The sequence below is a fragment of the Mus musculus genome, chromosome 7, assembly GCF_000001635.26.
Source record: "Mus musculus strain C57BL/6J chromosome 7, GRCm38.p6 C57BL/6J".
In the NCBI taxonomy this organism is placed as follows: Eukaryota; Metazoa; Chordata; class Mammalia; order Rodentia; family Muridae; genus Mus; species Mus musculus.
In genome coordinates, this window is record NC_000073.6 from 86,042,753 (window position 1) to 86,114,841 (window position 72,089).

The following is a 72,089-nucleotide window of genomic DNA, read 5'->3' on the forward strand; positions in this document are numbered from 1 at the left end:
AGATTGTAAAATCCTATGGATAAAAGTAATGCACTTGCAGACTTTTACTGAAGGACACGAAGAAATTAATTTTGCTCTAGACTGAAAATTTCAATTAGGCTGGGTAACATTTACATTGTCAATGAAGGAACATAAAGGCTTTTGGTGAACATTTACCAACATTACTGCTTATCTTTTGACAGTGCATGTTAAATTAAAGTACCTCCATAACAGACATGCCTTTCCTTTGTGTGAAATAGTTGTTCAGATATCAAGGATAAAACCAACTCTCTTCCAGTCGGATTTAATGTGAACTCAATCAGAGGGAATTTAAGTCAGATGCTATAACCTAGATCAGAAACCTGAGGCTGAGTAAGCTAATTCTGGGAGTTTTCTCAGTTGATGTGATATGCCTATGAAACTCTTCTTTAAATATGTGTGTATACACTTATGCTTGTTATTGCCAGCTTCAAGTTATAATCAATAGTAAAGATCATGAAAACAAGTGTTTGTTATTATGACATTTTGTCCAATGTTTTTTAGCCATTTTGGACATGTATAATCATTTCTTGTAAGGTAAAGGGATGACTGCTGTAAACTAGGCAGAACAAATTTTAAAAGGAGAGGATGAGCTGTAGTAATTTGTGACAGTTTCTTTGGATATTAAAACATTCCAATGACGAGGAAGCTACTTAGGCAGGAGGGCAAACTAAAAAAAAAGTATGTTCAGGAAGTCCCTGATACTCAACAGATTCAATAATCCACTACATATTAACAGAAACACTAAAAGATGACAGTCCTTTCAAGAGAAATAATACTTAAGAATTCTCTCTCTCTCTCTCTCTGTGTGTGTGTGTGTGTGTGTGTCTTGCTTCTTTTTTAAAATTATATCATTTTATTTACGTATATAATTCTATCCCCTTTCCTAGTTCCCCTTCCAAAATCCCCCTATCCCCTCCTGCTAGTCCCTACTCACCAACTTACCCACGCCTTCTTCTTTGTCCCTAAACTGAACATTCATAGGAACAAGGGCCTTTCCTCACATTAATGTCTGACAAAGCCATCCCCTGCTAAATACGCAACTGGAGGCACTGGTCATTCCATATTTACCCTTTGTTTGGTGCTTTCGTCTGTGGGAGCTCTGAGGGTTCTGGTTGGTACATAGTGTTCATTCTATCTGGCTACAAAATGATTTGGCTCCTTTAATGCTTTATCTATCTATTCCTTTGGGGAACCAATGCTCAGTCCAATGGCTGGATGTGGCATCACCACTGTATTTGTCAGGCACAAGCAACAACTCTAAGTAGATAGCTATATCAGGTTCCTGACTTTCTGCAAGCACCTGTTGGCATCCACAATAGTGTCTGAGTTTGGTAACTATATGTGATAATTCCCCAGGTAGGACAGTCTCTGGATTGCCTTTCCTTCAGTCCTTGCCCCACACTTTGTCTCTGTATCTCCTCTCATGATTAATTAGTTCCCCTTTCTAAGAAGGACCAAAGTATCACACTTTGATCTTGCATTTTCTTGAGCTTCATGTGGTTTCTGAATTAAATCTTTGGTAATCCATGCTTCTGGGATAATATCCACTTATCAGAGAGTATATACCATCTTTGTTCTTTTGTGATTGGATTATCTCACTCAGGATGATATTTTCTACTTTAATCCATCTGCCTAATAATTTCATTAATTCATTGTTGTTAATAGCTGAGTTTTACTCCAGAATGTAGAATATTTTCTTTATCCATCTGTCTGTTGGGGGACATTTGTTTTCTTTCCAGCTTCTGGCTATTAAAAATAATTTGGCTAAATCTTAGTGGAGCATGTGTCCTTATTGCATGTAGGCACATCTTCTGGGTATATACCCAAGAGTGGCATATCTGGGTCCTTAGGAATTACAATATCCAATTTTCTGAAAAACCACCAAATTGATTTTCACAATGATTGGATCACCATGAGATCCCATTGACAATGGAGGAGTGTCCCTATTTCTTCACATTCTTACCAGCATCTGCTGTCACCTGAATTGTTGATGTTAGCCATTATGACTGGTGTGAGCTAGAATCTAAGGATTGTTTTGATTTGCATTTCCCTGATGACTAAAAATCAGTTGTGAATTTATTCTTTAGCTCTCTACCCCAATTTTAATATGGTAATTCAGTTCTCTGGAGTCTCACTTCTTGAGTTCTTTGTATATATTGGAAATTAGCCCTCTAGCAGATATAGGATTATTAAAAATCTTTTCCCAATGAGTTGGTTGCCGTTTTGTGCTGTACTCAAAGAATAAACAGGCTGAGAAAGAAATTATGGAGACAACATCCTTCATAAAAGTCACTATAATATAAAATATGTTGGTGTAACTAACAAATCAAGTAAAATACATGCATGACAAGAACTTCAAATCTCTTCAGAAAAAAATTGAAGGAAATCTCCGAAGATGGAAAGTTCTCCCATGCTCATAGATTGACAGCATTAATACAGTAAAAATGGCCATCTTGCCAAAAGCAAGCAACAGATTCAATGTAATCCCCATCAAATTTCCAACTCAAATCTTCATGGAGTTAGAAAGAGAAATGTTCAAATTAATCTGGAATAACAAAAAACTCAGGATAGTGAAAATTATTCTGAAGAATATAAAAACTTTTGCAGAATCACCATCCCTGACCTCAAGTTATAGTACAGAGCAATCTAATAAAAACTTCATGGGGCCGGTGCAGTGGCAGGCATGTAGATCAATGGAATAGAATTGAAGACCCAGAAATGAACCTGCACTATTATTGTCACTTGATCTTTGACAAGGGCACTAAAATCATACAGTGGGAAAAAAGATAGCATTTTCAACAAATGGTGCTGGTTCAATTAGTAGTCAGCACATAGAAGAATGAAAATTGCTTGATACTTATATCCTTGTACAATTTTTCAAGTCCAAATGATTTAAGCACCCCAAATAAAATCAGATACACTGAAACTAGTAGAAAATAAAGTGAAGAGCTTCGAGCACATGACCACTTGGGAAAGTTTCCTGACCAGAACAAAAATAGATTAAAATGGCTACTCTTAATGAAGAAGAGTTTCAAAGAAGATGCCTGAGGTCATAACACCCTTCCTGTCGCTCAGGATGTCCACAGTCACACATGTTAGACTCCTATCCAAATTCTCATACCAGCTTAATCACACACAGACCCCAGCTGACTATTGACCCTCCTGCCCTAATGAGGAGCTCAATATTCCTTGTGATTCTGCTAACTCAGCCTGTATGTGTACCATAAAGTCAGCAGTAACCATCAGTACAGACTTTCTGATTCCCAGGAAGACTACAATAACAAGGGATACGGGAGATCTACTATAACCAGGATCAAAATAAATTAGTATATTACTCCCTTCTACAACTGTGACAGATCCTGTCCATGGAGCACAAGGCTTCTTGTCTCCCAGAGGGTTAACATGGAAAAGAAGAACTGAATTCTGCCCTATACATATACTCACAAGTTCATAGAGAGACAGAGACAGAGTAGGTCTCCCCACCTTTAACCAGGGAGAATCCTCAATAAGACTGGTAAACATAATGAATGCAAGAAGATGATCCATCTTTTGGATACATACAAGAAACACACCAGAATATTAATGTAGGTATTACATCAGAATGCAGGGATGGAAAAATTATCCAGCTTATGGATTCAGGAAGCATGCTAATGCATCATTTCTAATATCTAAAAATTAATCTTTGAAAAAAAGCAATCAAAATTGATGCGGCTGGTGACTTTATATTCATAAAAAATATCAGAATGATATTTCAATCCTTAACATCTTTGTATGAAACACTAGAGCACAAATATTTGAAGAGGTAGCATTTTTTATTTTATATATTCTTTATTTACATTTCATATGTTTTCCCCTGTTCCAGTTTTCCTCCCTCCCAGAAACATGATAACACATCCTCCCTACTTCTCCTTCTATGATGGTGTTCAAACACCCACCAACCCACATACTGCCACCTGCCCGCCATTGATTTCCCCAATACTGGGGCATGTATGGAGCCTTCATAGGATCATGGACCTCTCCTCCCATTGATGCATAAAAAGGCTTTCCTATTAAATTTTAAATCACACAGAAAATCAAATACATTAAAAATTTGAGACTTCTTTGTACTGATTTTTATAATTATGTTGAGATCTTTGGTGAACTTTGATGTTTTGATGTTCTTGTTGTTGTTGTTGTTGGTGGTGGTGGTATGTGTATGTGTGTGTGTGTGTGTGTGTGTGGGTGTGTGTCTGTGTCTTTTCCTGGTTTTGATGGTATCAAATTACTTATTTTCCATGTTTTTGTAGATGTGGTTATCCTTCCTGAGTTAGAGGTTTCTTTCTAGTATTTTTCTGTAGGCCTGCAACTGTGAACAGATATAGATTTAATATAGATTTGTCTTTAAATATTTTGTTTTCTCTATTAATGGTGACTGACAGTTTAGCGGGATACATGTAGTCTAGCTTGTCACATATGGTTTCTTTGAGATTTCAAGATATGTGTCCAAGTGCTTCTAGCTTTCTGAGTCGTCATTGTTAGGTCTACCTTTATATGATACCTGACCTTTATCTTTTGCAACATTCTTTTTTTCTGTGTGTTTATGGGGGTAATTTATTAGATATTTTCTCTATTTACATTTCAAATGCTATCCTGAAAGTTCCCTATACCCTCCTCCTGCCCTTCTCCTGTAACCACCCACTCCCACTTCTGGGCCTGGCATTTCCCTGTACTGGGGCATACAAAGTTTGCAAGACGTAGGGGCGTCTCTTCCCAACAATGGCAGATTAAGCTATCTTCTACTACATATGCAGCTAGAGACATGAGCTCTGGGGGTACTGGTTAGTTCATATTGTTGTTCCACCTATAGGGTTGCAGACCCCTTCAGCTCCGTGTGAACTTTCTCTAGCTCTTCCATTGGGGGCCCTGTGTTACATCCTATAGATTAGTGTGAGCAACCATGTCTGTATTTGCCAGGCACTTGATAGCCTCATACGCTACATATCAGGGTCCTTTCAGGAAAATCTTGCTGGCATATGCAATAGTGTAAGGGTTTGGAGGCTGATTATGAGATGAATACCCGGGTGGGGTAGTCTCTAAAGGGTCCATCCTTTCATCTTAGCTCCAAACTTTGTCTCTGTAACTCCTTCCATGGGTATTTTGTTCCCTATTCTAAGGAGGAATGAAATATCCACGTTTTGGTCTTCATTTTTCTTGATTTTCATTTGTTTTGCGAATTGTATCATGGGTATTTTAAGTTTCTGGACTAATATCCACTTATCAGTAAATGCATATCAAGTGACTTCTTTTGTGATTGGGTTACCTCACTCAGGATGATATACTGCAGATACATCCATTTGCCCAAGAATTTCATGAATTCATTGTATTTAATAGCTGAGTAGTACTCCTTTGTGTAAATGTACCACATTTTCTGTAACTATTCCTCTGTTGAGGGACATCTGGCTTCTTCCCACCTTATGGCGATCATAAAAAAGACTGCTGTGAAAAAATAGTGGAGCATGTGTCCTTATTACCAGTTGGAAAATCTTCTGGGTATATGCACAGGAGAGGTACTGCTGGATCTTCCAGTAGAAATATGTCCAATTTTCTGAGGAACCACAAGAATGACTTCCAGAGTGGTTTTACAAGCTTGCAATCCCACCAGCAATTGAGGAGTGTTCCTCTTTCTTCACATCCGCACCACCTGTGTCACCTGAAACTTTAGCTTAACCATTATGACTGGTGAGAGGGTGGAATCTCAAGGTGGATTTGATTTCAATTTCCCTGATGATTAAGGATGTTGAACATTTTTGGATAGTTCTTTTTGTTTTGACTTGGTTGATTCCAGCCCTGAGGTTTATTATTTCCTGCTGTATACTCCTCTTTGGTGAATTTGCTTCCCTTCCTTCTAGAGTTACTAGGTGTGTTGTCAGGCTGCTAGTGTATGCTCTCTCTAGTTTCTTTTTGGAGACACTCAGAGCTATGAATTTTCTTCTTAGGACTGATTCATTGTCTCCCATAATTTTGGGTATTTTGTGGCTTCATTTTCATTAAACTCTAAAAATCTTCAATATCTTTCTTTATTCCTTCCTTGACCAAGGTATCATTGAGAAGAGTGTTGTTCATTTTCCACGTGAATGTTGGCTTTCCATCATTTATGTTGTTATTGAAGATCACCCTTAGTCCATTGTGATTTGATAGGATGCATGGGAAATTTTCAATATTTTTGTGTCTGTTGAGGCCTGTTTTGTGATCAATTATATAGTCAATTTTGGAGAAGTTACCATGAGGTGCCTAGAAGAAGGTATATCCTTTTGTTTTAGGATAAAATGTTCTGTAGATATCTGTTAAATCCATTTGTTTCATAACTTCTGTTAGTTTCACTGTGTCCCTGTTTAGTTTCTGTTTCCACGATCTGTCCATTGATGAAAGTGGTGTGTGGAAGTCTCCCACTATTATTGTGTGAGGTGTAATGTCTGCTTTGATCTTTACTAACTTCATACAACATTCACATGGAAACTGAACAACACTCTACTCAATGATACCTTGATCAAGGAAGGAATAAAGAAAAATATAAAAGACTTTTTAGAGTTTAATGAAAATGAACCAACAACATACCCAAACTTATGGGACACATTGAAAGCATTGCTAAGCATAGCTCTGAGTGCAAACAAAAAGAAACTAGAGAGAGTATACACTAGCAGCTGGACAACACACCTTAAAAACTCTAAAACAAAAGTAAACAAATTCAACCAAGAGAAGTAGAGAGCAGGAAATAATCAAACTCAGGGGTAAAATCACCCAAGTGCAAACAAGAAGATCTATTCAAAGAATCAACCAAAGGAGGAGATGGTTCTTTGAAACATCAACATGGTAGATAAACACCTTCATATCCTTCTACAAAAGGCTATACTCATCAAAACTGGAGAACCTGGATGAAATGGACAAATTTCTAGACAGATACCAGTTACCAAAATTAAATCAGGATCAGATTAATAATCTAAACAGTCCTATATCCTCTAAAGAAATCGAAGCAGTCATTAATATTCTCCAAAACAAACAAAAGCCCAGGACCAGAAGGATTTAGTGCAGTTTTCTACAAGACCTTCAAAGATCTAAGTCCAGTTCTTCACAAACTATTCTACAAAATAGAAGCAGAAGGTACTCTACCCAATTCATTCTATGAAGCCACAATTACTCTGATACCTAAACCACAGAAAGTCCCAAAAATATAGATACCTTCAAACTTATTTCTATTATGAATATCGATTCAAAAATCTTCAATAAAGTTCTCGCTAACCGAATCCAAACAATCACCCATCCTGACCAAGTAGGACTCATTCCAGGGATCCAGGGATGGTTTAATATATGGAAATCCATCAATATAAAACAACTCAAAGACAAAATCCACATGATCATCTCATTAGATGCAGACAAAGCATTTGACAAAATCCAACACCCATTCATGATAAAAGTCATAGAAAGACCAGGAATTGGAGGCCCATACATAAACATGATAAAAGCAATCTAAAGCAAACCAGTAGCCAACATCAAAGTAAATGGTGAGAAGCAGGAAGCAATGCCTCTAAAATCAAGGACTAGACAAGGCTACCCACTTTCTCCCTACCTATTCAACACAATAGTTGAAGTCCTAGCCAGAGCAATTTGACAACACAAGGAAATCAAGGGGATACAAATGGAAAGGAAGATATCAAAATATCATGTTTTGCAGATGATATGATAGTATATATATATATATATATATATATATATATATATACATATATATATATATATATATATATGACCCTAAAAATTCCACCAGAGAACCCCTAAATCTGATAAACAGCTTCAGTGAAGTAGCTGTATATAAAATTAACTCAAACAAGTCAATGGCCTGTCTCTACACAAAGGATAAACAGGCTGAGAAAGAAATTAAGGAAACAACACCCTTCACAATAGTCACAAATAATATAAAATACCTCGGTGTGACTCTAACTAAGGAAGTGAAAGATCTGTATGATAAGAACTTCAAGAATCTGAAGAAAGAAATTAAAAAGACCTCAGAAGTTGGAAAGATCTCCCATGCTCATGGATGGGCAGGATCAACATTGTAAAAATGGCTATCTTGCCAAAAGCATTCTACAGATTCAATGAAATCCCGATCAAAATTCCAACTCAATTCTTCGACGAATTAGAAAGAGCAATTTGCAAATTCATCTGGAATAACAAAAAACCTAGAATAGCAAAAACTCTTCTCAATGATAAAAGAACCTCTAGCAGAATCACCATGCCTGACCTAAAGCTGTACTACAGAGCAATTGTGATTAAAAAACAATAACAACAACAACAACAACAAAACAAAACAACAACAACAACAACAACAACAAAAAAAACAAAACAAAACTGCATGGTATTTGTAGAGAGACAGACCAGTAGACCAATGGAATAGAATCAAAGGCTCAGAAATGAACCCACACACCTATGGTCTCTTGATCTTTGACAAGGATGTTAAAATCATCTAGTGGAAAAAAGACAGCATTTTCAAAAAATGGTACTGTCACAACTGGCAGTTATCATGTAGAAGAATGTGAATTGATCCATTCCTATCTCCTTGTACTAAGGTCAAATCTAATTGGATCAAGGAACTCCACATAAAACCAGAGACAGTGAAACTTATAGAAGAGAAAGTGGGTAAAAGCCTAAAAATATGGGCGCAGGGGAAAAATTCCTGAATAGAGCAGCAATAGCTTGTGCTGTAAGATGGAGAATCAAAAAATGGGACCCCATAAAATTACAAAGCTTCTATAAGGTAAAAGACACCATCAAAAGACAAAAAGACCACCAACAGATTGCGACAGGATCTTTACCAATCCTAAATCAGATAGGGGACTAATATCCAATATATATAAAGAACTCAAGAATGTGGACTCTAGAAAATCAAATAACCCCCTTAAAAATGGGCCTCAGAGTTAAACAGAGAATTCTAACCTGAGGAATACTGAATGACTGAGAAGCACCTGAAAAAATGTTCAGCATCCTTAATCATCAGGGAAATGCAAATCAAAACAAACCTGAGATTCCACTTCTCATCAATCAGAATGGCTAAGATCAAAAATTCAGTTGACAGCACATGCTGGCAAGGATGTGGTGAAAGAGGAATACTCATCCATTGTTGGTGGGATTGTATGCTTTTATAACGATTTTGTAAATCAATAATGCGGCTCCTCATAAAACTGGACATAGTACTACCTGAGGATCCCACAATACCTCTCCTGGGCATATATCCAGAAGATGTTCCAACTGGTAAGAAGGACATTTGCTCTACTATCTTCATAGCAACCTTATTTATAATAGCCAGAAGCTGAAAAGAACCCAGATGCCCCTCAACAGAAGAATGGATACAGAAAATGTGGTACATTTACACAATGAGGTACTACTTAACTATTAAAAAGAATGAATTTATGAAATTCCTAGGTAAATGTATTTACCTGGAGGGCATCATCCTGAGTGAGGTAACCCAATCGCAAAAGAACTCACAATAATATGTACTCACTGATAAATGGATATTAGCCCAGAAACTTAGAATGCCGAAGATACAAGATACAATTTTCAAAACATATGAAGCTCAAGAAGAACAAAGACCAAAGTGTGGACACTTTGCCCTTTCTTAGAATTGGGAACAAAACACTCGTGGAAGTGGTTACAGAGACAAAATTTAGAGCTGAGACTAAAGGATGGACCATCTAGAGACTGCCATACCTGGAGATCCATCCCATAATCAGCCTCCAAATGCTGACACCATTGCGTACACCAGCAAGATTTTGCTGAAAGGACCCTGATATAGCTGTCTCTTGTGAGGCTATGCTGGGGCCTGGCAAACACAGAAGTGGATGCTCACAGTCAGCTATTGGATGGGTCACACGGCCCCCAATGGAGGAGCTAGAGAAAGTACCCAAGGAGCTAAAAGTGTTTGCAACCCTATAGGTGGAACAACAATATTAACTAACCAGTACCCCGGAGCTTGTGTCTCTAGCTGCATATGTATCAGAAGATGGCCTAGTTGGCCATCATTGGGAAGAGAGGCACCTTGCAAAGTTTATGTACCTCACTACAGGGTACTGTACAGTGCCAAGTAATGGGAGTAGTTGGGTAGGGGAGTTAGGGGACAGGGCAGGGGGGGACTCTTGGGATAGCATTTGAAATGTAAATGAAGAAAATACTTAATTAAAAAATAAATTAAAAAATACTTTATATCAAAAATTAAAAAAAAAAAAAGAAAAGTACCTATGCATAACTGGACAATCTCTACAACATCAGCTGCAGAACTGAAATGTAAAGGCACTATTAAATTGCTACAAAAGTTTTATTGTTTCACTATAGTGACTTTGCTTTTTTTGTGTGTGGTGGTTTGTTTAGGCTGTTATTATACTATATAAGTATAATAAATCAATATATACTCATTTAAAAAGAGAGAGAGAGAGAGAGAGAGAGAGAGAGAGAATGATGTATTTGTGTGCCCGTAACACAAGCAGACACCTCATACTTCTCCCTGGGACAGTGACCTTGAATGCCAGTACTATAGAATTTGTCTTGGCCAAGATAGTAGAGGCAGCCACACTGAACACAATGGCAACTGTGGTCTGCTGCAGGATACAGATGACCACAGTGGGATGACCAATGTACAGCAAGTAACAGATAAAATATGAGGGATATGAGTAGGACATAACTGAGAGTTTGGTTATTGGCTTTGACCATGGGGGTTTTTCAGTATTTCAGGAAGACACAAAGTACCACAGATGTAAGGACAGAGAAGCATAGAGCAAAGCCAGCCATTGCCTTTTCCATAGGTTCTCTATAATCTAAAACAGGCAATTTTTTGCAGGTAGGCAGGCAGTTTGATTTTCATTGGCGTTTTGATCCTCTGGATACTTCACACACTGATCCTTGTCTGGTATAGGAAGGGAATTATTATCTGACATATCTACTTATTATCATTTATAAGATATGTTGAATTAATGCACTGGAAAAGCTATAGATAAATTAGACTTGCATCTTGTGGTATACGTAAATTTAAATGTGGAAGCTGAATAGCATTTGATCCAAATTCTAATGCTTATCATTACCATGCAAACTTTTGCTTATAGTTATCTTACATATTCAAGATGTTTGTAGCATATTACAAGAAATCATACTATCACATAACTTTCATGTTTCTACAATCACATATCTTAAATTGATCATTCATGAAAGCAAACTTTTTCATTAAATTATTCTTTGTATTATGTAAAAATAACTAATAATGGATTATGTCCATACATGTTTTTATTTTTAATTATTTTCTTTTTTATTTATATATTTTTAATTAGGTATTTATTTTATTTACATCCATATATCTTACTGTTTATTGAAGTGCAATTTTTGCATTCTTCATGTGGTCTCAAGTTGATCTTTGGACAAGTAAATTACATCCATTCCATATCTCAGAAAAAAACCTATGCTTTACATATTACTAAAATATTGTAATCCATAACTATGCTCCATACACTATTCTTTACCTACACATATAAGTATAGTCCTTAATATATGGCAGGGACATACAACACTAGAGAAAATCATAGTAAAAATTAAGAGTTTTGGAGTTCTGTCCAATGCATTAATGTACAAAATTTATTTCTCATTTAAATCTTAAATTTCCAAATGAAGGAGTTTAAAGATTTTAACAGTTAGTAGATAAAATTTGGACGTGAGTTTATATTTTGTATTGTTAAATATAATCAAAAATTAATCCCGTAAAATCTCAACAAAAGGGAATCTTAAAGGTAAGCTGGGGGAAAATGAAAACAATAAAAAACAAAATGGAGTAGAGAAAGAAAACCATCTTACATAGGGAACTAAAGACAACCAGTGAATATTTAGAGACTTTCCTAAAGAAGAGGATACACTCTAAGTGTCTTTGTATAACAAAATTGTCTTCCTCAAACCATACAGGAAATACTATACAGACTAATTTATTATAGTTAGAAATATTTGTATATACAGGAAATCTTTGTATGCAAGAGCAATTTTAAAAAGTCATAAATTTGAAAGGCAGTAAAGAGGGTTGATTTTGTAGGAAGGATAGGGAAAGGTAAAATGATGTTATTGTATTATAATCTCCATAATATAAGAGGCAAATGAAAATACTGATAATGTCAAGCAAGGAATAGATAGCATGAAAAATTTAACAACATTTATTCTAAATGTCAAAAATGAGATATTCAGATTCATGATTCAATTTATGAATTTTTGTAAAGGATATTTTCTTGCAGTTTTTATAATTTCTGTAAGGTTTGACAGCCCAATTCTCCCAAGTTTATAGTATTTATTCAGAAATATCTATGTATTATTCTATTTCTCAAGAAAATTGTGACAGATTATACACCAGAGAGGCTTAGAACATTTATCTATTTGTTTACTTTTAACTTCTACTACTATGTATTCAGTTTTCTTTTACTTTTAACTGAATCAAATAGCAAAGTGAATAGTGGTGGTGTTTTCTAGTACTCTCTCTCTATTTTGAAAGATGTACATTCTGTTTCATTTTTTATTATCTCTTTGATTATACTGAACAATGCTGCCTAAATTGATGAGTAAAAGTATTCAAATACTCCAAATTTGTATTTTAAAAAAAAATCACATACTCTAATATACCTCTCTCTCTCCCTTCTCCCTCCCTCTCTCTCTCTCTCTCTCTCTCTCTCTCTCTCTCTCTCTCTCTCTCTCTCTCTCTCTCTCTGTGTGTGTGTGTGTGTGTGTGTGTGTGTGACTCTAGCTGCATATGTATCAAAAGATGGCCTAGTCGGCCATCACTGGAAAGAGAGGCCCAATGGACATGCAAACTGTATATGCCCCAGTACAGGGGAACACCAGAGCCAAAAGAATGGGAATGGGTGGGTATGGAAGTGGGGGGAGGATATGGGGGACTTTTGAGATAGCATTGGAAATGTAATTGAGGAAAATATGTAATAAAAATATTAAAAAAAGAAAATTTGACGTGAATTTATATTTTTTATTTTCTAAGATAATCACTAGTAAAACCCATAAAATCTCAACAAAAAAGAATCTTAAATTAAGGTGGATGAGATCAAAAACAATAAACATAACAAAGTGGAGTAGGGAAAGATGATAAAGTAAAAATCTTGCATAAGGAACTAAAGACAACCAGAGAATACTGAGATGCTTTCTTAGGGTAGAGCCTACCTACTAATTGTCCTTGAATAACAAAATAGTCTTCCCTCAAAACACACAAATAATACTATACAGACTAATTTACTGTACTTAGAAATATTTTATATACATAAAATCTTTGCATGGAAGAGCAATTAAAAAATCGGTCATTAATTTTAAAGGCAGTTAAAGAGTGTTGATTTTTAAGAAGGATAGGAGAAAGTATAATGGTGTTATTGTATTATAATCTTGATACTAAAAGTAGCAAATGAAATTACTGATAATGTTAAGGCAGACACAATATGAAAATTTTAGCACGCAAATTTTCTACATGTCAAAAATGATATATTCAGTTTTGTGATTAAATTTATGAATTTTGGTCAAGCATATTTCCTCCAGTATTCATAATTTCTGTAAGATTTGACAACCTAATACTCCCAAGGTTGTAGTATTTATTCAGAAATATCTATGTAATATTCTATTTCTCAAAAAATTTCTTAACACATAATTCTACACAGAGGATTAGAACATTTTTCAACTTGTATCCTTTTAACTTTCACTACAATGTATTCTGTTTTCTTTTAATTTTAACTGAATCAGTTTTAGCAATGTGAATAGTTGTGTCTTTCAAGTACTGTCTCTGTATTGAAAGATGTATATTATGTTTCATTTATCTCTTGGATTGCTCTGTATAATGCTGTTTAAATGGTGAGCAGAATTACTCAAATAATACAAATTTGTATTTAAAAAAACAAGTACTATAATATACATATATACCTATTATATATAATCATATTATATATATATATATTTGTAAATCATATTTTATATATTTGTGTGTGTTTGTGTGTATACAAGCCTTTATACATTATACAAAGAAATGTCAGCCTCTGCTCAACTACAGTTCAAGCTTACCAGAAGAAGTGATAGGCTGTCTGTAAACCCTATCCACATAAATAGAAAATGTACAGCTTGGTCTTCTGTGTCCTGTAACAAGTGGAAGAAAATCTATGCATATTTTTGTGACTTGCCATTGGCTTTCTTTTACTTACTTTTGCTGCCTCATTGGGCTTCAGCGCTAGTCCTGCTTTGAACAGATAACACATGATGAAGCAGGATCCAAGGGGAAGCTGTCTTACTATGATGGGAAAGATAAGGTTCATAAAGGGGGATGAATTTGAAAGAATGGGACTGGCAGAAGTGGAGGGATGGGGCATGTGAGTAGACCGTAAAGTGAATAAATGGTAATGTATTGGAAATGACTAGTATTCCGATATTTAATAAAATTGAAAAGCACAAACATGTCATAATCTTCTTGTCTTTGGTATTCTAAAGAAATATTCAGGAAAATATTGTTTTCCAGGGATCTACAATAGTAAGGCAAAAATACAATTCAAGAGAGAAAGTGTTTAATATTTTAAATAATACTATATCTGAAGCTTTTGATCCTTAACATGATATATCTTTTCCTTTCCCATAAAGGAATTTTAAGAACTATGTAAATTTGTGAGAAAAAAATCAATTTAATTACTTTTGTAACAGACAATCTTACTTGTCATGTTGGAAATTTCATTTTCTGGGCAGGGGATACAAACAAAACAGCAGATATCCTTTCCTTCCTGAGGGGATTTTCTGAGTCCTGGTGTGCAAGGCATACTACATATTGAGGGTAGAATCTGTGAAAAATAATATATATCATATAAATATGGACAATATCCTAACAGGCAAACATCCAGTGATTCCCACAACAGAGATCCACTGAAAGACCTTGTTTAACACACATGTATCATGATAAATTGTACTGTTTTATTTTTATAGATAAAATCAATGAATGTATTATGAGTTATAGATTAAGAAATATAAAAACAAAGGGTAGTAATAAGAAAGAGAGAATATCTAGGTCAGTGTAGAGTAAGTCAATAAATGAAGAAATGCCAAGTATTTATTTCATGACAAAGCAAAAGTAGAGAATATTTTAGGTAATTGTGCTACATATTAAACACTAAAATTATGAATAATTACCTGGTCAATATCTGTAGCCCACTCCATCATTTCTTTAGACATATATAGCTGTTGACCACTTGGAAGATGACCTGAAAATCTTCCTATTTTCATTTTAAGTCCATAATCTTTCTGAAAATCCATGATATAGAAAATGTCATACTCTGTATCCTGCTTCAAATTCTGGTTCATGTTGACTAGTTCTCCAGCAGGATTTACAAATTTTAAGGTCTTCAGAAAAGAGAACATCTAAAACAAATTTGTCATTTTAGTTTCAACTAGGCTTACACATTAGAATATAAAGTATTACATTTAGAAATTTCCCACTTATTATTACCCTTTCAAACAATCTAACTTTACCAGAAGTATTCAGTACTAAAGTGAAAAATAAATTTCATGTAGATGTAAAGTTCGTTCCACTTTGTTTACTAATACAATTTTCTTGGTGGACTTGGTTCTTTAAAACCTATACTCCTGATTTTTATGATTGGAGAGTAATGACACCTCAATGCTTTTTCTCCCAATAATTTTATTTGATTACAAGCAATGGAGTACAAAGTATTAGTAAGTGAAATTAATGGAAAAGTACATGATATTCTCTTTGATCTATTTAGTAATTTGAATAGGATCTTTTGAATAACGTAAAAGACAAGTCATTTTCTTATGGCTATTTAAGAATTTCATGAGGAAAATTAATACATGAGTCATATATTTCGTTCAAAGATCGGTATAAAACTTCATGACTTAGATTGTGAATGCTGACATGCATACCAGTTTTCACTGTGTCATAATATATGACAGAAACATGATCTGACACCTAGCCATAATAGAATATAGAACTATGTACATTTATGTGTGAAATTTCTTATTCACATGGCTTTAGACCATGTGATTCTGTTAAAATACTCAAACAATGTAAATGCCATTTAGTGTAACACTCATTACCTTCCAAGAGTCAAATTCCAGTTCTTTCGCAGCATTCTTTGACCATGTGTCTTCTTCTTGCAGACGCATCTCATGAAGTGAGTGGGCCACAGCATATATAAAATTGTATGAGTTATAGCATGTATCACTCATGGCCATTCCAAGTGGTGTCCTGAATAACCATGTAAATATAGTTTTGGTTGGACAATTCTTCAGCTTCTTACAATTAGATGGTGGCAATGAACATCTAAAAAATGTCCACCATAGTTTGGCAAAGGAAAATTCACTACTGTAGTTTGAAGGGTGCACTGTTTGGATAAATTTTTCAAAACCAGGTATTTCAGGTTGCTGGTGTGAAAAAATAAAAGTCCCAGTAGAAGAGTATAGCAAGAAATCTCCTAGAATCGTGATCATATCAAATTGTGACACACTAACCCAGATTCTTAAAATGCCTTGAGATATCCACACATTAAGGGCATTCTTTATGGGAGAAAATTTGTCCCCATAAACTATCACAACTTTTGCTGATGACATTGAGATATGTTTATAATTCATACTTAACTCTTTAAGAGCCATTGACATCTCAGTTTGGATAATAATAGCAACTGATAAACAAACAATGTTTTTTTGCATTTCTCCTTTCAATTCAAAAAGGAATTGTATTCCTTGGTCATCATTTGAAATAATCGCTCCTATGCAGTTCCATCTGAAATGAACCACTAGGGACACCATGGCTAGTGGTAGAGATGTGTCCTTGGGAGATATCTGGTGCAGATGAGGAAATTGTTCATTATCACTCAGAAGTAGATGAAAGTGACCACAGTAAAGCTGAAAAATGCAGTACATAGACAACAATATAAACATGATGGACTGCAGAGGGATCATTGTGAGATTGGAGTATGCTTGAGCAAAGTGTATTCATGCTAGAAAGTGATTATTTTTAATATCATTATTTCAGTGTATCCAACTTCTAGTGATTCTCTAAATAATAAAGGTATGCTGAGTCTTCTGGTATAATATTTCACAATACTGATATCTCCCATGCCCATTTATAATAAAGTTGTTGTGTTTGCCACAAAACATATCTATGCATTTATGTTGTATAAATCATAATAAACATAATACCCTCCTCTGCCTTTTAAACTGCCTTCATAAACAGAAAGTCTCACTGAGGTGAAAAAGTATTTCCTTAAAATTATTCCATCTTGACTTACCTCAGGAATTCTGGAGATGTACAGGAAAGGACCAAGTTTTGTAGATACTGCCCATATAGGAGCTGTAAGTATAATTAAATATCTTCTCTCATTTGTGCAGGAGTAATTAGGAATAATGTCCTCACTTTTCAAAGCCAAATCAGTTTTCTCATCATATTTTTCTCCGTTACATTCAATATTAACTAGCAGAGAAATGTTCGGCAAAATATGGCAGTTCTTATTTATTTCTTCCAAGGCAAGATAAACAGAGAAAATCAAATGGTTCATTTTCGGTGTCACCCTGAAAACAGAGCAGTAGAGAATATAATTCCTAAAACTGTACAAGCATGAGCCAGAAAAAAAATCCTAGCATACAGAGAGGAAATTAATACAAAAATTTCTCAGTTATGTACTGGTTTTAACTTACAGGACAGGGAATATAGCATACGTTTACATTAAATTCTCTAAATTCCTACAAAATAAATTTCTGTTGTTTTATAAATCCTACAAAACACAATTCATAAGCCTCATTTTCCAAGTTCATAATGATGGCATAGGTTATGGTTTGATGTAATGTGATGAAATATGATCACATTTCACTTTCTCCTATAATCCTAGTGTTTCTCTAATCTTAATAATGCTACTCAGAAATAACTAAAGAACAACATTAAAAATTTTACTAGTTGGTATTTAGGCAGAATATCTCTTCATACTACCAATACTATATACACACAAGATTTCAATTTGAGATTATCAATTTGTATTAAATTGTGCTGTATCTCCACCACCATGGTCAAGTTTTTGAGTATCCTAATTTATTAACATTGCTCTAATATTATATTGTTTTGAATGTAGATCACAAACAATTTAGGTGCAACAGTAACTCAGTATTTTACTTCTAAAAGTAAGTGGCCTTTTAAACTGTGCTGTCATGTTTATGGTAATGAAATAAATGTCCAAATATTTGTGACAAATTAACAGTGACTAACTGTTCAAAAATTTCTTTTGTGTAGGCACAATGTGGATGAGAAACATACATAGTTTTGGAAATATACCTGACATGTAATATAAAAGGCTTTTAAAGAAAATATATATAATGATTCTACTCTCTCTCTCTCTCTGTATATATATATATATATATATATATATATATATATATATATATATATATATATATGTAAATGATCATGACCAAAGAAAAACTTAAAATCTAAGTCATGTATACATCCAAAAAGTATTTTCTACATAATATGTTACTTGTTGTTAAATTCTAGATAGGAAATTCTTGCCTTGATATTTTCCTTATTAATAGTAAGTAAGAAGAAATTAAAACATTTATATAGACTCTACCCTTCTGTGCCACGTGAAAACACATACACTGAAAGTCATGCAGCTTAAATTGTTAGAGTCCTGGACATAAAACTTCTCATATTTTAAAAGAGAACACTAAGACATATTGTCCCAGTAGCTAGAAATATTTGAAAGTAAATTAAATGAATTACAAAATCTCTTTCCTTATATATGACAAGGCTTATCTGAAATAATATCTAGCTTACCACAATCTTATGGGAGATGTACAAATATGTTTTGACAATTTTCTTGTTCAAACAACTCCCCTACATTCTTTTTAAACTATAACTAAGCATTTAGATTCCTGGTTCATCTCCTCCATCCTGCATTTTACCATTAGTATTAATTTTTATTATTAAATACTCATTTTCTCTATTATATCAACCAATGACTCTACGAATTTCTTTTAAATAATTCCTTTATTCTATTCCAAAGACAAGAATATTCATTGTTTCCATTTTTATTTCATTCTGATATATTCAACATAAAAGTGAATAGATTTTTTTATCTAAAACTGGCAATGTCATTGTGCTAATCTCTCTCTCTCTCTCTCTCTGTCTATCTCTCTGTCTCTCTCTCTGTCTCTCTCTCTCTGTCTCTGTCTCTCTGTCTGTCTGTCTGTCTGTCTGTCTATCTCTCATACACACACATATATATAATTTCTTTATAAATATGATATTATTGAAACTTTGAAATCTTATTTTGATAAATGTCCTACAATATTGTGGATGAATTATCACAATTCCTTCAACTGAAATCTCAAATATAGTAACCCCATTTTAAAAGAGATATTATATATCATAAAATATATATCAATTTATATAAAGTACACTCAATCTCCATAAATCAAAACACGTTTAATATTATTAGGAAAACAGAAATAAATTTGAATGTTGAATGAGTATAGTAGATGAGATTATACAGTAATAATGGGAAATAAATTTGTGAAATCTGTACTTGACAGTCTTGGTAATGGAAAAGTCTATACCCATAGTAATTCTCCCTCAAATTTTATCAGGTATCACAGACAACATATTATATTCTAGCACTCAAAAATGAAATAACCAATCATAGGTTGTATGGGTATCATCCCTTGTAACACATTAACAAATTATCTGTTGGAACAGAGAGATGCTTCAAAGGTTTCTAATTGATAAATTTTAATAAGTTTCTGACATTAATGCAAAATAAATACGTGTCAATGACCTTGTAACAGAATGTAAAAGAAAGAAAAATAAAAATTCTCCTTGTGAAAAAAATACTTGTCTCAGTCTTGACTTCTGCTGCAGGATTCATAGACCACAACATTTTGAACTTTTGATAGATTGATTATTTGAACAATATTGGTATATCTTCTTAATACATGTAACTAAGAATAAGGGCAGATATCCAAATGGATGATGTGTACGAATTGGGCATCCACGCTGACAGATGAAACATTAGCACACTAATAAAGACCACTATATTTTAGTCTCCATGAAATACCCTAAAAACGTTATTTATTCCAGTTTTCTCAGGTTAATCCCAAGACACAATAAATTGGAAATTGGCAAATTAGGGGAGTCTTGTTATTAGCATGGTCAATATCATGGTGTCATTCATTTAGTACCTACCTAGAAATTGTAACTCAAAAATGAAAAAAATAAAAAAACATAAGGTACTCATAAAACAACCAGAATTGGAAAAAATACCCAGAATTGAAACATAAAATAGATTTTGGATATCACCTAGAAAGGGGGAGCCAGAAGACACATGGTATCATGGTCTACATCCCAGCATTTCTAGAATGCTTTGTCTCTAATGATAAAGTAAAATAACTAATTGAAATATGCACTTACTGCTTGTCTAGATTCCAACTGAAATAATCATTCTTCACATAACCTTGCTTTGTGGAAATAAAAAACAAACAATATGTTTCTTTATCTCCTAGATCATTTTTGGTGTCTTTTATTCTCCAAAAGCATCTTGGGTCACTAAAATGACAAAAAATAAAGTTAATCTTCAGAAACCAGAAGACAGAGATCAAACAGAACATCTTTTTCCTGTCCACAAGATATCTGCCAGAGCAAAATGCAGCATATACAGTCAGATATACAGAATTTCATGCATTATTATTGTGTGAACACATCCAGAACCCACTATTTATTACTGTACTCACTACTAAAGGACAAATGTACTTCTCTTAGTAATTTCCTTTTCAGTTCCTTGTTTGCCTCTGGAGGATTCTTGAGTACTCTATGTCCTTAGGCTTGGCATCTGAGTTCATATGTTCAGGTAACAAATAAGTGGTAATAACTTTCTTCATGATTATCCTTTTCGTCTATATCCCTTATGATTACATCCATGTCGTAGACATGAACATCAGGCATGATTGCTCCTGGGCAAATTTTCTAACAAGCCTAGTTCATCAAAACAGTTTTCTGATGACCATTTGAAACAGTTAACTCAGATTACGTCAGGTATTCCAAATGAGCTTTACTAGGAATTATGCCAGTAACTCCAACTGACCTCAATTTAACTCAGTAATAAACAAATTATCAATATCATGCAACATCTGTATGTGTCCCCAGCACTTGTAAATATTAATTTTATAAGGTTTCCTTTAGAGTGTATTCCTCTTTCTTTAATACATAACTATATATTGAATTACTTTTGTGTCATGGTTATAGAAGGATGAGTAATTTGAATTTAAATATACATAATCTTAATTTGTAAAAGCTAATTTTGTAGAGATTTAAAGCTAGTAAAATTTTATCTTCATTTTTCTTAAGAGAAGGATAAACAACAAGCTGAGTGCACAGAATATCATTCTTAAAAAACCTCCCATTATAAACCTTAATTTTTATACTGATTAAGAATTACAGTCTATTATAAGGTAAGAACTATTTGCATGATATTTCATCTTTCCAATGCACATAGCTCTAGATTATATTCAGTTTGAAAAAACGTTTAAAGTTAGTTATAAAAAATTTTTATGTATTCATCTTCTGTGGTAATTTCCTTTATGGAAGATTTTGTGAGGGGTATATATGAACAATAAGAATAAAAAAATATAAAGGAGTGAAAACTCTCACCATGAAAGATAGCTGAAAACTCAGTGTATGTGGCTTGGCATATAAGCCACTGAATGCTTTTTTTATTAGTATAATTTATTAGAATACAGTTTAAAAAATATATGAGTTTTCCTATTCTGTAGATTTTTTTGTTTGTTTTATCCTATTCATTCTATTATATTGCATTGGCCTGACTGTCATATCTTTAAAAACTTAATAGTTTTCTCTTTAGTTCTTTGATAGTCTTTATTTTTACACTATTTTTGAATATATTAATATTTTCCCTAATTCTTTCTATTCCCACATTTATCATCCAGAGAACTTTGTGTTCATTATTTTTTGCATCTATGAAATCTACTTTTTGCTGGAAAATTTGTTTAGTTTATATGATCATTCAATGAAAGACAGTCACAATATCTGGTTTTGGATTATATTAAAAATACAAAATCCGTGGTTTTTTTCTTTATATATATATATATTTTATTACGTATTTTCCTCAATTACTTTTCCAATGCAATCCCAAAAGTCCCCCATACCCTCCCCCCCACTCCCCTACTCGCCAATTCCCACTTTTTGGCCCTGGCGTTTCCTGTAATGGGGCATATAAAGTTTGCGTGTCCAATGGGCCTCTCTTTCCACTGATGGCCGACTAGGCCATCTTTTGATACATATGCAGCTAGAGTCAAGAGCTCCGGGGTACTGGTTAGTTCATAATGTTGTTGCACCTACAGGGTGGCAGATCTCTTTATCTCCTTGGATACTTTCTCTAGCTCCTCCATTGGGGGCCCTGTGATCCATCCAATAGCTGACTGTGAGCATCTACTTCTCTGTTTGCTAGGCCCCGGCCTAGTCTCACAAGAGACAGCTATATCAGGGTCCTTTCAGGAAATGCTTGCTAGTGTATGAAATGGTGTCATCGTTTGGGGGCTAATTATGGGATGAATCCCTGGATATGGCAGTCTCTAGATGGTCCATCCATTTGTCTCACCTCCAAACTTTGTCTCTGTAACTCCTTCCATGGATGATTGTTTCCAATTCTAAGAAGGGGCAAAGTGTCCACACTTTGGTATTCATTCTTCTTCAGTTTCATGTGTTTTACAAATTATCTCTTATATTTCGGGTATACTAAGTTTCTAGGCTAATATCCACTTATCAGTGAGTACATATCATTTGAGTTCTGTTGTGATTGTGTTACTTCACTCAGGATGATGCCCTCCAGGTCCAACCATTTGCCTAGGAATTTCATAAATTCATTCTTTCTAATAGCTGAGTAGTACTCCATTGTGTAAATGTACCACATTTTTTGTATCCATTCCTCTGTTGAGGGGCATCTGGGTTCTTTCCAGCTTCTGGCTATTATAAATAAGGCTGCTATGAACATAATGGAGCATGTTTCTTTCTTACTAGTTGGAACATCTTCCGGATATATGCCCAGAAGAGGTGTTGCAGGATCCTCTGGTAGTACCATGTCCAATTTTCTGAGGAACCGCCAGACTGATTTCCAGAGGGGTTGTACAAGCTTGCAATCCCACCAACAGTGGAGGAGTGTTCCTCTTTCTCCACATCCTCTCCATCATCTGCTGTCACCTGAATTTTTTATCTTAGTCATTTTGATTGGTGTGAGATGGAATCTCAGGATTGTTTTGATTTGCATTTTTCTGATGATTAAGGATGCTGAGCATTTTTTCAGGTGCTTCTCAGCCATTCAGTATTCATCAAATGAGAATTCTTTGTTTAGCTCTGAGCCCCATTTTTAATGGGGTTATTTGTTTTTCTGGAGTCCACCTTCTTGAGTTCTTTATATATATTGGATATTAGTCCCCTATTTGATTTAGGATAGGTAAAGATCCTTTCCCAATCTGTTGGTGGCCTTTTTGTCTTATTGACAGTGTCTTTTGCCTTGCAGAAGCTTTGCAGTTTCATGAGGTCCCATTTGTCAATTCTCAATCATACAGCACAAGCCATTGCTGTTCTCTTGAGGAATTTTTCCCCTGTGCCCATATCTTCGAGGCTTTTCCCCACTTTCTCCTCTATAAGTTTCAGTGTCTCTGGTTTTATGGGGAGTTTCTTGATCCCCTTAGATTTGACCTTAGTACAAGGAGACAGGAATGGATCAATTCACATCCTTCTACATGATAACCACAAGTTGTGCTGAAAGATCCCCTAGGGGAGTCCCTCTTTGGGGAGGTGCGCACCCAGTAGGACACTCAGACCTTACTCGTTGTAACAACAGGAGGCTTTTAATGGCACACACACACACACAAACAACAAAAGAGCACTCAAGCCAGCATGTTCAGGTCGAAATTCATGCACTGCTCAGGGGGTAGGGGTGTTCGACCCCAGCCCAAACTTCTTACAGGCTTATAAATGCAAAAATCACAAACCAAAAAGGGAGGGAACTTAAGGAATTTGAGTGGTTACACATGATTGTCTTATTTAAATGTCGGAGATGTGATTACAAATTAACAGGGCAGTACGTGCTAGTTAAGGTGTAGGGGGGCACAAAGGCTAGGACTTCTCGAGGTCAGCAGGATACCTGGTCAGTGTATGATTTATGGTGGGCTATAAGGAGGTGCCACCGGGGAGGCGCCATCCTGCCAGATGGCCATTTGGTCCTGATAGCCCTGGCTAGTTCCTGCACTTTCTTTTTTTATCTTTTATGGCCGGACATTCTTAGCTACAGGGTGGATCAGGCTGTGACTGGATCTGCCTGGGTCTATTCTTCAGCCCTGAATTTCTTGAGCTTAGATACAACAATGTTATAAGACACAAAATTATAAGTTTTCTCTTCAGTGACAGCACCATTTGTTGAAAATGCTATCTTTCTTCCACTGGATGGTTTTACTTCCCTTGTTGAAGATCAAGTGACCATAGGTATGTGGGTTCATTTCTGGGTCTTAAAATCTATTCTATTGGTCTACTTGTCTGTCACGATACCAGTACCATGCAGTTTTTATCACAATTGCTCTGTAGTAAAGCTTTAGGTCAGGCATGGTGATTCCTCCAGAGGTTCTTTTAACCTAGAGAAGAGTTTTTGCTATCCTAGGTTTTTTTTTTTTTTAATTCCAGATGAATTTACAGATTGCTCTTTCTAATTCGTTGAAGAATTGAGTTGGAATTTTGATGGGGATTGCATTGAATCTGTAGATTGCTTTTGGCAAGATAGCCATTTTTACTATATTGATCCTGCCAATCCATGAGCATGGGATATCTTTCTATCTTCTTACATCTTCTTTAAAGTTTTTCTACACAGACTTGAAGTTCTTATCATACAGATCTTTCACTTCCTCAGTTAGAGTCACGCCAAGATATTTTATATTATTTGTGACTACTGAGAAGGTTGTTGTTTCCCTAATTTCTTTCTCAGCCTGTTAATTCTTTGTGTAGAGAAAGGCCACTGACTTGTTTGAGTTAATTTTATATTTAGCTACTTCACCGAAGCTGTTTATCAGGTTTAGGAGGTCTCTGGTGGAATTTTTAGGGTCACTCATATATACTATCATATCATCTGCAAAAAGTGATATTTTGACTTCATCTTTTCCAATTTGTATCCCCTTGATCTCCTTTTGTTGTCCAATTGCTCTGGCTAGGACTTCAAGTACAATGTTAAATAGGTACGGAGAGAGTGGACAGCCTTGTCTAGTCCCTGATTTTAGTGGAATTGCTTCCAGCTTATCACCATTTACTTTGATGTTGGCTACTGGTTTGCTGTAGATTGCTTTTATCATGTTTAGGTATGGGCCTTGAATTCCTGATCTTTTCAAGACTTTTATCATGAATGGGTGTTGGATTTTGTCAAATGCTTTCTCAGCCACTAACGAGATGATCATGTTGTTTTTGTCTTTGAGTTTGTTTATATACTGGATCACGTTGATGGATTTCCTTATATTGAACCATCCCTGCATCCCTGGGATGAAACCTACTTGGTCAGGATAAATGTTTGTTTTGATGTGTTCTTGGATTCGGTTAGCGAGATTGAGGATTTTTGCATCGATATTCTTAAGGAAACTTGGTCTGAAGTTCTCTATCTTTGTTGGGTCTTTTTGTGGTTTAGGTATCAGAGTAATTGTGGCTTCATAGAATGAGTTGGGAAGAGTACCTTCTGCTTCTATTTTGTGGAATAGTTTGTGAAGAACTGGGATTAGATCTTCTTTAAAGGTCTGGTAGAACTCTGCACTAAACCTATCTGGTCCTGGGCTTTTTTTGGTTGGGAGACTATTAATGACTGCTTCTATTTCTTTAGGGGATATAGGACTGTTTAGATCATTAACCTGATCTGGATTTAAATTTGGTACCTGGTATCTGTCTAGAAACTTGTTCATTTCATCCAGGTTCTCCGGTTTTGTTGAGTATAGCCTTTTGTAGAAGGATCTGATGGTGTTTTGTATTTCTTCAGGATCTGTTGTTATGTCTACCTTTTCATTTCTGATTTTGTTAATTAGGATGCTATCCCTGTGCCCTCTAGTGAGTGTGGCTAAGGGTTTATCTATCTTGTTGATTTTCTCAAAGAACCAGCTCCTCAACTGGTTGATTCTTTGAATAGTTCTTCTTGTTTCCACTTGGTTGATATCGCCCCCGAGTTTGATTATTTCCTGCCATCTTCTCCTCTTTGTTGAATTTGCTTCCTTTTGTTCTAGAGCTTTTAGGTGTGTTGTCAAGCTGCTAATGTGTGCTCTCTCTAGTTTCTTTTTGGAGGCACTCAGAGCTATGAGTTTTCCTCTTAGAAATGCTTTCATTGTGTCCCATAAGTTTGGATATGTTTTGGCTTCATTTTCATTAAACTCCAAAAAGTCCTCAATTTCTTTCTATATTCCTTCCTTGACCAATGTATCATTGAGAAGAGTGTTGATCAGTTTTCATGTGAATGTTGGCTTTCTATTATTTATTTTGCTATTGAAGATCAGCCTTAGTCCATGGTGATCTGATAGGATGTATGGGACAATTTCAATATTTTTGTATATGTTGAGGCTTGTTTTGTGACCAATTATGTGGTCAATTTTGGAGAAGGTACCATGAGGTGCTGAGAAGAAGGTATATCCTTTTCTTTTAGGATAAAATATTCTGTAGATATATGTCTTCTGTTTGTTTCTCTGTGTCCCGGTTTAGTTTCTGTTTCCATGAACTGTCCATTGGTGAAAGTGGTGTGTTAAAGTATCCCACTATTATTGTGTGAGGTGCAATGTGTGCTTTGAGCTTTACTAAAGTTTCTTCAATGAATGTGGCTGCCCTTGTATTTGGAGCATAGATATCCAGAATTGATAGTTCCTCTTGGAGGATTTTACCTTTGATGAGTATGAAGTGCCCCTCCTTGTTTTTTTGATGACTTTGGGTTGGAAGTCGATTTTATTAGATATTAGAATGGCTACTCCAGCTTGTTTCTTCATACCATTTGCTTGGAAAATTGTTTTCCAGCCTTTCATTTTGAGGTAGTGTCTGTCTTTTTCTCTGAGATGAGTTTCCTGTAAACAGCAAAATGTTGGGTCTTGTTTGTGTATCCAGTTTGTTAGTTTATGTCTTTTTATTTGGGAGTTGAGTCCATTGATATTAAGAGATATTAAGGAAAACTAATTGTTGCTTCCTGTTATTTTTGTTGTTAAAGTTGGCATTCTGGTCTTGTGGCTGGCTTCTTTTAGGTTAGTTGAGGGATTACCTTCTTTCTTTTTCTAGGGTGTGGTTCCTGTCCTTGTATTGTTTTTTTTTCTGTTATTATCCTTTGAAGGGCTGGATTCATGGAAAGATAATTCGTTAATTTGGTATTGTCATGGAATACTTTGGTTTCTCCATCTATGGTAATTGAGAGTTTGGCTGGGTATAGTAACCTGGGCTGGCATTTGTGTACTCTTAGTGTCTGTATAACATCCGTCCAGGATCTTCTGGCTTTCATAGTCTCTGGTGAAAAATCTGGTGTAATTCTGATAGACTTGCCTTTATATGTTACTTGACCTTTTTCCCTTACTGTTTTTAATATTCTATCTTTATTTAGTATATTTGTTGTTCTGATTATTATGTGTCGGGAGGAATTTCTTTTCTGGTCTAGTCTATTTGCAATTCTATAGGCTTCTTGAATGTTCATGGGCATCTCTTTTTTTAGGTTTGGGGAGTTTTCTTCTATAATTTTGTTGAAGATATTTGCAGGTCCTTTGAGTTAAAAATCTTCATCCTCATCCACTCCTATTATCCGTAGATTTGGTCTTCTCATTGTGTCCTGGATATCCTGGATGTTTTGAGTTAGGATCTTTTTGCATTTTCCATTTTTCTTTGGTTGGTGTGCCAATGTTCTCTATGGTATCTTCTGCACCTGAGATTCCCTCTTCCATCTCTTGTATTCTGTTGCTGATGTTCACATCTATGGTTCCAGATTTCTTTCCTAGGGTTTCTATTTCCAGCGTTGCCTCACTTTGGGTTTTCTTTATTGTGTCTACTTCCATTTTTAGTTCTTGGATGGTTGTATTCAATTCCATCACCTACTTGGTTGTGTTTTCATGCTATGCTTTAAGGGATTTTTGTGCTTCCTCTTTAATGTCTTCTACCTGTTTAGCAGTGTTCTCCTGTATTTCTTTAAGTGAGTTATTACAGTCCTTCTTGATGTCCTCTAACATAATCATGAGATATGCTTTTAAATCCGGGTCTAGCTTTTCAGGTGTGTTGGGGTGCCCTGGACTGGGCAAATTGGGAGTACTGGGTTCTGATGATGGTGAGTGGTCTTGGTATCTGTTAGTAAGATTCTTACGTTTACCTTTCGCCATCTGGTAATCTCTGGATTTAGTTGTTATAGTTGTCTCTGTTTAGAGATTGTTCCTCTGGTGATTCTGTTACCCTCTATCAACAGACCTGGGAGACTAGATCTCTCCTCTGAGTTTCAGTGGTCAGAGCAGGCAAGCTCTCCTCTTACAGGGAAGGTGCACAGTTATCTGGCATTTGGACCTCTTCCTGGCCGAAGATGAAGGCCCAAAACAGGACCTTTCCCAGAAGCTGTGTTGCTTTGGCCTGTCATAGAAGCTGTTAGTTTCAGTAGTCCACACTCTCACCTGTGCAGACTACTTTCTGTGGATTCCCGGAACCAAGATGGCTCCCTCAGATCTTGAGGCTAGACCTCCCAGGCTGGGTGGACACTTGACCTCTGGCCAGGAAGGTGGCCAGATGTCTGAAGCCCGAAAATGGTGCTGCCTCAGAAGCTCTGTGGCTCTCGCCTGTCCCAGAAGCTTTTAGCTTCTGTAGTCCACACTCTCACCTGTGCAGGCTACTTTCTGTGGAGTCTGGGAACCAAGGTGGCTACTGCTGATCCTGAGGCAAAAGCCTCTCGGGCTGGGAGGACACCTGTCCTCTGGCCGGGCAGGTGGCCAGATGTCTGGAGCTGGAAAATGGAGCTGCCTCAGAAGCTCTGTGGCTCTCACCTGTCCCAGAAGCTGTTAGCTTCTGTAGTCCACACTCTTGCCTGTGCAGACTACTTTCGAAATTTCATTTTAACATAATATTCCTTCCTCCTCCTATATAGCTTCTACCTATTTCAACACAAATTTCTGCTAAATTTTGGCTTTCGTTTTTGATAATTTACTATGTATAGTCAGTGTTACTAAACTGCAAAGATTTAGGGCCATTGATTAGACAGTGAATATTCTAGCATAAACCACGTCCTCAAAAAAAAAAAAAGTTTTCTTTTCAAATGCCCTCTTTACTTATAGTTTTAAGTATGTTGGAGTAGACCTAAAGAAGATCTCCTAAATTAAATCAGTGTTTTCACTTTTTGAAATTTTGGAGGTTGTTTAGTAATTACAATTTCAAGAACTGCATCCTATTATAAAGATAGAATTGCAGAACAGTACTAAGTGATTGGCCCTGAATTTCAGTGCCTCCTATGCCAAGATATTTTCCAAGACTTGAAGATGAAATTGTTTTATTTAAGGTGGATGACCCTGTCTCTTATCCTCTGAACTTTAAACCATTATGCATTTCTTAACTGATTACTATGTATCATGTAAATAATTATCAATGACTAAGATTGAGAGAAAACTATGTCCTCAAATATAAACATAAATACAAAGACATACATTTTAGGGAATGGCCACTTAGCAAAATAACAACAGATTTTTATGAACTCTTTTATATTCTCATTCATGAGGCTTTCTGCAGAATTACAATATAAATCACAAAGTATTTTCATTATGAACAGTATTAAATTGAAACAGAAACCAATGTTACCACCAATATTTTTATCATCCCACACCTTGGAATATCATGTTACAAAGAAAATTGGTTAATTATTCTTTATAAATGTCTTTGCAGAACTAGAAAAATATAAAGGGTTACCTTTTTAATTTACATATATATATATGTACTATCCACATGGTAATATTTTTTCTGGAAAATTACAATAATGCAAAATTGATACATGGAGATATATAATACATGAAAAATTTCAAAGTCAAGTACCAATATTCAGAAAGCTGACAATTTTATAATTAAAAATAAACCCTGTCATTAGAGGTATAAAATTGTCTCATTACTCATTTTGATCCAATAAACTTAGGTCCAGGTAATGTGTTAGAATTTTATTGTGCAACATATATTCTACATTATTTACATGATAGAAAATGTATATATCAACGTAATATTTAATAAGAAGAAAGCAGCTTTTTGAAAATGTTTGGTAAACTATATATATTATTAAAGTTAGCCTATATTTTCAGCTTTAGCATGTGGTTTCCAGAACTTGTGAAAAAAAATTTCTGTGGTCTTAATAAAGTAATATAGCACTTTGGGGCAAAAATGCAAAGAAGCAGCCCTGCACTGGAGGCTAAGATACTGAAAACTTCCAAAGCAACCATAATCTTGCCTTTGTTGCTGTGGTAGACAGGTATCAAAGTGATCCAGACACTTCTGAACACCAGCATGCTGAATACCTCATTGAATGTATCAGGCAGTTTCCTGGCCAAGAAAGCTATAGTGAAACTTGCTAGAGCAACAGAACCTATGTATCCAAGGATGCAGTAGAAGGCACTTACTAAACCTTTGTTGCAAACAATGATGAGGTGGCCATGTATCATGTGTACATCAGCATCAACAAATGGAGGAGAAGTTCCCAACCAGATTCCAAAGAGAATCTGCTTAATCATGGTGCATATGAGAATGATGTATTTGGGTGCCCCTGACATAAGCAGCCACCTCATTCTTCTTCCTGGAACAGTTATCTGGAATGCCAGTACTACAGAAATTGTCTTGGCCAAGATGGTAGAAGCAGCCACAGTGAATGCAATGGCAAATATGGTCTGCTGCAGAATAGAGATGATCATAGTGGGATGACCAATGTAAAGAAAGGAACAGATAAAACAAAATACGAGGGAGATGAGTAGGACATAACTGAGATTTTGATTAATGGCTTTGACTATGGGGGTTTTTCAGTGTTTCAAGAAGACGCAGAGTACCACAGATGTAAGGACAGAGAAGCAGAGAGCAAAGTCAGCCAGTGCCTTTCCCATAGAGTCTCTATAATGTATAACAGCCACATTTTTGGGAGGCAGGCAGTTTTGTTTTCATTGGCATATTGATCCTCTGGACACTTCACAAACTGATCCATGTCTAATACAAGAAGGGAAGTATTATCAGATATATTTATTTATTATCATTTACAAGATATGCTGAATTAATGCACTGGAAAATTCATAGCTAAATTAGACTTGCATCTTGTGTTATATATAAACATACATGTGGAAGTTGCATAGAATTTGATCCAAATCCTAATGCTTATCATCTTTATGCAAGCTTTGGTTTATATTTTCTTTTATAGTCAATATATTTATAGTAGATTACAAAAACTGATACTGTCACTTAATTTTCATGTTTCCACAATCACATATCTTAGATTGATCATTCATGAAAACCTTTTCATTAATTTATCATTAATTTTTGCTCTATAGTATTAAAAATGCATAATAATGGATTGTGCCCATACATCTTACTGATTATTGATCAGTAATTTTTTCATTATTCATGTGGTCTCAAGTTGACTGTTTGACTAATAAATTGCATCCACTTTGTATCATGGAAAACAACCTATGGTCTAAATGTTAATAAAACACTGTAATCCCTAATTATGCTCCAAATACTATTTCTTATGCACACAGATAAGTATAGTCCTTAGTTTATGAAAGGAAAAGGCACCACTAGAGAAAATCATATTAAAAATTAAGAGTTTTGAAGTTCTAGCCAATGGATACGTATACAAAATTGGTTTCTTGTTTAAATATTAAATTTCCAAAATAAAGTGTTTAGAGATTTTTAAGTTAGTGGATAAAAATTTGATGTGGGTTTATATTTTTGTATTCTCAAAGATGATCACAAGTAAATCTTATAAAAATCTCATCAAAAGAGAACCTTAAAGATAAGCTCAGTGAGAATTAAAACAATAAACATAAAGTGCAGTAAGGAAAGACAACAATCTTACATATAGAATTAAAGACAATCAGGGATTATTGAGAGACTTTCCTAGATAAGAGGATACCCACTAAGTTTCTGTCTATAACAAAACTGTCTTTTCCCCAAACATACAAATTGTACTATGCAGTCTAATTTATTGTAGTTAGAAATATTTGTATATACACAAAACCTTTGTTTGCAATAGCAATTTTAAAAGGGTCATAAATTTGAAAGGCAGTAAAGAGGATTGATTTTGTAGGAAGGATAGTTAAAGGTTAAAAAAAAAAAAAACCTTAATTGTACTGAAATCTCCGTAGTAATGTAGCAAGTGAAAGTACTGAAAATGTCAAGTAAGGCAGAGACAGTATGAAAAATGTAACACCCAAGTTTTCTACATGTCAAAAATGAGATATTCAGATTCATGATTCAATTTTCGAACTTTGGTAAAGCATATTTTTCTCCACTTTTTATAATTTCTGTAAGAGTGAGACCCTTATGCTCCCAAGGTCATAGTATTTATTCAGAAATATGTCCACAATTCCATTTCTCAAAAAAAAATTGTGACAACTTATACTACCCAGAGACTTAGAGCATTTTTATACTTGTATCCTTTTAACTTCCACTATAATGTGTTCGGTTTTCTTTTAATTTTAAGTGAATTAAATTTAGCAAAGTGAATAATGGTAATGTTTGCAAGTACTGTCTCTATTTTGAAAGATGTACATTGTTTCATTTTGTAATATCTCTTTGGTTGTACTGAACAATGCTGTCTAAATTGGTGAGTGGAAGTATTCAAATACTCCAAATTTGTATTTAAAAAAAACAATCCAGGACTATATATATACCTGATTAATTTATATATATATGGCTTTATAATTAAAATTCCCTGGTAAACTACTTGTCATGCTTACCTGTAGAACTGGTAGGCTGTCTATAGGCCACTGCTATCCTCTCTATTACCTCATACATAATTCTCAAGTTTCAATTAGTATTGTTACAAAATACTTAGAGCAGCTTTAATTCAAAATAGTCCATGCCTCCTGTGGATCTATCAGATCATAACCCTGGCTTTTCATTAACCAGCAATCAACACTATCAAGCTCTGCCTATGAACACACTAGTATAGCAGGCAAAACACAGCCAATAAACACTCTGAAAATAATAAAGATGAATCAGAAACCATGGAGTAAAAACCCCACACAATGAACAGAAAACCAGGAGTCAGTGGGTAGTACTATAATCGACAAAAATTTAAATACCCAGATGCCAATAAACATTAAAACCCAGGGTAATATGCCTCCTACCATAACAGGTCCTGATCTTTCAACATAGCTAAAGTAGAACAAAAAGACCATAGAAGTAAGTATAAATATAATGATTACAATGGTCTTTGAAAAAAAATAACATTTAAAAAAAATCACTTGAGGAAATTCAGTTCAATAGAAACAAACAACAAATTTAAAAAAATTGAAAGCCAAAAAATCAGAAACAACTGGAGGAAATTAGTCAATTTCCTAAAGAAGACCATGGAATAAACAATTAAATTATAGATGGAAACTCATAAAGGTTTTTCAGATCTGAAAAAATAAAGAGAATCAGAAAAAAACAAAAAACAAAAAACAAAAAACAAAAAAAACCACAATCTGAAGAAATATCTGGAATAAAATATTGAGGGATGCAAGCATGACAAGTTTTGCCAACGAAATAAGAAAGATGGAAGAGAGAATTTCAGACATTGAAGTCACTATAGGAGAAATTAATACAGCCACAATGAAAATATAAAATATAAAACTCCATGAGAGAAAACATTCAGGACACATAGGTTACCCTGAAACATCCAGATTAAGAATATTAGGGACATCATAAAACTGAAAAGTGTCTGTAAGGCAAAGGACATTGTTAATAGAAGAAAATGTCCACCCACTGGTTAGGAAAACATCTTTAACGACCCTACATATAAAGGGGGACTAACATCCAAAATATACAAATAACTCAAGATGTTGGACTCCAGAAAAACCAAATAACCCTTTTAAAAGGGATACAGATCTAAACAGATAATTCTCACCTGAGGATTCTCAAATGGCTCAGAAGCACTTAAAGAAGAGCTTACTGCCAGTTGCCTGATACTGTCTCATGAGGGACTGTGCCAGAGCCTGGCAAATACAGAGGTAGATACTTGCAACCAACTGTTGGACTCAGGAAGTGGTCCCCAGTAGGGGATTTAAAGAAAGGACTGAGGGAGCTGAAGCATTTTGCAATCCATAGAAAGAATTATAATATTTACCAACCAGATAGCTAGAAACTCCCAAGAACTAAACCATCAAGGGAAGAGTTCACTGGAGGTACACATGGCTCCTGCTGCATATGTAGCAGAGGATGGACTTGTTGGACATCAATGGGAGTGGAGGCCCTTGCTACTGAGAATGCTTGATGCCCTTCCAGGGCAGGCATGCAGGAGTGAGTTTGTGCAGGAGCACCTGCCTAGAAGCAGGGAGAAAGAAAATTGGGATGGGGGGGGGTTGTAGGGGAAACCTGGAAAGGAAACGTTTGAAATGTAAGTAAATAAAATATCCTATGTGGGAGTCGGGGGAATGTTCAACATCCTTAGTCATCAGGAAAATGCAAATCAAACAACCCTCAAATTCCACCTCACATCAGTCAGTATGGCTAAGGTCAAAAAGTCAGGTGACAGCAGATGCTGGCAAGGTTGTGGAGAAAGAGGAATACTCTTCCATTGCTTGCAGGATTGTGAGCTGATACATCCACTTTGGAAATAAGTCTGGTGGTTCCTCAGAAATTGAAAATAATTGTACCTGAGGCCACAGGTATACATCTCCCAGGCATATACCCAAATGATTCTCCAACATATAACAAGGACCCATGCTCCATTAAGTGTACAGGAGCCTTATATATAATAGCCAGAAGCTGAAAACAGCCTAAAGGCACTCTTATCAGAGGAATGGGTACAGAAAATGTGGTATATTTACACAATGGAATACTACTTAGCTTTAAAAACAATGACTTCACCAAACGCACAGTCCAATGGACAGAATGTGAAAATATAATCCTTTGTGAGGAAACCCAGTCAGAAAAAAACAAAACAAAACAAAACAAAACAAAACAAAATACACATGTCATGTAATCTCTGATAAAAGGATATTAGCCAAAAAGAAGCTGGGGAATTCTCACTATACACCTCTTATACCATATGAAACCAAAGAGGAAAGAAGGTCACATCATAGTGTGGATGCTACAGCCATACTTAGAAAGTAGGAGAGAATAATCTTTGGAAGCAGAGGAAGAGATTTATCTAGGAATGAGAAGGGGGTAGGAGAAAAAGGGGGGCAGTTCAGGTAAATGCTGAGACAGAGAAGTACAGGCGTTCAGGAATTTGAAAGGAGAAAAGCAATTGGGGAGGGGTAAATGGGTGTAGTCACTAGAAAGTTCTACATGCCAGAGACCCAAGAGGTTCCTAGAACACAATAAGGAGGACATTATCTGAAATATAGAACCAATTGGAGATAGAAACTATAGAGACAACATCCAGTGGAAAAGACTGGCCCTCAGTTGAGCAATGGCACCACCCATCCACCTGAAAAATATTAATCCCGATTTCTTCTTGTCAAAAGAATGTGCAGGGACAATGAGTGGAGTAGAGACTCAAAGAAAGGACATTCAGAGACTGCCCCACCTAGGGATATATCCCTTTTGCAGACACCAAACCCAGACACTAACTGCTGATGTAAAGAATCTAATGAAAATTTAGAGCAAGGTTATAGTCAACCAAGTGTGGATGTCCCAGTGCTTCTTAGGAAGGGGAGCAAAATATTCATGGGAGCAAATACGAAGACAAGGTCTGGAGCAGAGTCTGAAGGAATGGCCATCCAGAGTCTACCCCACCTGGGGATCCACCCCATATATAGACACAAAACCCAAAGACTATCTTGGAGGCTGGGATGTGCATGCTTACAGGACCATGATATACCTGTCTAGTGAGAGGCTCTACTAGAATCTGACAAATACAGAGGAAGATGCCCACAGGAAACCATTGGACTGAACACAGGCTCCCCAATGGAGGAGTTAGAGATAGGACTAAAGAAGCTAAAGAGGTTTGCACGACCATAGTAAGAACAACAGTATCAACCAACCAGAACACTCAAAGCTCAAGTACACATGTAGGGACCCACAGCTCCAGCCATATGTGTAGCAAACATTGTCGGGCATCAATAAGAGGAGAGGCCCTTGGACCTATGAATGCTTAATGCTCCAATGTAGTAAAATGCCAGGGCAGGAAGTCGGAGTGGATGTGTTAGAGGGAGAACATCCATATAGAAGCAGGGGTGGGAGATGGAATAGGGGTTTTCTGGGGGGAAACCAGGGAAAGGAATGGCATTTGAAATGTAAATAAAGAAAATATCCAGTTTTAAAAAAAAACATGTTACAAGTACATTTAAATTTAAATTTATATAGTAATAATAATAATGATAGTGATGATGATGCATGTCATTACTCATATTCTTAACAATTTGGGCCAAAGGAAATATACTTCCATTTTTGATGTGAGTATGAATTTATAGAGCAACTATGAAAATCAATATGCAAGATGTTAGACATAAATTTCAGCATACCATGTGACCCAAAAAACTGGGTAGTAAGGATGTTCCAAATGAGTATGTACAAATATTACAAAGAAGATGTAATTAAATAGTTTTATGAAGTCAGTTGAGAGAGTTAAAGGTGTAGGAGAGGGAGTAAGGGGGTACAGGGATGGTGAGAAACTATGGGAAGAAAGGTCAGAGAGCCCTTGGAGTGAGAATGGAAATTGATGAGGGACTGCTCTGGGACTAGCTGGAGGCCTGGGAAAGGTGTGGATACAGTGATGAACCTAAGTGAGATTCTAAAAAGTGTGGAATACAGAAACATAAATGGCTACCTGCTGTAGTTAGGCACAACTTCTAGAGGAAGGCAAGGAACATCAATCCACCCAGTGAATCTTCAACCAAATATTTATCATGCTTATTTGCAGGGATAAAGATGGAGCAGAGTCTTTGGGAATTGCAAACAATGATTTTTCTCAAATTCTATGATGGAGCCAAAGTCTGCCACTATTAATAATACAGTCATGCTTGCAAACAGGAACATAACATAATTGTCTCATGAGAAGCTTCATATAGCAGCAGATGGAAATAGTTGGAGAAACCCACAGCAAATATCAGGATGAATTTAGGGAGTATTCTAGAAAGTTTGGAATAGACATAGGTAATCTGGAAGTGTCAAGGACACTACAACAACACCTACAGAGTCAAATATCTTGAGACTCTAGGAACTCTTGGAATCTAGACTGGCAACTGGGGAGCATGCTGAGGCTGGAATTAGGCTCCCTACACATAAATAGCAAATGTACAGCTTGGTCTTCATCTGCATCCTGTCACAAGTGAAGCAAAATTTTCTCCATCTTTGTGCCCTGACATTGGATGTTTTTTTCCCTTTTGGGGGAATGCCACATTGGGCCTTACCACTAGTCCTGTTTTGAACAGATAACAGATAACACATGATGGAGCAATATCCAATGGGATGCGTTCCTTTTTGGTTAGAAGGGTAAAGTGTATTACAGGGATTAAGTTGTAAGAATAAGACTGGCATAAGAGGAGGGATGGGGGCTGTGATTAGATTGTAAATTGATTAAAAGATAAAATGTTGCAAATTCATAGTATTCCTATTTTGAAATGAATCGAAAAGCTCAAACATATCACAATGCAGTAACCTTTAATATTCTAAAGAAATATTTAGGAAACATGTTTTGTTCCTGGGGTCTAGAATAATGAGTCAAAGATGTAGATGAAGAGAGAGGGAAAGAGAGATTATTATTTTGAATAATAGTGTTTCTGAAGCTTTTTATTCCTTAACATGATGTATCTTTTCCTTTCACAAAGGACTTTTGAGAACTATGTAAATATGGGAGAAAAAATCTATTTGATTATTTTGATAAATGATAACCTTACTTGTCATGTTGGAAATTTCATTTTCTAGGCAAGGGTTACAAACAAAACAGCAAATATCCTTTACTTCTAGAGGGGATTTTCTGAGTCCTGATCTAGAAGGCATACTACATATTGAAGGTAGAATCTGAAAAAAAAATCATATTTATTGTAAGGACAATATCCTAATGGACAATCAGCGATTCACACAACAGCGATCCACAGAAAGGTATTGTTTAACACACATATACTAAATTTTACTGTTTAGTTTTTTTTACAGATAAAATGTATGAATATATTATCATTTATACATTAAGAAATATAAAAAGGGCAGTGTAAAGTAAGTCAACGAATGAACAAATACCAAGTATTTATTCCATTGCAAAGCTACAGTAGAACATATTTTATGGAATTGTGCTACATATTAAGCATTAAAATCATGACTAAATTACCTGATCCACATCTGTAGCCCACTCCATCATTTCCTTAGACATATATAGCTGTTGACGACTTGGAAGATGAGCTGAAAATCTTCCTATTTTCATTTTAAGTCCATAAAGTTTTTGAAAATCCATGATATAGAAAATGTCATACTCTGTATCCTGTTTCAAATTCTGGTTCATGTTGGCTAGGTCTCCAGCAGGATTTACAAATTGTAAGGTCTTCAGAAAAAAAGAACATCTAAAACAAATTTGTCATTTTAGTTTCAACTAGGCTTACACATTAGAATAGAAAGTATTACATTTCGAAAATTTCCACTTACAATTACCCTTTCCAAAAATCTAACTTCACCAGAAGTATTCAGTACTAACGATCAAAATAAATTTCATGTAGATGCAAAGTTAGTTCTTCATTGTTTACTAATACAGTTTTCTTGCTGGATTTGGTGCTCTAAATGCTAGACTCCTGATTTTCATCTTTGAACTATGAAAACAGGTTCTCTATGATTTTTTCTGCCAATAGAGTTATTTGTTCACAAGCAATGGAACAGAAATTATTAATTAATAAGTGAATTAAAAAGGAAAGTACTTGATATATTCAGGATCTCTTTGGTAAATTGATCAGCAACTTTTGAATAACATAAAAGACAAATCATTTTCTTATTACTATTTAAGTGTTTCATGAGAAAAAAATTAATACGTGACTCACATATATGTTTTAAATATCTGGAAAAAATTCATGACTTTGATTATGAATGCTGCCTTGCATGTCAGTGTTGACTGTGTCCTAATTCATGACACTAATATGATCTTCTACCTATGCAATAATAAAGTACAGAAATATATACATTTATTGGTGAAATAATTTATTGAGATAGCTTTCGACCATGTGGTTCTATTAAAACACACAAACCCTATAAATGCCAATTAGTGTAACACTCATTACTTTACAAAAGTCAAAGTTCAGTTCCTTCCCAGCATTCTTTGACCATGTGTCTACTTGTTGCATAAACATCTCATGGAGTGAGTGGGCCATAGTATACACAGCGTTGTATAAATTATAATGTGTCACTCATAGCCATTCCAAATGGTGTTATGAATAACCATTTAAATACAGTTTTGGTTGGACAATTCTTCAGCTTCTTTCAATTAGATGGTGGCAAAGATCATCTAAAATATGTCCACCATAGTTTGGCAAAAGAAAATTCACTACTATAGTTTGAAGGCTGTACTCTTTGGATAAATTGTTCAAAGCCAGATATTTCAGGTTTCTGGTGTGAAAAAATGAAAGTCCCCATGGAGGAGCATAGCAAGAAATCTCCTATAATTGTGATTATATCAAATTATGACACACTAACCCATGTTCTCCAAATGCCTTCATACTTCCACAGAATGAGGGTGAAATGTATGGAAGCATCTTTGTCTCCATAAGCTATCACAACTTTTGCTGATGACATTGAGATTTGGTTATAATACATATGATACTCTTTAAGGCCCATTAATTTCTCATTTTGTAAAAAAATCACAACTGATAAACAGACAATGGTTTTTGGTTTTTTTTTGGGGGGGGGTGTTTTCTTTTTGTTTGTTTGTTTGTTTGTTGCATTTCTCCTATCAATTCTGAAAGGAATTGAATTCCATGGTCATCATTTGGAACGATCACTCCTATTCATTTCCATTTGAAATGAACCATTAGGGACACCATGGTTAGTGGCAGAGATGTATTCTTGGGAGATATCTGGTAAAGATGAGGAAATCATTCATTATCACTCAGAGGAGGATGAAAATGACCACAATTAAGCTGAAAGATATAGAACATCGGCAACCATATGAATATGATGGAATGCACATGGATTCTTGTAAGATTGTAGTGTGCTTGAGCAAAGTGTATTCATGTTAGAAAGTTTTTATTATTTATTTCATTATTACAGTTATATCTAACTTCTTGTGATTCACTACACAAGTATAAGTAAACTAAGTCTTTTGGTATAACATTTCACAATACTGCTGTCTCCTATGCTCATTTATAATAAATTACTTTTGTTTGCCACAGAATATATCTGTGTTTTTATACTTGAAAGATCACAATAAACAGAAGCCCTTTTTCTGCCTTTCAAACTGCTTTCATGCTCGGAAAGTCTCACTGGAGTGAGAAAGTATTCCATTAACATTAATCCATCTTTACTTACCTCAGGAATTCTGGAAATGTACAGGTACGGTCTAAGTCTTATAGATAATTACCATATAGGCACTGTAAATACAATTAAATATCTTCTCTGATTTGTGCAGTAGTAATTAGGAATAAATTCCTCACTTTTTAAAGCCAAACCAGTTTTCTCACCATGATCTTATAGGCCACATTCAATCTTAACTAGCAGAGAAATGTTGGGTAATATATGGAAGTTCTTGTTTATTTCTTCCATGGCATGATAAACAGAGAAAATCAAAATGTTGGTCTTGGGTGTCATCCTGAAGACAGAGCAGTGGAAAATATAATCCCTAAATTGTACAAGGAGGACTCAGGAAACATCCTAAAATACAGGGAGGAAATCAGCACAACAATCCCACCATTATGTACTGCTTTTAATGACCAGGAAAGGGAATATAGCATAAGCCTATATTAAATTCTCTAAATTAATACAAAATATAGTTATTGTGTTTTATACAGCCTATGAACAAAAATCATAAGGCTCTCACAAGCCTTGTTGTCCATGTTCATAATGATGGCATAGAATATGTTTAGATGTAATCTGAGGAAATATGATTACATTGCACTTTCCCATATAATTCATTTTTCTCTAACCTTAATGATGCTGCTCACAAATACCTAAAACAAAACTTTAAAAATTTTGCTTGCAGGTATTTAGGAAGAATATCTCTTCATACTACCAATACTATATCCACATGAGCTTCTCATTTGAGATTATAATTTATATTAAATTTTGTTGAATCTCCTCCATAATGGCCATGTTTTTGAAAATCATTATTTGTTCATATTGATCTAATGTTACATTTTTTTGTAAGTAGATCACAAACAATGTAAGTGCAACAGTAATCAAATATTTTATTTCAAAAAATTGCTGGCTTATTCAAATGTGCTCTCATGTTTATAATAATGATATAAATATCCAAGTATTGGTGACAAATTAACAGTGAATAACCATAAAACAATCTCTTTTCTGTAGGCATACTATAGGAAAAGAAACATACATGATTTTTGAAATATATCTGCTAAGTAATATACAAACAAGGTTTTATAGGAAGTTATGTGTATAATTACTATACACATAACTTCCTATAAAGCCTTGATTGTAATATATATGTATACATTACAGTGTAGAATTATTATATGTATACACATACATATGTGAATCATCATGACAATGGAAACATTTAAAACTGAGGCATGAATGCATCCAAAACTTATTTTCTACATATAACGTTACTTTTTGTTCTTAATATCTAGATAGAAAAATCTTGCCTTGTCATTTTTCATATTAATAGTAAGTTAGAAGAAATGAAAACTTTTCTCTAGACCTCTCTCCTTCTGCACTATGTGTAAGCTTATACAGTGAAAACTCGTGCAGTTAAAATTGTTAGAATGCTGGACATAAAATTTAACATACCTTTGAAAGAGAACACTCAGATATATTGTCTCATTAGTTAGAAAATTTTGAAATTAAATTAAATGAATTACTAAAACCTTTCCTTGACATAGATGACAAGGCTTGTCTGAAATAATATCTAGTTTATCACAGGCTTATGGGAGATGTGCTAATGTGTTTCAGAAGATTTTCTTGTTCAAACAACTAAACTTCCACTATATTCTTTCTCATCAATATCTGAACATTTGGAATTCTGGTTCATCTCCTCCAAACTACATTTTACAATAAATATTGAGTTTATTATTAAATACTCATTTTCTCTACTACATCAATCCATACCTCTACCTATTTCTTCTAATTTTTTGATTATTCTAATCAAAAGTCAAAAATATTAATCATCTCCATTTTTATTTCATTCAGATATATTCTATTTAAAAGTGAATAAAACTTTTATCTAAAAGTGTCAATGTCATTGTGTTATTCTCTCTCTCTCTCTCTCTCTCTCTCTCTCTCTCTCTTCATATATGATGCCATTTTAAGTATGTAATTGAAACTTTGAAATGTTATTTTTTTCCATTTTTTATTAGGTATTTAGCTCATTTACATTTCCAATGCTATACCAAAAGTCCCCCATACCACCCACCCCCAATCCCCTACCCACCCACTCCCCCTTTTAGGCCCTGGCGTTCCCCTGTACTGGGGCATATAAAGTTTGCGTGTCCAATGGGCCTCTCTTTCCAGTGATGGCCGACTAGGCCATCTTTTGATACAAATGCAGCTAGAGTCAAGAGCTCCGGGGTACTGGTTAGTTCATAATGTTGATCCACCTATAGGGTTGCAGATCCCTTTAGCTCCTTGGCTACTTTCTCTAGCTCCTCCATTGGGAGCCCTGTGATCCATCCATTAGCTGACTGTGAGCATCCACTTCTGTGTTTGCTAGGCCCCGGCATAGTCTCACAAGAGACAACTACATCTGGGTCCTTTCGATAAAATCTTGCTAGTGTATGCAATGGTGTCAGCGTTTGGATGCTGATTATGGGGTGGATCCCTGGATATGGAAGTCTCTACATGGACCATCCTTTCATCTCAGCTCCAAACTTTGTCTCTGTAACTCCTTCCAAGGGTGTTTTGTTCCCACATCTAAGGAGAGGCATAGTGTCCACACTTCAGTCTTCATTTTTCTTGAGTTTCATGTGTTAGGAAATTGTATCTTATATCTTGGGTATCCTAGGTTTTGGGCTAATATCCACTTATCAGTGAGTACATATTGTGTGAGTTCCTTTGTGAATGTGTTACCTCACTCAGGATGATGCCCTCCAGGTCCATCCATTTGGCTAGGAATTTCATAAATTCATTCTTTTTAATAGCTGAGTAGTACTCCATTGTGTAGATGTACCACATTTTCTTTATCCATTCCTCTGTTGAGGGGCATCTGGGTTCTTTCCAGCTTCTGGCTATTATAAATAAGGCTGCTATGAACATAGTGGAGCATGTGTCCTTCTTACCAGTTGGGGCATCTTCTGGATATATGCCCAGGAGAGGTATTGCTGGATCCTCCGGTAGTACTATGTCCAATTTCCTGAGGAACCGCCAGACTGATTTCCAGAGTGGTTGTACAAGCCTGCAATCCCACCAACAATGGAGGAGTGTTCCTCTTTCTCCGCATCCACACCAGCATCTGCTGTCACCTGAATTTTTGATCTTAGCCATTCTGACTGGTGTGAGGTGAAATCTCAGGGTTGTTTTGATTTGAATTTCCCTGATGATTAAGGATGTTGAACATTTTTTCAGGTGCTTCTCTGCCATTCGGTATTCCTCAGGTGAGAATTCTTTGTTCAGTTCTGAGCCCCATTTTTTAATGGGGTTATTTGATTTTCTGAAGTCCACCTTCTTGAGTTCTTTATATATGTTGGATATTAGTCCCCTATCTGATTTAGGATAGGTAAAGATCCTTTCCCTATCTGTTGGTGGTCTTTTTGTCTTATTGACGGTGTCTTTTGCCTTGCAGAAACTTTGGACTTTCATTAGGTCCCATATGTCAATTCTCGATCTTACAGCACAAGCCATTGCTGTTCTGTTCAGGAATTTTTCCCCTGTGCCCATATCTTCAAGGCTTTTCCCCACTTTCTCCTCTATAAGTTTCAGTGTTTCTGGTTTTATGTGAAGTTCCTTGATCCACTTAAATTTGACCTTAGTAGAAGGAGATAAGTATGGATCGATGCGCATTCTTCTACATGATAACAACCAGTTGTGCCAGCACCAATTGTTGAAAATGCTGTCTTTCTTCCACTGGATGGTTTTAGCTCCCTTGTCGAAGATCAAGTGACCATAGGTGTGTGGGTTCATTTCTGGGTCTTCAATTCTATTCCATTGGTCTACTGGTCTGTCTCTATACCAGTACCATGCAGTTTTTATCACAATTGCTCTGTAGTAAAGCTTTAGGTCAGGCATGGTGATTCCACCAGAGGTTCTTTTATCCTTGAGAAGAGTTTTTGCTATCCTAGGTTTTTTGTTATTCCAGATGAATTTGCAAATTGCTCCTTCTAATTCGTTGAAGAATTGAGTTGGAATTTTGTTGGGGATTGCATTGAATCTGTAGATTGCTTTTGGCAAGATAGTCATTTTTACAATGTTGATCCTGCCAATCCATGAGCATGGGAGATCTTTCCATCTTCTGAGATCTTCTTTAATTTCTTTCTTCAGAGATTTGAAGTTTTTATCATATAGATCTTTCACTTCCTTAGTTAGAGTCACGCCAAGATATTTTATAGTATTTGTGACTATTGAGAAGGGTGTTGTTTCCCTAATTTCTTTCTCAGCCTGTTTATTCTTTGTATAGAGAAAGGCCATTGACTTGTTTGAGTTTATTTTATATCCAGCTACTTCACCGAAGCTGTTTATCAGGTTTAGGGGTTCTCTGGTAGAATTTTTAGGGTCACTTATATATACTATCATATCATCTGCAAAGAGTGATATTTTGACTTCCTCTTTTCCAATTTGTATCCCCTTGATCTCCTTTTGTTGTCGAATTGCTCTGGCTAATACTTCAAGTACTATGTTGAAGAGGTAGGGAGAAAGTGGGCAGCCTTGTCTAGTCCCTGATTTTAGTGGGATTGCTTCCAGCTTCTCTCCATTTACTTTGATGTTGGCTACTGGTTTGCTGTAGATTGCTTTTATCATGTTTAGGTATGGGCCTTGAATTCCTGATCTTTCCAACACTTTTATCATGAATGGGTGTTGGATCTTGTCAAATGCTTTTTCTGCATCTAACGAGATGATCATGTGGTTTTTGTCCTTGAGTTTGTTTATATAATGGATTACATTGATGGATTTTCGTTATTTTTGATAAATGTCCTACAAAATTGTAGAGAAATTACCCCAATTTCTTCAACTGAAATCTCAAATATAGTAACCCTATTTAAAAATAGATATTACAAAAAATGTATATCAATTTATGTACAGTATATTCAAATCCCATAAATCCAAACATACTTAATATTATTAGGAAAAGATAAATACATTTAAATGTTGAAAGAGTTTAGTAGGTGAAAATATGCAGTAATAATCAGAAATAAAATTTTGAAATCTGTAATTGACAGTCTTGGCAATGGAAAATGCAGTACCCATATTATGCCTCTTGCAAATTTTATCAGGTATCACACACATCATATTTTATTCTAGCACTCAAAAATAGGACCAACATGTCATAGTTTTATGGACATCTTTCCTTAGAACAAATTTACAAACTATCTGCTGGAATAGGGAGATATTTCATAAGTTCCTAATTGATAACTTTGCATAAATTTCTGACATTTACAACAAAAAAAAGTGGCAATCACTTTGAAACAGAATTAAAAGAAAATAAAGGAAACCTAAAATTTTCCTTGTGAAAAAAATAGTACTCTCAGTCCTGACTTCTGTTACAGAATTCATATTCAACAAAAATTTGAAATTATGATAGATAGGTTATGTAAACAAAATCTGTGTATCATTTAAATACATGCAACTAAAAGTAAGTGCAGATATCCAAATGTCTGATGTGTAGGAATTGGGCATCCATTCTAACAGATGAAAGATTAGTAGACTAATAATGAACACTTTATAGTAGTCTCTATGAAATAATCCAAAAGCAATGTTTGTTCCAATTTTCTCAGGTAAATGCCAAGACACAATAAGTTGGAAACTGGCAAAATAATGGACTCTCTCTAGTATCAAGGGTAATACCATGGGTCATTCTTTCAGCATAAACCTTGAAATTGTGACTCAAAAATGAAAAGCCCTAAGGTACAGATAAAACAACCAAAATTGGGTAAATAACCAACATTAAACATAAAATAAATTTTAGTTTTCTCCTAGGAAGGGAGACACATGGTACCATGTGTTCATCCCAGAATCTCTATAATGCTTGGTCTCTTAGGATACAGTAAAATATATAAATGAAGTATGCACTTACTGCTTGTCCAGATTCCAACTGAAATAACTATTCTGCACATAACCATGCTTGGTGTAAATAGAAAAGAAACAATAAGTTTCTTTATCTCCTAGATAACTTTCCGTTGTCTTTTGTTCTATGTAACCTTCCTCAGCCCTGAAGCAGGCTGATTCAGATTTTGACCTTGCTGCCTGTAAGAAGGAGATTACCTAGGGTGGAGCCTTCTGACCTAGATGGCTCTTTGGTTCTGTCACCTGCCACTGCTCTCTCCAAGACACTGCTACCTGCTGAAAAGCCCCTGAGATATTCTGGAGGAACATCCTATCCTGCACATTGCCTACAGGCTGGCTCCAGACACGAAGAATGGACTGACAGGGGATGGGCCTTCCCCCTTATAAGCACACTCTCTTAGTAAACTGGTGGGCCTTGAACAGAATCATGTCTTGGTCTCCATTAATCTCTCCCCATCTAAGTCTCTTTCAGCCAGCCTGCCTCCCAGGTGTGCCCGGTTCAAGTAGGCCGCAAGCCGGCATACAACAATTCTCCAAAAGCACCTGGGGTCAGTCAAATGACAAAAAATAAAGTTAATCTTCAGAAACCAGAAAACAGCAGAGATTAAAGAGAACATCTTTTTCATGTCAACAAAATATCTTCCAGAGCAAAGTGCATCATGTATAGTCAGAGAGACTCATGTATTAATATTCTGTGAACACATCCCTGTGCCATTCTTTATTACTGCACTTATTACTAAAGGATAAATGTACATCTCTTAGCAATTTACTTTTCAGTTCCTTGTTTGCCTCTGAAGGATTCTTAAGCATTCTATGGCCTTAGGCTGGGCATCTGAGTTCATATGTTTGGGTAATATATAAGAGGAAATAACTTTCTTCATGATTATACTTTTCCTCCATATCCCTTATGATTACATCCATGTCAGTAGACATAAACATCAGGCATGATTCCTCTTGTGTGAATTTTCTAACAAGCCTTGTTCATCAAAACAATTTTCTGATGACCATTTGAAATAGTTAATTCAGATTGCATAAGGTATTCCAAATGAGCTTTTTTAGGAATTATTCCAGTGACTCCAACTGAACACAATTGAACACAGTAATAAACAAATTAATAATATAATGCTGTAGCCTCCCCCAGCCTGAAGCAGGCTGGTAAGGACCTTTGAGACACCTTTGAGACAATCCACATTGTGCATCACCTGCAGGCTGGCCCCAGGCACCAAGAATGGATTGGCAGGGATGAGCCTTTCCCCTACTTTATCAACACAGTCTCTTAGTAAATTCGCGGGCTTTGAGCTTGTCTTGGCCTCATTATTTCTCTCGCAGTCTAGTCTTTCAGCCCCAGCCTGCCTTCCAGGAATACCTGACTCATGTAAGCCGTGGGCTGGCTTACTACAACAGATTGGCGCCTGACGTGGGGCCTGGTAATGGTGGGAAAATCTGAGGGATCTCTGCCTTATGTGGAGCTCCACGAGAAGGGAAGAATAAGAAGACCGTATTGGGCACAGTGAGCAACAGGTATTTATGCTAGCACTGGCTTTAAACTTCATTTTTGAAAGTGCTGCCAGGGGTGCGACAGGATACGGGTTAAGTTGGAACAGTGCTGACAAGGCACTGATTCCACTTAGGTTTAGCAGTGAAATATGGGACTAGAGACTTCAAAGCAGGCTGTTGTCTTCAGCCTTCAAGAGCTGCTTCAGGTGAGAGGAGTAGGGTTTGAAGAACAATTGTTAAAAAAATTTTCAGATAAGATATATTCTTGCTGCCCATGGTTCAGAGAAGAAAAAACATTTTAGATAACAGAACCTGGGAAAGAGTTGGTGAAGCTTTGAAAAACACTCAGGCAGATAATTTCACCCTTTGCCTCTGGGCACTGGTAAAAGATGCTATTGAAAAGGAGATCTCACAGGGGTCAGATAGTACCCAGACAGAGCTTGAAGAATCTCAGGAAGAGTGCCTGCCAGAGAGGACCTTCTCAGAAAGAGGCCCTCTCAACCCTAAATTAGAAAGATAAAGAGACTCTGGTTATGAGCTAACTTTAGACAAGGAAGATCATTCAGAAAGAGGAGCCGCCAAATATTTTGATGAGGATTGCCCTCCTCACAAATCTCCAACTCCACCCATGGCCTCCACTATAGGAGAGGCTACTCAAATGGACCTGCAACTAAGTAAATTAGAGTTTGAAATTAAGTTGCAGAAATTGACTAATGAGTTTTGGGAGCTAAAAAAGGTGTCAGATACAGGGAAGAACAACTCTTCTGAAATGTACCAATCACTGCTAGAAGAACTGTGAGTCAGGTTCATGGGAAAGGAGAAGATACAGGATACATCTGATATACTAGCCTTTCCTGTAGTTGAGGTAATTGACTAGCCAGATAATAGAGTCAGACAATACCAGACTTTGGATTTCAAGGTGATAAAGGAGTTAAAAACAGCTGTTGTACAATATGGCCCAACAGCTCTTTTTACACAAGCATTATTGGATACTGTCATGGAGTCACACTTAACCCCCCAAGATTGGAAGACTCTATGTAAGGCTACTCTGTCAGGAGGACATTTCTTACTTTGCGATTCTGAATGGCAAGAAACCAGTAAGAAAAGTGCTGCTTCAAATGCTCAGACAGGTAATCCAGACTGGGATAGTAACATGCTTCTGGGAGAAGGTCGATATGAAGGCAATGCTAATCAGATTGGTTTTCCTGTTGGAGTGTATGCACAGATTGCTATGGCTGCCTGCCACACTTGGAGACAGTTACCAGTTAGAGGGGATCTTGGTGGAAGTTTAGCCAATATTTGGCAGGGTCCTGATGAGCTTTATCAGAACTTTGTGGATAGGCTGTTAATAGTGGCTGGTAGAATTCTTGGAGATTCTGATGCAGGAAGTCCTTTCATTATGCAATTGGCTTATGAGAATGCTAACGCAATGAGTCGCGCCTTCATCCAACCGCACAAAGGACAAACGGATCTACCGAGATATATTCATCTTTGTGCAGAGATTGGGCCATCAGATAATCAGGGTTTGGCTTTCTGCTTTGCAAGGGACCACCATATAAGCAATGCTTTCACAGAAACGAGGGAATAATTCACATTTTAAGTGTAGAAGTTTGAGTCATTTTAAAAGTGATTGTCCTAAGAATAAAGGTGCCAAGAGTAGGCAAGCAGGCCGTGTCCCAGGAGTTTGTTCTCGATGCAGAAACCGCAACCATCTAGCTAGGGTGTGTAAATCCAAGTCAGATATTGCGGGCCATCTGTTCCCAGGAAACGAGAGGAGAGACCAGCCTCAGGCCTCAACATACCCACAGCAAGCAGCTTATGGGCCCATGAAGCTGCTGCCCAGCCAAAGAAAACCGTTTTTGAACTTGTCAGGGCAACCCCAGGAAGTGCAGGATTGGACCTCTGTTCTACCACCCACACAGTATTAACCCCAGAAATGGGAGTTCAAACTGCCTACAGTAGTTTTTGGACCTCTACCTGCATAAACTTGTGTATTTATTTTAGGACAAAGCAGTTCTATTGTAAAAGGTCTGCAGATTTATCCAGGTGTTATACAAAGCGATTATGAGGGAGAAATTAAAATCATGTCTGGTCCCCCTCATGGTGTTATAACTGTACCTGCTAATCAAAGAACCGCTCAATTTGTCTTAGCTCCTTTGCATCAGCTACCATCCAGATTTGTTAATAATGAGAAAGACAAGGTGGCTTTGGTTCTTATGGAGTATATTGGGTTCAATCTATTACTAATCAGAGACCTAATCGTAGATTGACAATTGAAGGAAAAAGCTCTGAAGGATTAATAGATACTGGAGCTGATGTAACAATTATTACAGGACAAGATTGGCCTTCAACTTGGAGTTTGTCTGATACACTTACTTTCAAGGAATTGGTTATGCCAATTACCCAAAATGAAGCTCCAAATTGCTAACCTGAAGAGATGAGGAAGGCAATTCAGGACAAATTCAGCCATATGTTAAGTGAAATTTGCCTGTTACCCTATGGGGAAGAGATCTCTTGTCACAGAGGGGCGTTATACTGTGCTGTCCTAATGAGGCAGTGACCAAGTAGATGCTCAGACAAGGATTTTTGCCTGGTCATGGGGTAGGTAAGAAGGGACAAGGTATTAAAACTTTTCAGGGTCCTAAACCTCACTCTAACGCAAGAGGTTTGGAGTATTTTCAGTAATGGCCACTATCTTGCCTGCATCCCAGGCTGATAAAATTCAATGGCTTAATGATATTCCAGTGTGGGTTGATCAGTGGTCTTTGCCTAAAGAAAAAATAGAAGCTGTCTCTTCACTAGTGCAGGAGCAATTAGAGGCAGGACATTTAGTAGAATCTCACTCTCCTTGGAATACTCCAATTTTTGTTATCAAAAAAGAAAAAAAATCTGGTAAATCAAGATTGTTACAAGATCTAAGAAAGGTTAACTCAAACATGGTACCGATGGGAGCTTTACAACCTGGGCTTTCATCTCCTGTAGCCATTCCTAAAGGGTATTATAAAATTGTGGTAGATCTGAAGGATTGTTTCTTTACTATTCCTCTGCCTCCTGAGGATTGTGAAAGATTTGTCTTTAGTGTTCCTTCTATAAAATTTAAAGAACCTATGAAGAAATATCAATGGACAGTTCTCCCACAGGGCATGGCTAATAGTCTTACCTTACGCTAAAAGTTTGTGGCACAAGCCATTCAGCCTTTGAGACAACAATGGCCTATGATTTACATCATTCATTTCTCAGATGATGTTTTGATGGTGGGAAAAGACCCCCAGAATTTGCTTTTGTGTTATAGAGATTTACAAAAGGCCTTAGCTGATAAAGGACTAGAAATAGCTCGTGAGAAGATACAAACTCAGGATCCTTATAATTATTTGGATTTTATACTTACAAATCAAGCTGTTTTCCCTGAGAAGATAGTTATTCGAAGGGACAACTTAAAAACTTTAAAAGATTTTTAAAAACTGTTAGGTGATATTAGTTGGCTTCGCCCCTATTTAAAGCTTACTACATGGGAATCTTGCGCGCACTCGACTGGCCAGGAAGAACGACGCTGCAACAGGATCCTTCTGCACACGTTTATTGGGAGAGCTTGATTGTAGAGGCGAAACCCCAAGTCCAGAACTGGTGCTGCTTATATAGGCCTAGGAGAGGTGTGACTCACACCTGGATTGGTTGTGCTTGGGTTATGCTAATCACCTCATTTGCATGCCTACATTTGATTGGTTAACTTCTCTCTCATCTTGGCAAAAGAACCTTTACTGCCTATGTATGTGTGCCAGCAGTAGCCAACTGTCACTCTGCAACTGCCACTCTGTAACTGCCACTCTGTAACTGCCACTCTGTAACTGCCACTCTGCAATGGCTTCCCACATCTCCTCCTTTTTGTTTTAATAAAATGAGGCTGGTCTAGGCCTGTGCAATTATGTCCATCCGCCGTGGCTCCTGTTTTAGGTCGTTCCTCTAATGTCACAGCCTTTCCTGTCATAGGGTAACCCTATCGCCACTGGGCCCCGTGTCTTAGGTTGGTCTGTACATGAGGAAAGTTGCCTGTCTCTGGATACCGCAGTGCTGTATGACAGTAACTGCTAAATGACCTAGGGCGAACTCTGCAAAAGAGGCCAGCCAAAAAATGAATTAGTGGGGAAATTATGATCGCCCTATTGATGTGCAAGGGCTGATCAATGATCGTTGAATCTTTCTCATCCCAGTGTCCTGGGGTGCAAGAGCAGAGAACTCAGATGCCGACTAATTCTTGAGCATAGATAACCAACCTTCAGGGGAGGTGCCGTTTTCAATAGCTAAAAGTGCCTGAGTTATAATCACCTTGTCACGTTTTTGTTGGGTTCTGAATTTGCATACCAACCAGAGCATGAGCACCAGTCCACAGCATATGGCAGCACCAAACAAAATCACTCCCACCCATTCCTTAAAGTAAGAAAAAGCAGAGGTAAGCCAAGAGGTAAAGTCTCCGAGGGTCACTGGTTCCACTCTGGTCCCATTAAGGTTCAGGATCTGTATCTGCAGCCTCATCTGCAACCTTTCCAGTTCCTGCGACCAGTTCCCCTTCAGGTAATTCGATAGGTCTGTACTTTTAATAAAAGAATTATTAATATACCTATTGGGAGTAATGCATACATGCGATGTGGATGCCACACAACTCATTTGTATGACATCCATCATCTGTTCCATGTCATGTTATAAAATATCCACTCTGATTCACTAACATTAACCCTGAAGTGATATGAAAATCCACCCTTTGCAGGGTAAGCAATGCCTCAGACGTTTTTTCTGCTATCTGACTTATAGTGTCAGCAGTATTAATTTGATCTGCCCAATTAGAGATAATCTTTTTCTTAAAAAATATACAGGGTGTAAAAGGTTTATCCACATTATGCACAAAGCATAATGTATAATTTAAATGAAAACTAGTACTCTTATACATCCATGGCTCTTGAGGAGTTTGTCGTGCATAAGGCACATCCAAAAAAACATTCCTTTGCAAATAACAAAGGCTAGGTAGAAGAATTGGAATGTACCCTTAAAGGTACTGGCCATGATCTTACTATGGCCCATAAAGGTATACTTATCCTGGTTTCAATCATCAGGAGCAGGAGAATCATCTTGGGGTTCATCTTGCTCTTTCACGGTCCTTGTCAGTCACGTCGGGACCCAAAGTGGATTTTCTTCACCCTGTGGAAAAACACAAATAGCTCCCCGGGATCTGATTAAGATAGGATCCGGGCCATACCATTTATTATCAAGGACATTTTTCCATTTGACCATTTCATTGGGCGACTGAGGCCATTGTCCGTGCCTTTCAGCTGGTGATCTTCCAGCATCATCCAATTTTTAAAAATTAAGAGTAAATATTGTAAGGGATAGAGCCATCTTTGGCGTCATAGCCTCTATTCCCCCTTTCTGTTTTTTGCAAATATTGTTTCAGAGTGCGGTGGGCTCTCTCAATGATACCTTTGCCCTGTGGATTATAGGGCAATCCAGTAATATGTTTCACTTGCATTTGTTTACAAAATTGGCTAAATTTAGAAGAAGTATATGCAGGACCATTATCTGTCTTTAACACTAGGGGCTTGTCCCATGCAGCCCAAGCCTCTAAGCAGTGAGATATGACATGAACTGCTTTTTCCCCTGTCAAGGGAGAGGCATGTAGGACACCAGAACTTGTATCAATGGATACATGTACATATTGTAATTTCCCAAAAGATGGGATATGTGTGACGTCCATTTGCCAAACATCTAGGGGTTGCAATCCGCGAGGATTAACACCCACAGAAGGTGCATTAATAAATTCTACACATTTACCACACTGTAGGACAATATCTCGGGCTTCTGTTCGCGTGAGCTTAAATTTTTGTTGTAATGTAGAAGCAGGGACATGATAAAGCTGATGAAAATTCTTAGCACTTTCTATAGAATTTTGTGATAGGAAAACCATGTCTCTGGTGGCTGAGTCAGCAATTGCATTTCCCTTAACCATAGGTCCAGGTAATTATGTATGTCCTCTAATATGTTGAATATAAAAGGGATGCTCATATTTTCATCAAAATTTCAGATACAGGACTAGACTGTTTAAAATTTCCGGCAGTCTCTAATGCTAGAACTGCATTAACTACATAAACAGAATCAGAGATAATATTTATGGGCATAGGAAATCTTTTAAAAACTTCTAAAACCACCAAACATTCTACAAATTGAGGGGCTCCTGGTGTAAATTGCAACCTTACAGCCTTTTCATTGATTACATAACTTCCAATTCCTGATTTTGATCCATCTGTATAAATATCAATGGCTCCCTTTATAGGGGTATTAGCCGTTACCTTTGGAAATATTACTGTATGTAATAACATAAAATGTAATAACGGATGTTTAGGATAATGATTATCAATTAAACCAGAATAACTGCATCTAAGAATGGCCCATTCATCTATAGTAGCACACAGTATTTGCATTTGTGCGACAGTATAAGGGACAATTATGCTATCAGGCATTTTTCCAAAGTGAGTAGTTAAAGTTTTTATCCCTTTGTGTGCCATGTTTGCTACCATGGTGGGATAATGCTCTATAGTCTTATTAGGGGATATATGTGGATGTATCCATACTAAAGGACCATCTTGCCATAACACAGCAGTTGGCAAATTTATGGTTCTTAATATGCATAGGTACAAAGGTTCTTGCTCATTTATACGATTTAACTGTGCTTTTTGGATAGCTCTTTCCACCTTCCTAAGAACATCAGAAGCCTCAAGTGTTAATTGTCTCAATGAGGTAATATGTGATTCTCCTTCTAAAATTTGAAATAAAGGTTTTAATTCCGAAGTAGGGATCCTTAAATAAGGTCTAATCCAATTTATATCTCCTAATAATTTTTGAAAATCATTTAATATCTTTAGATGATCTTTTCTTATACTAATCTTTTGTGGGGTGACACATCGTAAAGTAATAGTGGCTCCTAGAAAATGACTAACGTTAGACTGCTGTACCTTTTCTGTTGCAATAATCAAGCCATTATTTTTTAAAGTTTCATTAAGCAAGCCATAAGCTTGCTGTATACTTTCTTCTTCTGGTCCACCTGATAACAATGTGTCTCCTTTCTTTTTCCTTTTTCTTTTTAAGCCCTTCTCCTCTTCCAACATACTTTCTTGTTGCTCTGTAAGGATTTTCTGACCTGTCTTGACTGCCTCTATACACAGTTTCAAACAGTAACAGAGTCCATATATCAGAACAAACAAGACCAAAACTATCAGACCTACCCACAAAGGGTCAATGGGAGAGAAAAGCATAACTCATGAACCTTAACTTGTCCCAAAGCCAGGAACCTTATCGTCTCAATCCTTTCTTTTCTTCTCTTCTCTTCCTTTTCTCTTTCCTTTTTTTTTCCTTTCCTTTCCCTTTTCCTTTCCTTTACTATTTCCTTTTCTTTATCACTGATTCCTTTTATTTTTCCTCCCTTTTCTTTTTCTTAAAAAACATATCCCCCTCTAAGCTGGGGATCAATTTGGGAGACTTACCGGTACCACTGTTCCTCAGCTGAAGAGTTCTGAATCCACGCCGGATCCTTCTCAGCAGTCTGTTTTGCAGGAACACTTCATTATCACCGTTCCCCAGCTGAAGAGTTCTGAATCCATGCTGGATCCTTCTCAGCAGTCTGTTTTGCGGGAACCTTTATTGATTGCTCCTTCCTCGTGATGCAGTTCTGAATCCTCCCTGTAGCAGGGGGTCTTCACTCGTGCCTGAAGATGTTTCTTGTCCCGGGTTTTCGGCACCACTTCTTGCACACGCTCGACTGGCCAGGAAGAACGACGCTGCAACAGGATCCTTCTGCACACGTTTATTGGGAGAGCTTGATTGTAGAGGCGAAAGACCCCAAGTCCAGATCTGGTGCTGCTTATATAGGCCTAGGAGAGGCGTGACTCACACCTGGATTGGTTGTGCTTGGGTTATGCTAATCACCTCATTTGCATGCCTACATCTGATTGGTAAACTTCTCTCTCATCTTGGCAAAAGAACCTTTACTGCCTATGTATGTGTGCCAGCAGTAGCCAACTGTCACTCTGCAACTGCCACTCTGTAACTGCCACTCTGTAACTGCCACTCTGCAATGGCTTCCCACAGGGGAATTGAAAGCTTTATTTGATATTCTTAAAGGGAGCTCCAATTCTACCTCCCCTAGATCCTTAACCTCAGAAGGATTGCTGGCCTTACAACAAGTGGAAAGAGCTATTGAAGAACAATTTGTCACTTATATAGATTACTCTTTGCCTTTACATCTGTTAATTTTTAATATGTTTCATATGCCTACAGGATTGTTATGGCAAAAGGCGCCTCTAATGTGGGTACATTCGAGGATTTCTCTTAAACATAATATCCTGCCATATTATGAAGCAGTAGCTCAGATGATCATACTTGAAGGAGGCAGACACTAACTTATTTTGGCATAGAGCCAGACATCATTGTTCAGCCTTATAGCATAGATCAAGATACTTGGCTGAAGCAGCACAGTACAGATTGGTTGCTTGCTCAAATAGGGTTTATAGGAACTAAAGATAATCACTATCCTCAAGATAGGGTGATAAAATTTTTAAATGTACATGAGGTGATAGTTTCTATTATGACCTCTTTACAGCCTTTACATAATGCTCTTTTGATTTTTAATGATGGCTCCTCTAAAGGACGAGCTGGATATCTTATGAATAATCAATAGGTAGTCATAGAGACTCCTGGACTCTCAGTTAGCAGAATTAACAGCAGTACTGAACATTTTTCAGACTGTAAATGATGCTTTTAATATTTTTACTGATAGTTTATATGTTGCACAATCGATTCCCTTATTGGAGACTTGTGGTACATTTAACTTTAGTACACCAGCAGGATCTGTTTTCACAATTGCAAAACATCATGCTTGCCCAAAAATATTCGTTCTATATTGGTCATATACGATCTCATTCTGGTCTTTCTAGACCTTTAGCTGCAGGCAATGATTACATTGATAGAACTCTAATAGGAGAGGCCTTGATTTCAGATCCTGTTGCTTTGGCTAGACATGATTATGATAAATTTCATCTCTCTAGCCATACCTTAAGGCTCCAACACAAGTTCACTAAAGAACAGGCAAGAATGATTGTAAAACGATGTCCTAAATGTATTACATTATCTCCAGTGCCGCATTTAGGAGTTAATCCGCAAGGCCTTATGCCTAATCATATTTGGTAAATGGATTTAACTCATTATGTGGAATTTGGAAAACTAAAATATATACATGTTTGTATTGACACTTGTTCAGGATTTCTTTTTGCTTTTCTACATACGGGAGAGGCCTCTAGAAATGTAATTGATCATTGTTTACAAGCCTTTAATGCTATGAGATTGCCTAAACTCATTAAGACAGATGATGGGCCATCCTATACTGGCAACAATTTTACTTCATTTTGTAAGGAATTTGGTATCAAACCTAAAACTGGAGTTCCTTATATCCCATGGGTCAAGGAATTGTTGTACATGCTCATGGCACTCTGAAAAATTGACTTTTAAAAACAAAACAGGGGCAGTTATACCCCCAAAGTCACCAAAAGCACATCTCACTTTTGTCTTACTTGCTTTAAAGTTTTTGCAAACTGATGTTAAGGGTCAGTCTGCAGCAGATCGCCAGTGGCATCCAGTTACTTCCAGTTCTTATGCCATGGTTAAATGGCAGGACCCATTAACTAATGCGTGGAATGGTCCAGACCCCATCTTAATCTGGGGAAGAGGATTGGTCTGTGTTTTTTGACAAAAAGAAGATGGAGCACGATGACTGCCTGAAAGATTGGTTTGTCAAGTGGACACAGATCCTGAATCTTCTAGTAAGTATGATTTTAACCTCGATGATGGCTAAAAATCCTTTTTAGCTGGAAGAGTTAATTTAGAGCAGAGCCTCCACTCCCAGAGAATTTGCAGCCCTTCTGTAATTCTCAAAGTCACCTCCCCACACCAGGGAGGTCAGAGTCTGAACTTGATTATTGCTAATTTGCAATTGAATAGAGTACCTGGACATCTCCCAAGAAGCTTTTATCCTGCAGTCTTTCAACTGGCTAGGTTTTGTTTTTCAGTCTGGTCAGTCAAAGCCTTACAGCCTGATTTCAGCAAGCATGCAGCCTCGCCCCCCAGCAAGCGCAAGTGGCAGAAATTAATCTATATGAAGAAGCATTTTAAGTATATATTGTGGTTTTGGTCTGATTTGGGAACAAGGTATGCTATGAGGGCCGGTCAGCCAATAATGGACAACCAGATTTTGGGACTATATCAGTCTAAGACAGGGATGTATGCCAAGAGGCCGTGGTTTGTTAATAATACACCACAGTGTCATGTTTGTGTAAAATAAACACAAATAAACTGCATAAATACTCCTACAGATAAGAATAGTTCAGGAAAATCTGAGATTTCCTAAGCCAGGTGTGGCTGCCAGCCACCATAACTCCCAGGCAGAACTATGGAGCATAAATAAATTTTATGTCTTGGTCCAGCTATTTTTTTTAGTATATGTTTAGGGAGGAATTATCGCATCCCCCAGCCTGAATCGGGCTTGAAAGGCAGAGGCAGGCAGATTTCTGAGTTCAAGGCCAGCCGGGTCTACAAAGTAAGTTCCAGGACAGCCAGGACTACACAGATAAGATAGAAAGAAGAAGAAGAAGAAGAAGAAGAAGAAGAAGAAGAAGAAGAAGAAGAAGAAGAAGAAGAAGAAGAAGAAGAAGAAGAAGAAGAAGAAGAAGAAGAAGAAGAGGAAGAAGAAGAAGAAGGAGGAGAAGGAGGAGGAGGAGGGGGGGAGGGAGGGAGAGGAGGAAGAGGAGTGGTGGTCATGGGCATCTCTACTGACTCACAAAATAAGTGGAAGAAGACATTGAGGGAGATACTCTGTGAGGAGTGGACTGAGAGTTGGGGCAAGCAGGGATTGGATTGTAATGTGAAAAATAAATTAATTAATAAGAAAATATCCAACAAGAAGCTGGGCATTGTGTTATTACCAGACTCATGTTATCCTTGGTGGGCATAACAAAACATGTGAAGCACAGGACGATGTGTGTGTGTATATAATTTTATAAAGAAGGGAGAGGTCCTTATTAAGGAAATGAAAAATAAATGCTGTGAGTATGGAGGAAACTATGTTCAAAACTGAACACAAGAGGGACAGAAAATCAAAACAAAACAAAATAGTGGTAGAAAATGAATTAAGCATATAAAGATATCCAAGAAAAAGCAGGAAAAAGTGAAGGTAATGAAGGTAAACCCCAAAGAAACAATAAGGGAAATAAAAGCAAATAATAAACCCAAACTGAGAGAATACTGGAGTTAGAAAATTTAGGAGGTGAACAGGAAGTAGAGATGCAAATATCATCATCAGAAAACAGGAAGAGGATTAGAAAAATCTCAGGCAGAGAAGAAGCAGTAAAAAAGAAATGTTACGTCAGTCATAGAAAATGTTAAATCTAATAATTCCTGACACAAACATCTAGAAATACTGGGAGTATATGAAAAGACCAGACCTAAAATTTTCCCAAGTATAGGAAGGACAAGACTCACAGCTTAAAAAGGAAAAATTATTTTTGACAAATGCACAGAAGACAAATTTCCTAAACTTACAAAGGACTTGCCTCTAAAGGTACAATAAGAAGCTCACAAAACATCAAATATGTGAGGCCAGAGATTAAGTCATCCTGCTACATGGTATTAAAAATTCTAAACATACAGAACAAGGAAAACAGATGTCCTTCAAGAACAAAGAAACCATGGATGGCAACCAAGATTACTATAAGCAGAAATGTTTCAATCAGCATGAATAAAACAAGTAAGGTATTTCATAGAAAACTTAAAGTTAAACAATAATTACTCACAAATCCATCTCTGCAAAAGGTATGAGATAGAAAATTCTATCCCACAACAGTTAACTATAACCATGAAAACACAAGAAATAAATGAACTTACACATCCAAACCTAAAAGAAGGGATGTATAAACACACACACACACAACCAGACTATTAAAATTTAAATAACACAACAAATCAAATACATTAAAATGTTGAGATTTATACTGATGTTGAGAGATATGTGACATGGTACATTTTGATGTTCCTTGTGGTGGTGGTGCTGGTTGTGTTGTTGCTGCTGCTGCTGGTGGTGTTGGTGGTGTGGTGTGTGTGCATGTGTGTGTATGTGTGTGTGTGTGTGTGCTTCCCTTGTTTTGCTGGTTTCAATTTACTTATTTTCCATCTTTTCATAAATAAAGTTATCCTTCTTGGGTTGGTGTTTTTCTTCTAGTATTTGCTTTAGACCTGGATTTGTGAATAGATATTGATTCAATTTGGATTTGTCTGTAAATATTTTGTTTTTTCTCTATATAGTAACTGATAGTTTTGCTGGGTATTGCAGTCTAGGTTGGCACCTATGCTTTTTTCAAGGTTTCAAGATATATTTCCAAGCTCTTCTAGCATTTAGAGTCTCTGCTGTGAAATCAGGGATAATTTTTTAGGTCTACCTTTATATTATACCTGACATTTCTCTTTGGCAGCTTCCAATATTTGTTCTTTGTTTAGTAGATGTTTGTGTATTGAATGATATGTTATGGGAGCATTTTCTTTTCTACTACATTAGTTGCTGCACACCCTCTTGGTCCCTTATCTATGTGGAACGTGTCTCTGGTCACAGGTGGGCAAGGAGTCGATGGGAATTGACAGACAGACTCGACACAAGGGAGTGTGGATCTGAATGTAATTTGTCAAATCGAGCATCAAACTTTTTATACAGAAGAAAATAGGTAAGTTGGGTGACACATCGGCAAGGCACAAAGAGGTTACTAGATTCTTAAACAAAACAGAATTTATGAAATTCCTAGGCAAATGGATGGACCTGGAGAGCATTATCCCGAGTGAGGTAACACAGTCAGAAAGGAACTCAAACAATATGTACTCACTGATAAGTGGGTATTAGTCCAGAAACTTAGGATACACAAGATATAAGATACAATTTGCTAAACGCATGAAACTCAAGAAGAACAAAGACCAAAGTGTGGACACTGTGCCCCTTCTTAGAATTGGGAACAAAGCACCCATGGAAGGAGTTACAGAGACAAAGTTTGGAGCTGTGACAAAAGGATGGGCCATCTAGAGACTGACATATCCAAGGATCTATCCCATAATCAGCTTCCAGACGCTGACACCATTGAAAACACTAGCAAGATTTTGCTGAAAGGACCCAGATATAGCTGTCTCTTGTGAGACTATGCTGGGGCCTAGAAAACACAGAAGTGGATGCTCACAGTCAGCTATTGGATGGATCACAGGGCCCCCAGTGGAGGTGCTAGAGAAAGTACCCAAGGAGCTAAAGGGATATGCAACCCTATAGGTGGAACAACATTATGAACTAACCAGTACCCTGGATTTCTTGACACTAGCTGCATATGTATAAAAAGATGGCTTAGTCGGCTATTACTGGAACGAGAGGCTCATTGGACTTGCAAACTTTATATGCCCCAGTACAGGGGAACGCCAGGGCCAAAAAGTGGGAGTGGGTGGGAAGGGGAGTGGGAGGGAGGGTATGGGGGACTTTTGGGATAGCATTGGAAATATAAATGAGGAAAATACCTAATAAAAATATTTTTTAAAAAGAAATATTCAAGGTCCCTAGTCTTCAGGGAAATACAAATCAAAGCAACTCTTGAGATTCTGTCTTGTTTCAGTTAGATAAAAAAAAAAAGGGGGGGAGTGGGTGGGTAGAGGAGTGGGGGTGGGTGGGTATGGGGGACTTTTGGTATAGCATTGGAAATGTAAATGAGCTAAATACCTAATAAAAAATGGAAAAAAAAAGATCCTTAGTCAAAACATCCAAGAAATACAGGACACAATGAGAAGACCTAACCTACAGATGATAGGAGTAGATGAGAATGAAGATTTTCAACTTAAACAGCCAGCAAAGCAAATATCTTCAACAAAATTATAGAAGAAAACATCCCAAACCTAAAGAATGACATGCCCATGAACATAGAAGAATACTACAAAATTCCAAATAGACTGGACCAGAAAAGAAATTCCTCTGACATATAATAATCAGAACAATAAATGTACTAAATAAAAATAGAATATTAAAAGTAGTAAGGTAAAAAGTTGAAGTAATATATAAAGGCAGGCCTATCGCAATTACACTAGACTTTTCACCAGAGACTACGAAAGCCAGAAGAGCCTGGACAGATGTTATATAGACCCTAAGAGAACACAAATGCCAGCCCAGGCTACTATACCCAGCCAAACTCTCAATTACCATATATGGAGAAACCAAAGTTTTACACGACAAAATGAAATTCGCACATTATCTTTCCATGAATCCCGCCCTTCAAAGGATAATAACAGAAAACACACAATACAAGGACGGAAACAACAACCTAGAAAAAGCAAGAAAGTAATCCCTCAACAAACCAAAAAAAGACAGCCACAAAAACAGAATGCCAACTCTAAAAACTAAAATAATAGGAAGCAACAATTACTTTTCCTTAATATCTCAATATCAATGGATTCAATTCCCCAATAAAAAGACAAAGACTAACAGACTCACTACACAAAAGTACCCAACATTCTGCTGCTTACAGGAAACCCATCTCAGGGAAAAAGACAGACACTACCTCAGAGTGAAAGGCTGGAAAACAATTTTCCAAGAAAATGGTCTGAAGAAACAAGCTGGAGTAGCCATTCTAATATCGGATAAAATTGACTTCCAACCCAAAGTTATCAACAAAGACAAAGAGGGACACTTCAAAGGTAAAATACTCCAAGATGAATTCGGAATTCTAAATATCTATGCTCCAAATGCAAGGGCAGCCACATTCATTAAAGAAACTTTAGTAAAGCTCAAAGCAAATATTGCACCTCACACAAAAATAGTGGGAGACTTCAACACTCCACTTTCATCAATGGACAGATCGTGGAAACAGAAACTAAAATGGGACACAGTGAAACTAACAGAAGTGATGAAACAAATGGACTTAACAGATATCTACAGAACATTTCATCTTAAAACAAAAGAATATACCTTCTTCCAGCCCCTCATGGTACCTTCTCCAAAATTGACCATATAATTGGTCAAAAAACAGGCCTCAACAGATACAAAAATATTGAAATCATCCCATATATCCTATCAGACCACCATGGACTAAGGCAGATCTTCAATAACAACATAAATAATGGAAAGCCAACATTCATGTGGAAAATGATCAACACTGTTCTCAATGATACCTTGTTCAAGGATGGAATAAAGAAAGAAATTAAAGAATTTTTAGAGTTTAATGAAAATGAAGCCACAACATACCCAAACTTCTGGGACACTATGAAAGCATTTCTAAGAGGAAAACTCATAGCTCTGAGTGCCTCCAAAATGAACCTAAAAAGAGCACACATTAGCAGCTTGACAACACACCTAAAAGCTCTAGAAAAAAAAAAAAGGAAGCAAATTCAGGAAATAATCAAACTCAGGGGTGAAATGAACCAAGTGGAAACAAGAAGAACTATTCAAAGAATCAAACAAAGGAGGAGCTGGTTCTTTGAGAAAATCAACAAGATAGATAAACCCTTAGACAGACTCTCTAGGGAGCACAGGGACAGCATCCTAATTAACAAAATCAGAAATGAAAAGGGAGACATAACAACAGATCCTGAAGAAATCCAAAACACCATCAGATCCTTCTACAAAAGGCTATACTCAACAAAACTGGAAATCCTGGATGAAATTGACAAATTTCAAGACAGATATCAGGTACCAAAGTTAAACCAGGATCAAGTTAATGATGTAGACAGTCCCATATCTCCTAAAGAAATAGAAGCAGTCATTAATGGTCTGCCGACCAAAAAAAGCCCAGGACCAGATGGGTTTAGTGCAGAGTTCTATCAAACCTTCAAAGAAGATCTAATTTCAGTTCTGCACAAACTATTCCATAAAATAGAAGTAGAAGGTACTCTACCCAACTCATTCTATGAAGCCACAATTACTCTGATACCTAAACCACAGAAATATCCAACAAAGATAGAGACCTTCAGACCAATTTCCCTTAGGAATATCGATGGAAAAATACTCGATAAAATTGTTGCTATCTGAATCCAAGAACACAATAAAACAATCATCCATCCTGACCAAGTAGGTTTTATTTCAGGGATGCAGGGATGGTTTAATATACAGAAATCTATCAACGTAATCCATTATATAAACAAACTCAAACACAGGAACCACATGATCATCTTGTTAGATGTGGAAAAAGCATTCGACAAGATCCAACACCCATTTATGATAAAAGTATTGGAAAGAACAGGAATTCAAGGTCCATACCTAAACATGATAAAAGCAATCTACAGCAAACCAGTAGCCAACATCAAAGTAAATGGTGAGAACTTGGAAGCAATCCCACTAAAATCAGGGACTAGACAATGCTGCCCACTTTCTCCGTACCTAATCAACATTGTGCTTGATGTCCTAGCCAGAGCAATTCGACAACAAAATGAGATCAATGGGATACAAATTGGAAAAGAAGAATTAAAATATCACTTTTTGAAGATGATATGGCAGTATATATAAGTGACCCTAAAAATTTCACCAGAGAACTCCTAAAACTGATAAAGGGCTTCAGTGAAGTAGCTGGATATAAAATTAACTCAAACAAGTCAATGGGCTTTCTCTACACAAAGAATAAACAGGCTGAGAAAGAATTTAGGGAAACAACACCTATTTCAATAGCCACAAATAATATAAAATACCTTGGCGTGACTCTAAGTAAGGAAGTGAAAGATCTGTATGATAAGAACTTCAAGTCTCTGAAGAAAAAAATTAAAGAAGATCTCAGAAGATGGAAAGATCTTCCATGCTCATGGATTGGCAGGATCAACATTGTAAAAATGGCTATCTTGCCAAATGCAATCTACAGATTCAATGCAATCCCCATCAAAATTCCAACTCAATTTTTCAACGAATTAGAAATTAATCTAGAATACCAAAAAACCTAGGATAGCAAAAAATTTTCTCAAGGATAAAAGAACCTCTGGGGGAATCACTATGCCTGACCTCAAGCTCTATTACAGAGCAATTGTGATTAAAATGGCATGGTACTGGTACAAATACAAAAAAGTAGAGCAATGGAATAGATTTGAAGACCCAGAAATGAACCTACACACCTATGGTCACTTGATCTTCCACAAAGGAGCTAAAACCATCCAGTGGAAAAAAGACAGCATTTTCAACAAATGGTGCAGGCACAACTGGTGGTTATCATGTAGAAGAATGTGAATTGATTCATTCCTATATTCTTGTACTAAGGTCAAATTTCAGTGGATCAAGGAGCTCCACATAAAACCAGAGACACTGAAACTTATAGAGGAGAATGTGGGGGAAAGCCTCGAAGATATTGGCACAGGGGAAAAATTCCTGAATAGAACAGCAATGGATTGTGCTGTAAGATAGAGAATTGACAAATGGGACCTCATGAAATTGCAAAGTTTCTATAAGGCAAAAGACACCGTCAATAAGACAAAAAGGCCACCAACAGATTGGGAAAGGATCTTTACCGATCCTAAATCAGATAGAAGACTAATACCCACTATATATAAACAACTCAAGAAAGTGGACTTGAGAAAATCAAATAACCCCATTAAAAAACGGGGCTCAGAGCTAAACAAAGAATTCTCACCTGAGGAATACCGAATGGCGAGAAGCACCAGGAAAAATGTTCAGCATCCTTAATCATCAGGGAAATGCAAATTAAAACAACCCTGAGATTCCAATCAGAATGTCTAAGATCAAAAATTCAGGTGACATCAGATGGTGGCGAGGATGTGAAGAAAGAGAAACACTCCTCCACTGTGGGTGGGATTGCAAGCTTGTACATCCACTCTGGAAATCAGTCTGGCGGTTTCTCAGAAAATTGGACATGGTACTACTGGAGGATCCCACAATACCTCTACTGGGCATATATCCAGAAGATGTTCCAACTAGTAAGAAAGAAACATGCTCCACTATGTTCATAGCAGCCTTATTTATAATAGCCAAAAGCTGGAAAGTACCCAAATGCCCATCAACAGAGGAATGGATACAAAAATATGTGGTACATTTACACAATGGAGTAGTACTCATCTATTAAAAATAATGCATTTATGAAATTCCTAGGCAAATGGTTGGACCTGGAGGGCATTATCGTGAGGTAACCCAATCACAAAAGAACTAAAATGATATGTACTCACTGATAAGTGGATATTAGCCCAGAAACTTAGAATACACAAGATATAAGTTACAATTTGCAAAATACATGAAACTCAAGAAGAACCAAGACCAAAGTGGGGGCAAAACGTCTTAGCATTGGGAACAAAACACCCATGGAAGGAGTTACAGAGACAAAGTTTGGAGCTGAGACAAAGGATGGACCATCTAGAGACTGCCATATACAGGGATCCATCCCATAATCAGCTTCCAAAAGCTGACACCATTGCATACACTAGCAAGATTTTGTTGAAAGGACCCTGATATAGCTGTCTCTAGTGAGACTAAGCCGGGGCCTAACAAACACAGAAGTGGATGCTCACAGTCAGCTATTGAATGGATCACAGGGCCCACAATGGAGGAGCTAGAGAAAATACCCAAGGAGCTAAAGGGATCTGCAACCCTATAGGTGGAACTACATTATGAACTAACCAGTACCCCAGAGCTCTTGACTCTAGCTGCATATGTATCAAAAGATGGCCTAGTTGGCCATCACTGGAAAGATAGGCCAATTGGACTTGCAAACTTTATATGCCCCAGTACAGGGGAATGCCAGGGCGAAAAAGTGGGAGTGGGTTGGTACGGGAGTGGGGGAGGCTATGGGGGACTTTTGGGATAGCATTGGAAATGTAAATGAGGAAAATACTCAATTAAAAAAAATCTGTGATACAGAGAAAGCCAGCCAACCCAGAACAGGTGCTTGAATGAAATGCTTACTTGGGTGGAGGGTATAAAGAGCACCCCTGGGAATAATTTGCTGCCTTATTCATACCATATTTCTGCAATGGTCCAATTTACTCCTGGAGTTTGAGTTGTTAATTCTGTGTGACCTCATCTACAACACACAAGCGCATGTAGGGTAGGCAATGTATAGTCTAGGGCACAGGCAGCTTCTGCCACCCAGTGTGTTCTATGGACTAAATTATCCTCCATTTGAGGCTGCTTGTGAACCTCCTTTTCTCAGAACAACTTTTGTGTGCTTCGACAAGAACTGCTCCTGTCATGTAACCTCGAATACTGAGTATCCCTGCTTATGCTTCTATGTGTATAAAAACTCCCATCCCCTAGATGCACTCCTAACCCAAACTCCTATCCATCACAGTGGGAAGGTTTTCCATGTGGGTCTGACTCGAATAAAAGGCTCTCTTGTTACTTTGCATCGGTTGCCAATTCTTTTTTTTTTCTTTCCATTTTTTATTAGGTATTTAGCTCATTTACATTTCCAATGCTATACCAAAAGTCCCCCATACCCACCCACCCCCACTCCCCTACCCGCCCACTCCCCCTTTTTGGCCCTGGCGTTCCCCTGTTCTGGGGCATATAAAGTTTGTGTGTCCAATGGGCCTCTCTTTCCAGTGATGGCCGACTAGGCCATCTTTTGATACATATGCAGCTAGAGTCAAGAGCTCCGGGGTACTGGTTAGTTCATAATGTTGATCCACCTATAGGGTTGCAGATCTCTTTATCTCCTTGGGTACTTTCTCTAGCTCCTCCATTGGGAGCCCTGTGATCCATCCATTAGCTGACTGTGGGCATCCACTTCTGTGTTTGCTAGGCCCCGGCATAGTCTCACAAGAGACAGCTACATCTGGGTCCTTTCAATAAAATCTTGCTAGTGTATGCAATGGTGTCAGCGTTTGGATGCTGATTATGGGGTGGATCCCTGGAAAAGGTGCTGGCACAACTGGTTGTTATCATGTAGAAGAATGCGAATCGATCCATACTTATCTCCTTGTACTAAGGTCAAATCTAAATGGATCAAAGAACTTCACATAAAACCAGAGACACTGAAACTTATAGAGGAGAAAGTGGGGAAAAGCCTTGAAGATATGGGCACAGGGGAAAAATTCCTGAACAGAACAGCAATGGCTTGTGCTGTAAGATCGAGAATTGACAAATGGGACCTAATGAAACTCCAAAGTTTCTGCAAGGCAAAAGACACCGTCAATAAGACAAAGAGACCACCAACAGATTGGGAAAGGATCTTTACCTATCCTAAATCAGATAGGGGACTAATATCCAACATATATAAAGAACTCAAGAAGGTGGACTTCAGGAAATCAAACAACCCCATTAAAAAATGGGGCTCAGAACTGAACAAAGAATTCTCACCTGAGGAATACCGAATGGCAGAGAAGCACCTGAAAAAATGTTCAACATCCTTAATCATCAGGGAAATGCAAATCAAAACAACCCTGAGATTCCACCTCACACCAGTCAGAATGTCTAAGATCAAAAATTCAGGTGACAGCAGATGCTGGCGTGGATGTGGAGAAAGAGGAACACTCCTCCATTGTTGGTGGGATTGCAGGCTTGTACAACCACTCTGGAAATCCGTCTGGCGGTTCCTCAGAAAATTGGACATAGTACTACCGGAGGATCCAGCAATACCTCTCCTGGGCATATATCCAGAAGATGCCCCAACTGGTAAGAAGGACACATGCTCCACTATGTTCATAGCAGCCTTATTTATAATAGCCAGAAGCTGGAAAGAACCCAGATGCCCCTCAACAGAGGAATGGATACAGAAAATGTGGTACATCTACACAATGGAGTACTACTCAGCTATTAAAAAGAATGAATTTATGAAATTCCTAGCCAAATGGATGGACCTGGAGGGCATCATCCTGAGTGAGGTAACACATTCACAAAGGAACTCACACAATATGTACTCACTGATAAGTGGATATTAGCCCAAAACCTAGGATACCCAAGATATAAGATACAATTTCCTAAACACATGAAACTCAAGAAAAATGAAGACTGAAGTGTGGACACTATGCCCCTCCTTAGAAGTGGGAACAAAACACCCTTAGAAGGAGTTACAGAGACAAATTTTGGAGCTGAGATGAAAGGACGGTTGCCAATTCTTAAGAGTTCTACTGGGAATCCAGAGAGCTGGGTATAAAACCAGTAGTCTGAGGACCTCTTCACAATATTCCAGTCTCCTGTGACTGGGGCAGTGAAAAGAAATGTCAGTGCTGACCCAGACATAGACATGATCATTAATCACCTTTCAAGGGAAGGCCATAATACCCAAATTCACAATGCTGTGACAGCCATAACAAATGATGATATACATAAAAGGGTTCTTGCCACTTGTGATTTAAAACCTGGTGTGGGCCCAACTGCAGACCCAACTGCTCCCACTGACATTTGGTAATGGTTCTTGTATTTAGGATGTACAAACCCTCCTCCTGACAGGCCCCCTGGTCACACTTCTTGGGGCTGTGGCAAGTTCATTCACCACACTCCTCAACTTGTCTAATTCTTTCACTTATATATTTACCATTCCTACTTCTGGGAATTAAGGACAAGTTAAATGTACTTGAGCTAAGAATTTTTCTAAATTTGTTATTTTGTTTTTCAGTTTTGTTTTTACTCTTTTTATTTTATTTTATTTTATTTTATTTTATTTTATTTTATTTTATTTTATTTTATTTTAAACCCTGTTCCTCCCACTTGGAGCAGCTCTTGGCTGTGAACAAACTTTCTTAACCTGTGTTCCTCGTGTCTTGAGAGATTCCTTGAGATCCCTTAAAAACAAATTCATGCTTAATGCTTGTTCCATAGTAAAGCCACTCTTTCTACCTTTCTCAGATCTATTTCACAGTGGGAGTGACACTGCTGCGATCTCCTGCAGATCTTCACTCACTTCCTAATGGAGCAGTGACCCAATGCGAACATTCACTCACTTCCTGATGAAGTGGCTGTTCAGTGTGAACCTTCACTCACTTATTGACAAAGCTGCAGCCCAGTGCAGGTCTTCACTCACCTCTTGACAAAGTGGAGACCCAATGTGAACGGATTCTTGACGAAGCAGCAGTTCAGTGTGAACCTTCACTCACTTCTTGATGAAGCAACGGTTTAGGGCAGACCTTCACTCACCTCCTGAAGAAGATGCAGTCCAGTGAGAAGAGTGGTCTCTCCCAGAACCCAGACCCAGAGGCACACACTGGGTGCCAATTTGCCCCGACCTTCAGGGATAATCCGTGAGGACCTAGGGCATGGGAGTGAGAAAGGGGGAGGAAAAAGAGACAGGAAAAATGAGAGCAAGTCAATTATACTGACCAAGCTCTGAAAAACGTTATTTAAGAGTGTCAGTATAGGCATAAGCAAGAGGAGGCTGCAAGGGAGGGGGGAAGAGCCCAGGGGCTCTCTGAGGTGGCCTTCAGCTCCTGGAACCAATGGTCACAGTGTCCTATTTACTCACAAACATTCTTACTGTTATGACCACGCATGTTCTCTCAGGATTGTTTATGTAAGCTAGAAAATATCCACAAGGCCATGGCTGAGGCCATGGCTCCCACCCTCCCCTTCCCCCTTCCTTGCCCCGGCCCCCAATCACTTCATGCCCTGTCTTTCTTCTAGAGGTCAGCTCTATAATTTTCCCCTTCCTACTGGTGGGCATTTCATCCAAGGCCCCTCCCTTCAACTCTCAAGAGTTTCTTACACCCCAGGTTTCTGGTGCATTGTGGAGTGTCCTCCCAATCTCCCAACTCCCGAGGTTATCTAGTTCTGTACTTTCTGCTGCCCCTCCCAACTCCTGAGGTTATCAGATTCTGTACTTTTTGCTGCCCCTCAGGACTCCAGACCTTATTCTTTAGCCAATACCAGATAAGGTCCCCTCTACTCACTGCCCCATCCAATTTCCTACCAGGCTCCTCCCTGCCTTCCCCTTGTATTTGATTCTTCTCCCTCCCAGGTAGGACTGACATTCTCACTTGGTCCCTTCAGCTTATTGAACTTTTTGAGTTCTGTGTATTGTATCTTGGATATTATATACCTTTTTTTGTTGTTGTTTTTTAGGCTAATATCAACTTATCTGTGAATCCATACCATTCATGTTTTTTGGATCTGAGTAACTTTATTCAAGATGACATTTTCTAGTTCCACCATTTTCCTGAAATACTCAGGATGTCCTCATACTTAATAAGTATTCCATTGTGTAAATGAAAAACATTTTCTGTATCCATGCTTCTGTCTTGGGACATATGGGTTGTTTCCTGCTTCTGGATATCACAAATAAAGCTGCTATGAACATAGTTGAACATGTGCTTCTGTGGTATTGTAGTATATCAATTGGTTATATTCCCAAGAGTGGTATCGCTGGATCTTTGGGTTGATCTATTTCCAGTTTTCCGAAGAACCTTCTTATTGACTTCCAGAGTGGTTGTACCAGTTTGCAACCCCACCAGCAGTAGAGGAGTTTTCCTCTTTCTCCACATCCTCACTAAGATGTCTCATCGCCTAATGTTTGGACCTTAGCCATTCTGATTGGTGTAAGGTAGATTCTCAGGGTCGTTTTGATTTGCATTTCCCTAATCACAAAAGGGTTTGGACATTTCTTTAGGTGCTTCCCAGCCATTTGAGATTACTCTGCTAGGAATTCTATGTTGAATTGTATACCCCATATTTTGATTGGTTTGTTTGGGTTTTTGGTGGATAGCTTCTTGAATTCTTTATATATTTTGGATGTTATATGTTGGATGTGGGGCTAATGAATATTTTTTCCCATTCTGTAAGTTGCTGATTTGTCTTATTGACTATATCCTTTGCCTTACAGAAGCTTTCCGGTTCCATAAGTGTCCATTTGTCAATTCTTGATCTTAGAGCATGAGCCATTGGAGTTCTATTTAGGAAATTTCCCCCTGTACCAATGAGTTCAAGGTTCTTTCCCAGTTTGTCTTCTATTTGTTTTGGTATATCTGGTTT

General features: G+C 37.0%; 2 pseudogenes; both read right to left on the minus strand.

The window, feature by feature from the left end:
- Vmn2r-ps82 (vomeronasal 2, receptor, pseudogene 82) lies at positions 10,485-20,709 on the minus strand (annotated as a pseudogene).
- Positions 30,451-40,314, minus strand: Vmn2r-ps83 (vomeronasal 2, receptor, pseudogene 83; annotated as a pseudogene).